Source organism: Lactuca saligna, chromosome 9, assembly GCF_052625555.1.
Source record: "Lactuca saligna cultivar CGN05327 chromosome 9, ASM5262555v1, whole genome shotgun sequence".
Lineage (NCBI taxonomy): Eukaryota > Viridiplantae > Streptophyta > Magnoliopsida > Asterales > Asteraceae > Lactuca > Lactuca saligna.
Window position 1 is genome coordinate 20,228,150 of NC_136425.1, and position 72,089 is coordinate 20,300,238.

A 72,089-nucleotide genomic window follows, 5' to 3' on the forward strand; every position below is an offset into this window, starting at 1 on the left:
GTCACCGACTCGTCGAGTGCCAAGAACAACTCGCCGAGTCCAACCTTGACCAATTCCATACAGTTGATTTAAATGAGGTCTAACACACCAAAACCATAGACTTGGCCTCATAATGTCCATTTTATACGTAAAGTTCCAAACTTGATGCACATGCATGAAGTTTTTTGCTCAAAAATCCATATAAAATGTCCTACAATGTGCATGGGGCTCTCAGGGCCCTAAAGTTGGCACCTTTATGCCATGAAACCCCTCTTAAGGCCAAGATCTGAAGTCAAAACTCACTCAACACTTCCAAATCCGAAAAATGACTTAGAAATCCATGGAGATCCCAAATTAAAGATGACTAAACACATAGATGAGTCAAGACAGTGGCATTATACCTTGAAAATGCTGAAAATGAAGTAAGATCTCCGGATCTACAAGCCCCGACTAGATTTCCAAGCTCCTTTCTTCCTTCCAAGCTTTACAATCCACACAAGAATACCAAAGATGGCCTTAACTCACACACAAACAGCTAGGGTTCGATATGAAGCTTTCAAGAGAGTGTTAGGGACAAGGGAGGCTGAGTTAAGTTGTTTATATAGGGTGCAAACCCTCAGATTTAAGGTTTCACTTATCCAACACCTACTCGCCGAGTCAGTCACTTAAAATGTTCGCAGCCACGTCCTTACTCGACGAGTTGATCCTCCAACTCGTCGAGTCGCAGAGAAAAATACATATACTGAAGCAAAACATACCAAGTGTTACATTTCATATCCTTTAAAATATCGGAATGTATCTATGATCTATGTATGAAAGAAGACTTTTAAAAGTATAAACCTATTTTTTGTAGAAAATAATTTTGTCATGCACCTACAAAAATTGGAACTTGTTTTTAGGCACATTTATTTCAACAATTTAAAAGACAAAAAAACATCCAAAAGAGCGAATATGATATACGGGGGATGAAGTCTATTTTGAAGACTTGGGGGAGAGTATTTGCAATTATTCCAAACTTCAAAGGTGCACTTTGTAAACGCACTTTTATTCCGTATGCAGTAGCGGGTTGTACCTTCACCTTCCACAAATGTCCTAAAAAAGATCCCGCTCGTAGCCCTAGTTCTCAGTTCTTCGTTACTCACTCGAGGAAAGTACACCACAGCTACATCGTCATTCGGCTCATCTATTTCAAAACCCTAGAAGATGTCAGGCGGGTTCTTCCGGGTTAGTTCTTTCACTTATAACACCAATTTCATCATGAATATCTCGTTCGATTAAGTTACTTATTGATATAGATGATTCGAGTAGATCTTCGTGGCTCAAGTTGTGAAATTACCGATTGATTTTGTTTTCTGGCAGGGTACTACGGCCGATCAAGACACTCGTTTCTCAAACAAGCATGCTAAGCTTCTTAAATCGCAGAAGTTTCCACCTGAATTGGAAAATCTGGTTCGTTTATCTATACATCATCGTGTTTTCATTACCTTGTTCCTGTTCGTAAGGGGGCCTTGTGCAACCGGGGAATCATTATTGTTAGTTATCTTGAGTGTACGTGAGAGTCAATTTATTGTATCTTGACCTCCGAGGTAAAACAAAAGGTTCAAATTTCCAAATTTTAGTGAGGATTTCGAGAAAGAAACGACGACTATGCTAAAAATTTTCCAATACAGGAATGCTAATGTTAGATCTATGCTAAAACCAGTATCAATTTTTTAGCTTGGAAAATAATAGGTTTATGTTTAGGGGTCAAAATGCTTGTGGGATTTATTATTTGTTATTATTATTATTTTTTCTGTGTGTGTGTTTTCTCTTTTCTGGAATGGTAGGAGCATCTTCAGTGAAGGATGATATGAGGATATGACATTAGATGTAAAGCTAAGACCTTTCTAAATGTAATATGTTAACTAGCTCATAGTGCAACATCTAAAAGGGTGATTGTATTCGGATCCCTATTACTAGATGCATCCACTGATTGGACCTATGTGAGTGGTTGACCCCCTACTTAAATCGTGAGAAAGGAATTATGTAGAACTGCTACAGAAGGAATTATGTGGACAGAAATCAAGAAACATCAGTTTATTTTGTAGGGATAATTCTGGAAAATGCGTAATCTGACTTTGGAATTTTCCTATGAGGATGTTGTAATTTTATGGGATGTATAAAAAACATAAGGGTTACAAACATGGGATAGTAGAATTCAAGCATGATAAGCATAAAATTTCAATGCATTATAACTTGTATTACACACTTGAATTGTTATCTTGCTTTCTAGTGGTGAAATTGTTTTTGATGATAGTTTGGTCTTGTCTTCAGGTGGACATGACAAAAGTTAAGATGGATGTGATGCGCCCATGGATAGCTCACAGGGTGACTGAACTTCTTGGGTTTGAAGATGAAGTTCTGATCAACTTTATTTATGGACTTTTAGAGGAGAAGGTAACAAACATGCTACCAGCCTACCATATAAGATTTACTTCAAACTTATGTTTTTCTAAATCCTTGTATTCAGAATTAGTGCTGCTATAAGAAGTCCGACAATCTGTTACATGTTTTGTTGTATGCAGGTAGTTAATGGGAAAGAGATTCAAATTTCACTTACTGGATTTATGGAGAAAAATACAGGGAAATTTATGAAGGAGCTTTGGACACATCTTCTGAGTGCCCAGAATAATGCCAGTGGTGTCCCTCAACAGTTCTTGGATGCCAAGGAGGAAGAAACTCGAAAGAAGCAGGTAGTTTTTTTTTTTTTTTTTGGTAAAGATATGGTTTCTTTTTGTATATCATCTGTCCTCTAACTATAGCATGATGTATATATAGGAGGATACAGAGCGTATAATGAGAGAATTGAAGAGAACAAAAGAGAAAGAAGGGCATGAGCGGGAGGCTGAACAAGAAAGAGTGAAGATGGTAGTAATTCTTTCCATGCAAGTTAGTTAGCGTAGAGTCAAGTTTTTGGTTTTGACGTATGGTTTTCTCATGACATTCAGCTTGCTTCTGCAATTATTTGGGTTCATGTCCTTTCCTCAAACTACTGTAGGACAGAGAGGTTGCTGCTGCTGCTACGTTGGAGCCCCACTCAAGGAGTCGCACTAAAGATTCTAGCAAATGGTCAACTGTAGATGACAAAGGGACTGATGATAGGAATAATGGCTCAAAAGCAACACCCAGGATCACCCGCTCTCCACATTCACCTCATCGTTCTCTCTCACCACCTCGGTATCTATTCTCTTTATTACCTAAACTTCTATATTTTGCATTGTTTGAGTTGATTTTTTAGTATCTAACTGTTTATCTTGTGTTTCTTGTGCAGAGGTACACGTTCAAGATCAGTTAGCAAGTCATTCTCCAATTCCAGAAGTCATTCAATGTGTGCATCTTTCCAAAATTATTTATAATCCATGATCTTTATATATATATATATATATATATATATATATATATATATATATATATATATTTCATTTAATACATACCATATCTCAGGTCCAGAAGCTTGTCAGCATCTCCTAAACCTCCAAGGCGTTCGGTTTCTTCTGAAAGGAGGCGTCGAGTTGACTCACGTCTGCATTCCCCATCCCCTCCACCACGTCCACGTGGACGCTCGCCTTCACCTGCAAGGCGAAGGCTGCGATCCCCTGTGAGACGCAGATCTCGGTCTCCCATGTGGCGTAGATCACGTTCACCTATAAGGCGTAGGTCCCGCACACCCATCCGGCGAAGGTCCCGCTCTCCCATCCGCCGGAGGTCACGGTCTCCCCTCCGGCGAAGATCACGTTCTCCCCTCCGGCGAAGGTCCCGCTCTCCGATCAGGCGCAGGTCACGTTCTCCGATCAGGCGGAGGTCACGTTCTCCGGTGAGGCGAAGGTCGCGTTCTCCGCTCCGGCGAAGGTCTCCGTCTCCGTTTCAACGCAGGCCGAGATCTCCTTTCCGTCACGGGTCACAATCCTCTGCTTCTCCTCCGCCGCGCCAGGTGTCAGTGTCTCCTTCACCGGTTCGGCGGAGGTCCCCGTCTCCTCCTGTAAGGCGGCGATACCAGAGAGCACCGTCAATTCCACGTCATCGGTCTCCTTCGCCAGTTAGGCGTAGGCCAGCTTTTTCCACCCGTCAAAGATCCCCACCAAGTCCTCGAAGTATGTCTTCTTCCCCATCAAGGCAAACTTCTCTTTCCCCTAGACGTGCTACTCCCATGAAAAGTTTCAGGGGATCACCAAGGCGCCAACAACAGAGATCACCTCTACAATCTCCTAGAGATGGACACAGGTTCTTGATACTTCTAGATTGTCTTTTTCGTTTCTTTGATTGTTACTCTTGCTTGTCATATTTTGTTTACATGGTTCTGAACCCATGGAGCAATTTTGCAGAGGTGCTCAGAGAAGTGTTGTTGATCGTCAAGCTCCACGAAAAGAGACTGCTCCACCTCCTGTTTCAGGAAGGTCTTTGGAAAGAGATCCAAAGGGCAGGAGAGCTTCTCATAATGGAGGGCCAGCTTTATCTTCTCCACAACATAGCTCTCCTATGGGTTCTGTATCTCCCCCTCCTGCTGCCAGAAGTCCTAGTGTCGAGAGGAGGTATATATATATATATATATATATATATATATATATATATATATGTGTTCCATTATAGTGTAACATTATATATCTAATGTGTTACTTTAACATGTGTCAAATTTTGCGGACATGTAAAACCATATAATAGATGATATTGTTTTCTGACAACAGTCCTATACTTCCAAGGAGACAGAGAGAAACTATGGATACCAAGGACCGTATGGATAATGTTGAGGTTGAAGAAAGGACCTTTTCCAGGTTGGCTCTCTATTCAATAGATATTATATTCTAAGGTTTAATTACTTAACATTTTCAAGAGAGAACTCTTTCCATTTATTTACTTCCACTTGTGGCCTTAGCATACGAAAAAAAACCAGGCTTAGTGGGTACATTTAGGTTGGCCGAATTTGCATGGGAAGACAAATTTGTAGGTTGAGTGGGTCCCACCAAATTATGTCTCTTCTTTAATGGCTATTTTCAGCCTCCATGAAACTTTTCACTAGGTTTAGATGTGTAGTATAAAAGCCTTCATCTCTTTATTTGCCAACTGTGTTATATTCAATTGGTTAGCATTATATTCTAATGTATTTAAATTGTGTATCTTTCTAATTTGTTATGCAGAGTGAAGGAAGAGAAAAATGCCAAGAACAAAATTTCTCCTGAAAAGTTAACTAGTCATCACCGAAAGAGGTTTTTCTTTAACTAGCTAGTATAAATATAAAAAAAAACCATTAAAAGGGATTGTAATCTTTTTGTGATTTTGTAATTTGTTAGCAAGAAGGATGATGTAAGGAGGATATACCCCGATGAAGTTACAGAGGATCCCCCGCGAAGCCGTAAGGACATTTTAGCAACTGAAAAAGGGTATAAAGCTGGTGATGATAATAAGGAAGCAGCAGCAAAGTTGCAAAAAAGTGGGTCATTGGATTCTGGTGGTTCGGATGAAAGTGATGGTGGAAAGAGAAAACGCAAAAGGTCAAAAAAGAAAGACGCGACATCAGATGATGATGATGATGATTATAGTCATCATAGTCATGATGACTCTCACACAGAAGACAAAAAGGAAGCTAAAAAACGACGCAAAGAGGAGAAACGATTGAAAAAAGAGGAAAGGCGCAAACGACGCGAGGAACGACGTCGCAGGAAGGCAGAAAAGCAGAAAGGAAGGAAAGCAAGCGGGAATGTTTCTCCTTCTTCGGATGAAAATGAGGAAGACGCTGATCAGAAGAAACTTGAAATTGAGTTGAGGGAAAAAGCTCTTGAATCTCTCAGAGCTAAAAAGGGCAGCATTGGTCATTAGTTTTGTTGTTGATTTTCAATGCTTCCTTTTCTTTTTAAAAAAACTTTAAAATATTATTATGTTTTCTTTCTCCCTATGACATGACATTTGCATTTTGGTTGTGTATTGTATTGTTGATAACTGTTTAATACACTTTGTCTGTCTTTGCTGATGGCAGCTGAACGAAATTCAAGGATATTCATCGTGCTGACTTCCCTTCTGCTAAGTTTGCCGGTAATAAATGTTTTCCTTTTTGCTGGGGACTTAGTTTGCTTGTGCTTGTTTGGTGGATATATAGATCCATCTGTGGAAATAGTTAAATACTTGATATGATGTTTGTTGATTATCCTAAAAATATGCATCTGGATGTGTAGACTTATGACATTTGTTTGATTTGGGCTCTTGGGGATCAAACCTCCACAAGTTGAAAATGGTAATCTACAATCACATTCTTAATGATATGTATTGAGCATGCAAAATAGTTTTGAAATTTACTTTTTATTAATAGAGATTGAACATGACCATATATAATAAATACAATGACACAATGCTAGAGTATTGACTATTCTAGAAAGGAACCATTATGCTTATCGCATAACTTTTTGGAATTCAATGGAGAACACTTTATTTAAGGGTGGTATGCTTGAAAATGAGAGAAATTTAGTTATTAGGTGTTGTGTGCCTCTTTGGGTTGGTTTTTTAGTACAATTAAAATTATATGGTAAGGAATTCATTTTGCTACCTTTATCAATGACTGAGCTATTGGATGATTGAGATTGTCTTTTTCCGTGAGTATACTTGTAGAGTTGTAGGAGGTGGAGTCAATTTGAGAGGAGGATGTTTGTGGTTGATTAGAGGTTGAGATAGGGGAATGGTGATTAGGTGGAGCCGATTTTGGATAGTTTTATGATATGGTCTAGGTGACTGATTAATTGATGACCGGACGCCTTGGCACTCTTCATCCATTGTCTCCATCCGACTGCGAGTCTACAAATAGAGGTAATTGGTTGTGTCAGGCTCAGTCAAAGTCAAAGCCAGCCAATAATTGGGCGTGACGCTCGTTAATGGTCAAAATTAGCAAAATAAACGATTAATTTCCTGACCTAGTCAACTAGCTACCACTTGGCGATATTTACAACCATGATCAATATAAAAAAAATGGTTTTTTATGGCTCTTGGTTCAAGTTTAATGGCTTGATACATTTGTTGATGTGAACATAGGAAACAATTCAAAAGTTTTTATCGGAAGGAACCATCGTTGAAGTGGGGGAAGATGTTTGAGTAGAACATCAATCGGGGGAGGACCTTGAAAAACCAATTGAAATTTTCAACTTTTTTCTCAAATAACAGGGCACCTGTTACTCCTATAGAATGACAAGTTTCACATTGAGAAATCTTGTTTTGATGAAAATGGGCTCTCTACCTTGCGAGGATAGGGGAAAAGTTTCCTATTTTGTTGTGGGATTCAAATACATGATAATATGTGAATGGGTACCCTTGTAGTGACATAAGTTAATTTAGGTATTCGCTCCCAATTTTGATCACATATGTTTAATGCACTCCTTAAATTGTGAGGATTCATTTGATGAAATTGGAGAAGAATCATACTCAATCTATATTTTTTTTTTTCATTACATAAAGCCAAGTTCTAAAATAATTGTTAATAAAAGACATTATCAATGCTTTAATGGTATCAAGAGACAAGAATTGTAGAAGCTCCCAAACACCAATGTGAACCAGTAAGATGTCTTGAAAATCTTAAAGTGCTTATTGGAAATGAGAGACGATATTGTGTTTGGTCATTTGACACCTTACATGATAACTCACCAAATTTATATTCTGAAACATCAATGCAAACACAATCTCGATTAATGCAGTCTTCATTAATGCAAAAGAAGTTGAACACGATCAATCATTATCCCATAGTGGAGAATAAGCATGGATGTCTGACAGACGAAATTGGAAAGCACAGAAACTATCTATAAATCTATAGGTAAAGAGGTATAAGCAAATGGTGGTCGTCATTCAAAAAGGAGAACAATCACAGGATGTAAAGTTGATAAGCGCCTATTCAGGTTTTAAGAATGTGTTTGTCTCACATACATTACCATAAATGTGTCACATTGCTGATTTAAGTTCATGACATAAAAAACTAACATCTGTTATTCTGTTCTATAAAAAGGTGTTTTTAATATGTTGGTAAATTTTGTATATCACTAAAGTCGCAATTTCAATAAAATAACAATTGTTAATATATATTTTAAATAATTAAAAAATCTACCACCACCAAAATATATAAACTTTGAGTTAGAAAATTTTTTATGACACAAATGCAACCGAAAGAATTTTAAAAACTAAACTTGATTATTACACCAATCTGTTTTTCTTGAGTGTTACTACTCTGACTAAAAATTTACACTGCAGTAGGAAATCAACCAACAAATTGCTGGAAAGTTCAATTGCAAATCTTTACCGTGTATATATCTTTGGTGGTACTAGGGCCCCTCTTACAGCTGATATGCACGTGCCAACAACAAATCAACATTCAACGTCCAGGATCCTCTTCCATCTGCAAAACAGAAAAACAAGACTGTTTATTATACACTTTGTTTAGTCTTGCCATTTAAAAAGTGTACTTATATTTATAGCATCAAACATCATATTTCCTATTTTTTCTTCAAATCATGGTTAGTAGTCTTTAGAGTTTAGATGCACGCCCTTTCCCACGAGGCAATTTCTTTGAACCCAAATCTTCAACATCCTTTAGTTCATAATAATGAGGTGCTATCTCCACAAGCCACTCAGGTTTTATCTCGCTGACCTGTCGTACATACTCCTTAGTTGTCAGCACCAGTTCATGATATACCACCCACCTTGGAAGCGCCTCACATAAACCAGAGCTTGGGTGGATGTAAACAGTCTGCGGATGTTTAACACTTCTATAACATCCATTCTTCTGCAACTTTGCTGAGTGTGAGAAGTATCCTGATGTTATGCACTTGTAAATTGCATCCAAGTCCCCTGAGTTTGACACCAATTCGATCTCAACCCTTTCCACAATCCCCTTCAGTTGATCTCTTATGTCACGTCCTTGTTTCATACTCCTCAACTGAATGTAGTTATCATAGCACCACTGAGCAGAAAAGTTAGTTTCCTTCCACAAATTATAAACATTAAGAAGAGCCACATGATCACCAACATTACCTGTATAAAAGTTCAAACGGGCATTATCAGCATGGACTTGTTTATTCTTTGGCCGATAGAACACCGAGTTTTCAATCGACAACATGGCAGCAATCGTAATTATCTCATCTGAACATTTGTATTTATCAGATGCCACAATCATCTTCGACAGCATCGGGTCAAGTGGGAATTCCGCCATTTTCCTCCCAACTTTTGTCAACTCCCCATATTTATTAAGTGCACCCAACGCAAACAGCAGCTCCAAAGCTTTAAGCACCGCCTCAGATGGTGGTGGATCCATAAAATCAAAAGTCAACAAATCATCGATTCCAAGACTTGTTAAGCTCAAAACCACATTTGCCAGATTCGTTCTTTGGATCTCGGGGACTGAATTGTCATCCAATTCGTTATAGTAAGTGTAAGCCGTGTACAACCTGAAGCACTTCCCGGGACCCGTTCTACCCGATCGACCCGCCCGTTGATTTGCTGATGCTTTTGAAATTGGGATGATCTTTAACGATTCCATTCCGGTTCGCGGGTCGTAAAAATTCATTTTCACGAATCCCGGGTCGATAACGTATTTGATTCCATCGATTGTTAATGATGTTTCTGCAATGTTGGTGGCAAGAACAACTTTTCGTGCCCCTTGAGGAGTTGCTTCGAATACTTTTGCTTGAAGCTCGGTTGGGAGATTTGCATAAATTGGGCATATTACTAATTCGGGTATTTTACTACCCAAACCATGTGTTCTCTGTTTGAGGATCTCTTGGGCTGTTTCGATTTCTTCTTGACCCGTGAGAAAGACCAAAATGTCGCCATCTCCAGCGGGTTCATTGACATGGATTTGAAGAGCTGTGACAATTGCTGCATCAAGGTAATCGGCCTCTGGTACTTTCGTGTAGTTAATCTCAACAGGAAATCGCCTTCCTGGAATTCTAAAAATTGGGGCACAATCAAAATAGTCGCTGAACTTTTCTGCATCGAGAGTGGCACTTGAGATCAGCAACTTGATATCAGGGCGGAAGCGTGCGATCTGCTTAAGTAAACCAAACAAGAGATCAGTTGATAATGTTCTTTCATGAGCCTCATCCACCATCACCACACTGTAACTTTTAAGATCAGGTTCACCTAGAAATTCACGAAGCAACATTCCATCAGTCAAATATTTGATCACTGTTTTCTCACAAGTACAGTCTTCAAAGCGTATTGCATACCCAACCTCATGACCAAGTTTGACATTCATTTCTTGAGAAACTCTTGCAGCAACACTCATGGCAGCAACTCTTCTTGGCTGTGTGCATCCGATCATCCCACGTTTTGTGTATCCAGCCTCATGAAGATATTGTGGTATTTGAGTCGTCTTCCCTGAACCAGTTTCACCAACAATTATAAGAACCTGATGATCTTCAACAGCTTTTAGCAAAGACTCTCGATACGGATACACAGGTAAAGTTTTTCTGTCTGCAAGAAGCTTCTCGTGTGCTGATTTTGCTATGGATCTTTCACGTTCTTCCTCTTCATCAACATCTACACCACCCATGACTTGTTCCTGTATGAACTCAATCTGGTCCTCAAACACAAAGTTATAATCGTCAGATTGCTTTTTGTTTTTTGATCCAAATTTTAGCGTTGCTTTGTTAATCTGATGATCCTCCCATGCTTCTTGTTCGGCAAACAGATTCATCTTATCACCATCTTTTGAATCTATGTATCGCTCCAAAGCTACAGCAAATCTTTTCTCTTGATTGACTCCGCCTTCTTCATCATATCCATCAGGCATATGATACTCATTGACATTATCATCCACTTGTGACCGCTTCTTGACTACCTCATATACTTGTTTCTTGTATCTTAGCTCACGTTGTTTGGCTTCAGTTAACTTGACACCCTCAAATAGATACTCCTCATCTTCTATATCATCTTTGATTTCCTCCAATTTCTTCTGCTCCCTTTTCTTGAGATACTCTTGCCTCGAAACATTTCTTAAAGCTCTAATCTCATCATCTTTCAAGGCATTGGCTCTCCTCATTGCTTCTTTTTCATCCCTCTTTGACAACTTCTGTTCAGTCAGCTTTCTTATCCTTGATGCATCTTTTTCTCTTAAACGACGTTCCAAATCTTCTCGTTCTATTTGGTCGCGGAACCTTTCTTCTTCAGATTCAGAATCATCTGGTTTGTCATGAGAATATTTTTGTTTGACCCTTCTTTCTTGTTTCAAACTTCCAGAACCCTCATCATCATCATCATCATCTGGGTTTTCGCTCCTCTTCCTAAATCGTTTCACATCTTTATCGACTACAGAAACAGAGCCACCAGGCACATCTTTGGCATCATCGTCATCTGCCTCCAATAGCGTGCAAGTGATCCTCTGCTTCCTGGTTAGCATTGGTGCAGCCTCTTCTTGATGTCGATAAAGATTTGATCCAGAACTCTTATGTTCAACTTTCTGGAAAATTTCTTCAGCAAATGCACGTGTTTCGTTTGAAGATGGCACATCCATATCTTTACGATTACTAGATATACCAGAAGATGATGAATCTTTATTAACTAAACTAATTAGGGAACAATATGGACTGAATCAGCGTTGGTTGTGAATATCCCAAAAGGGGGATCAGTCTTTTTAAACCCCAACTCCCCAAGTGTTCAAGTTAAACGTATTGGACAAGTTCCGTGTTGAACAAGTAACTGGCCAAACAAAGCCACCAGATGTGTTAAGTGTTTTTTCAGGTTTCTAAAACATGTTAAATTAGGGTTATTGGATTTTGAAATTTCGGGTTGGTCGCTCGTAAAGGTAACTTGGTTTTCTGATTTTTCTTTTTAATATAAAAAATATAATATAGAGAAATTAAATTGCCTTCTATTCCTATAAATATTCTTATTTTTAAAAGAGAAATTAAATTACCTCATACCTTTTATACTTACAATTATTCCCACCCATTACAATTATAACAAATAATCATTCAATTTAATTATATTTGATATATTCATAATATAGTTTTAATGAGTTAGTTAAATAAATATGAAATGATGACACTTGCCATATTTTTATTAAGTAGGAACATTTGTAGGTATAAAAAGTAGAAAAAAATTTAATTTCTCTAAAAGAGAAATTAAATTACCTTCTACCTTTTACCTCCTCTTAAAATTACAATACTTGTTATCATTCAACCATCCTATAAAAATATTCCTATCACAACACTTGTTATGGGCGTTGATAGATATGAAACATATGTAGTTCCCATTAGTGTTTTCTTCGGTAGCCTTCATTCAAATATAATAATAAAATGCTAAAGTATTAAATATGCAAAACCATCATCCATATCTTTTATTAATTTTATTTATATAATAATAAAATGCTAAAGCATTAAATATGCAAAACCATCATCCATATCTTTTATTAATTTTATCTATATAATAGTATAATGAGGGAATGTTTTTGGAATGGATACACACACAATGCCAATAACAACACTTATGTAACTGAACAAACTTAGGTGAGATGTGTTATTGAACATGTTGTTGGTCACCGTTAAAGTCATGATTTCTTCATATGGTTAAATCCATTTTAATGTTATATATAGGGACACTTTATCAAGTAACAGACATCTTTAAAGAAGCTTTGAGGTTAGTTTTAACTCAAGTCCTTCTACAAAAAAGAGTTTTAACTCTAAACCCTATTACATAGCTCCATGCAGTATTCTTTAGTTTTTTCATTACTATATATGAATGTGATGTTGATGGATATTGTTGTTCATGTTTCCCTTTTTTCTCATGTAGTTTTGCTTTCTTGTTTGTGCCATGGTATTTGTTGGAGAAGAGTAACATGGAAGTTTCACAAATTCAATTCAACTTCTGCATTTTCTTCTCAAATTCTCTTTGTGCTTTAGCATTAAACCTCTTAATTTTCTTAGTAATTGGAAGAACATGATAGCAACATTGGTAATGATGATAATACAAGGAGTTGAAGTAGATGAAGAGGCATTTCTAATGGCATCTTCAATGCTTTCTTATATTGCATGCTCACAACTTAATAGCCGATATGCATGATCATGATGATGTCATTTGTGATCAAAGTACCTTACTATATTGAGCCATTGTGGAATACAAGGTCATCAAATCTGGATCATAAGCACTTTTCTTATCCTCTTGTGTGTCGACATTGATATGTTATTATTGTTTTTGGCGCCCTTCCATTCATGCATTCTAACCATGACTTGGATAACCGTACATATGTTTTTGTATCCTCTCATGAAAGCAAACCATATCCAAATAAGATAGTTTGTCCATGGTGATTTACTCTAACAAAAGGCGCAAACGACATATTATATTTGTTTGTCAAATGTGTGCCATAATATCTACCAAAGGGCCTGTAGCCCAACGATAATAGGTGTGGCGAAAAGGTGCCCCTCCCCAAAAGGTTGAGGGCAAGTCTCGTTGTGGACAAATTAGTAGATTTAGGAGTATGATTAATGGTTGTGTGTGCGCTAGTCGTTCCAAAAAAAAAACATCTCCGAATGACTTGTAAGCAGCCCTAGATCTTGCATATGCTCAAAATACATTTTGCACATGACTTTCATCATCCATGTCAATCTCGTAGAAAAAAAAATTGAACTCTTATTTTTGCATATGGAGAAAATAATTACGAAGTGCCTCAGCATCCCCAAGCCCGAAAACTTAGTTGTCTTACTTTTGCGATGTAAGATCTACAATCTATTTTGCCAAACAACAAATTGCCATACCCTTCCACTTCAACAACTAACGGATGAAATTTTTTGTTTAATGAAATTCCAACATAATCTTTCAATTCAAGTCTTCTCTTAGCATATGAATCCATTTTCTTATGTGATTGTTGGAAACAAGATCTTTTGGGACTTAAAACATGGTTATGTTTAAGAAAACCCCGAGAGATGGTGCATCTTCCATCACCATATGCAATTACGCATATTTTTGCTTTACAATTTGTTTTAGAAGACTTTTGATATGTTGTTTTTGTCTTAGGTACACATACACCTCCTCTAGCACATCCAAGTAAGTAGTATGTTGTAGCAATACAACCTTTTGTTCTTATACTAGTTTTCCGTACACTAAATCAAATATGGTATGCATATGTTTTAAAGTAATTACAAAGGTCATTTTCTGTGTAACGCCCCGATTTTTCAGAATAAAATTTCCATTCTAAAATATAGATCCATATGAGTGATTACGGTTCATTAAGAATATGTTAGTTAGTTGAAGTAATTATGAGTAATGATGGAAGCTATTGAGAGGTTATGGAGCAATGTTGATACCTTAAGGTCTATATGAGCTTTCTTATAGTTATTGCGACTTAAAAAGGTCATAATCATTAAATGAATAAGATGTATATGAGTTCAAAACAAGTTGCTTACACTTATTACACCCATTTGAGTCATTTGATAAACTTGTAGGACAATTAGTTGCATTTGGATCAAAGTATGATGTCTAAGAATGGAAAATTAGTTGTTTTTGGCTTACTGGGCATGACACGGGCCGTGACGTGCTCTGAGAGTCTTAAGTCAACCAAACTTTTTTTGATCATAACTTTTTTATATAGACTCGAAATCATGCACCGTTTTCATCTACATTCATTGATGTTGCCATAATTAGCTATACATTTTTGACAATTATCTATATAAATTAATATTAAATGTTATTAAAGATCAATGATATTTAATATGCTTTGAATTGGATGAAGAAGCACTTTGGAGCAAAGATTTGAAGAATTGAAGCTATGACCATTAGGACAACAAATCTTTTTGCTTTATGATTGTGTTTAACAATTCCTTTTTGATGTTTTGATATTTTTATTTACTGATTATGGGGTAATACCTTTTTGCTTTCAATAGAGCAGATGAAACCTTAAAGATTTGTTGTGATTCCTTTAATCAAATTATTAGTTTTATTTAGTTTATTATGTTTGTTTGGTTAAATTATGTATATGTTTTAGTTGATATCTTTGTTGCTTATAACTGAGTTAATAGAGTCTAGAGGACCAATTTGACTTTGTTGGCTTGAATCATAATTGTTAATATCCAATGATAATTATGACCATTGACGAACCAAATCATAGGGTTAGGTTAATAAAGTTGGTAAATTTAAAGTTTATGAGTGCAGATAACCAATCATGTACATAACTGATTACCATGTCCATTGCAATTATTTCACCAATCGAATATCTATTAATACGAACTTAATAATAATTTTTTATATAGTTAATTGCATAATCATTATGTTGATTGTCTTAATAATTATAATGTTAGTTTATCAAACAAAGATAACTGACTAGGATAGAAATTGGTGAATAATTACTAATATCCATTGCACTCAATTGGAATCCACCATAACTGAAATGTGTAATTGAATCTATATGAAAGGATCATTATTTCTCTTGTCTCTAAATCTAATCTTTAGTATTGTCTTCATTTAATTAGTTTTAGTTGAGTTTAAGTGAATTTAAACAAAACCCCCTTTTTTACTTTACTATTTATTGTTTAATTAATATTTGAATTATCTAATATAAATCATTCTAGTTCCCCTTATGCTTGACATAGTTTCTTACCTTAACAATACTGCTACACGATTATGTACAATGCTTAGTGTGTACATTAGTTTACTAGTGATAAATTATGATTTATAAATTTAAAACTAGTGCACATAAAAACACATCATTCAAGGTTTGATGTAAGAAATATTGTGAGACCATAAAATTTCATATTTTTTTTTATAATTAAAAGATTAATAAGGTTTTGACATTTTTATTTATATTCATAGGTGACACTTGAATTTTCAACCTATTTGTGAAAAATAAAGGAAGTATTATATATCTAGCTTTGGACTAAGGTGAGTACATACCCAAAGTACATGCCCCTTTTACTTATTTGAGATGTTTTGAGTATGTTATAAACTATATATATATATATATATATATATATATATATATATATATATATATATATATATATATACTTGATTGTATGTGGCCTTATGACATTTGTATGTATGACACGAAGAAGGATTTTGAATATGTTTGAAATGAATTAAGTAAATTGGTTTGGAAAATATTTTAAGCTTGGTCTGGAAAATGGTTTAAGACATGCTTATGAAAAAGATTCAATATTTTGAAATAGTTTTTAAATTTTTTTGGATTTTAGACTTAGGAAGTGGGTTATTTCCATTACCCAATTCCAATTCAACAGTTAGGTTTCAAATATTACTTAACAAGCTCCCCAAACCTAACATATTATTTTGACATGTACTCGCAAATGAATTCAAAAAACTTGTTTTATGATTCCATAATATGTATGGTTTATCTAAACTCGTGTGAAGATATTATGATTGAACTCTCTCGTACCTAAATTGAATTTAAAACTATATTTGACCAAATTTTGCAATGATGTTTTCAAGGAAGTAAATGCTTTTAAAAAGTTGACTAAATTTTTTCTAACCCTTACGAGAGGTGTTACAGATAGTTGACCGATCACTTGTAAATTTACTCCTCGATTTGTATATGATAATTAAGAGATATTATCTAAGGTAAGCTATTTCAATAACTATTAATAATATATGCAATAGAGTTTTGTACGACAAGCTTCATAACCTGTACCTCTTAACTTTTCAAGAAGTGATCAACATCCTTTACATAATAGTATAAATATAGATAAGCTATATTGATTTATAAGATATACAACCCATAAGGCCATACAATGTGGTACTCCCAAACGAGTTTTCAGTGATGAGCTCAATGATGGGGTGGTCCGGCTACACCGTGTCGCGAGTAGCTTGGTTACCGAAATTAAAGAACAAGCTTCTCAACTCGAAGAACAAGCTTCTCATCTCAATTCAGTTTTCTCACAATGTTTTTTCCTTGAATATTTTTGCCATCTAACAAAGTCTTGATACAACCGGTAATGGCAATGGCCTCATGGGTCGATCAAAGTCTTCCCATACTATACACACAGTCACGAGTCAATCAAAGTCAAACATTCAAACCCAACCATGCTACATGTACATCACTTGTGATAATGAGCGTTAAGCGAACATATAACGTGGCATGTTTCTCTACTATGATGCGGTCATGAACCTTAAATGAGCAACTAAACATAAGGATATGTCAAGTTGTCAATCGCAATAGCCTCCTCTCATTATAAATCATCGATCTCTTTATCAAATTCTCTCGCATGTTAAATTAGAATACCATAGATTCTAAGTATGCAAAATTTTCCTTAAACTTAGGGTTATGGTTGAGTATTGTTGGGAATGATTGGTCATAATATTATTTAATGTTAAACATGTAGGTTATCTAGCTTGTTTCTTAATGGGAAGTAATCTGTATACAAACGTTTTGTCATATATAACTATTTATATTTTATAAAATAGTACAATTTGTATACTACTTTCTAACACATAAATTGTTGTCTATAAAAAACATTGTTGCGTACGAATGCAATACCATTTATTGTCCTAGAGGCAATGGTGAGTCTTGAATTTGCTAGACATGTAAGTTACTTGTTCCGATGAATTATGTCTTCTTTTTGAATATGTTGTTAGTCCACTAATTAACTAAAACCTTGAGGTAGCAAATTGAATAATCTCTTTATATATATATATATATATATATATATATATATATATATATATATATATATATATATATATATATATATATATATATATATATATATATATCACATTTGATAAAAAAGAGCAAACATACAAATCAATTGGTCCTAACATGACAATGTTAACTTGATTTATATGAAACTTGGTCAATGTTCGCATCCCATGGTAGGAAGAAAGAAGTTAATTCCTATGTAAACTTTAGAATTATTGACAAAAAAGTAAATATTTGTAAACTCCCATGAAAAAGTTTTAGTTTGAATTTGTTAGAAGAATTTTCTAGTAGTAATCTTGCTCCCCGACGATTCAGATTGTCCTAACCTGAGCTCAAGGTCTACTTCATTCCCCGGTGATATTGGATCTCTCATTACATTTTCTTGATGGTTATTTCTTGAATCATGCGAGCCATCCCCAAAAAATTGACGTGATTTGTTTTTCCCTTTAGCATAAATTGAAAAGGGATTGATTGCGACGTTGGTGGCAGCAACGTTTGGTGGTGGTGAGAAGGTCGGCATAGCTTTATGCATGCGGTGGATTTGCATATGGCCTCCAAGTGCTTGTGGATTGGTGAAGCGGCTTGTGCAAAAAGTGCAATTGTATCGCAAACTTTGTTGATGTTGTTCTTCGACAGTTGTGGTGGATGTTATTGCGTCGTTGTAGTTTTCTTGATTTGGTTCCATCGAAGGCTAATAGAGCAACAAACACACAAAAGGAGAGAGAAGTTTAGAATATACTAATATTTACTGTATATTGTAAGTTGGCATGGAACTTATATATATATAGATGTCAAATTCTTTCCGAAGTGTTCAAAAAATCTATTTATTTATCAAATTTGATTCTGTATGTTAAATACAAGGGATTTTTTTGATGTAAAGTAAATACTATAATATATATGATTCACGGTGTATAATAAAAGTGATAGATTGATAGTTCACTATATATCACAACCTTAAATATGATCGTTACTGTAGATACTTGAGAACAGGTCGTCACAATAGTCGATATATTTATCAAATAACCTGCAACTTTTATATATATATATATATATATATATATATATATATATATATATATATATATATTAACGTTGCGTTTTGCGTGCCATAGCTTGCTAAAAAACTAATTTATTTTTCAATTTATTTATTTTTTTGTTTTTTTATGTTTGGTAAGCCGAAAAGCTAGCTTTTAAAAACTACTTGGAATAGATTTTCAGGAGTTATTATTTTTTTTTTTACAAACTTTCCAAATATACACTTAATTAATTATATAAAACTTATTTTGGAAAATGTCCGTTTATGTAATTTTATATCTTTCAGTTATATTATCAGCTAGTTTTACGAAACACTTTTTTATCAGCTAGTTAACAGCTACCTTTTTAACTATCAGCTAGTTTTCAGTTATCAGCTAGTATACTAAACGCAACCTAAATATGTAAATCACTACAATATAATAATTACAATGTTTCTAAATCTTACAATTAACAATGATATATACCAAAAGTTTTAGACCTAACAGTACCAAATCATGGTCGCCTCTAAGGTTGTACAACCAAACATACATGTTTCGTGTAAGGGGTCCATTTTTATGTACTAAAGACATAGGAATTATTGACATAATTAAATTCCGTTGGAAATTCGTCGCTAAGGGCTAACAACAACAGATCAAACGACAAAATTATGTAAGGACTTTAGCGACAAAATTAGCTTATTTGGAAACTGGCTTTCTCTAATTACCATCACTAATATTTCATTGATTATTTGTATATGATACCTTCTTCTATTTTTAATCATAGTCAATATGATAATTCTTGATGATCTACTAGGTATCAAATCATATCACATAATTTGTAACATCCCGGAATCGCAAGTGTAGAGTTGAAGGGCTAAAAGTGTAAGTTTCGGAGGGTGACTCGGCGAGTCCATGGATAGACTCGGCGAGTCAGATCGCGGCTATGGTCGCGTGTTAAGTGGCCTACTCGGCGAGTCCAAAGATGGACTCGGCGAGTAGGTGCTGTATGGAGAAAACCCTAATTTTCGGGGTTGAGCCCTATATAAAGAGCATTATACCCCTCCACAGCCTCCCTTATTCCCCCCTTGAGTTCCAGAAACCCTAAATTCGTGGAGAGTCCATTTGTGGAGCAAATTAGAGCTTGGAGAGGTGTTGGTTGAAGAAATCTTGAAGGAGAAGTGGCTTGGATCAAAGGGCTTTGCTTGGATTCGAGTTTGGTTGCTATTGAGGCATCTTTTGGAGGTAATACTTTCGTTCTTGGGCTGTGTTTTCCTAGTTTCTCATTTTGGGGTTGTGTGGGGTGCTTGGTTGTGTGACATCTTGATGTTGGAGGATGGATCTGAGGTTGCTACCTCAGATCTGGAGTGGAGAAGATCTTAAGAGCATTAAAGCCCCTGTTCTTGTGTTGTTGATGGAGCTACCATGTCCCAAACCTTGGTTCTAAGGTGAATAAGGCCTAGATCTCTTTAGATTCACGTAAAGTTTGCCACTTTACGTGATGGATGGATTGTAGGAGGTTGGATCTATGTTTTGGATCAATTGCATGGCCTGAGATGCTTCTGTATGGATTCAGACCGGTGGTACTCGTCGAGTCACATGGGGCGACTCGACGAGTTGCTTGAAGATGGCTTGGAACTCGACGAGTTGGAAGAACAACTCGGCGATTAGGTTGAAGATAGCCTTGGACTCGACGAGTCCATTTGGACTCGGCGAGTCTTGTCGAGGAAGTCCCAATATTTCTGGTTGAGTCGATGAATCGGTGAGTCAAGGGATGACTCGGTGAGTTGGGTGCGAGTAGACTCAGAGTTGTTGGACTCGACGAGTCTTGGGGTGACTCGGCGAGTTGGGTCGTTGATTGAAGGAAGTTCTGAGCATATGGACTCGGCGAGTCATCGGGTTGACTCGGCGAGTAGGGTCAGTCAGGGGATGACTTTGACTTGTCCAAGGTTGACCAGTTGTCTTCCAGGGGTATTTTGGTAATTAAGGGTATTTATTGAGTTGTATGTTTTGATGTTCAGTGGAGGAGTTCGTGTCAGAGTTCGGAGCAGCGGGATCTTATCCTTTCAGCCGACAGTTTCGAGGTGAGTTATCCTCACTATATCAACAGGGTCTAAGGCACCAAGGTCGGCCCTTTATTGGATTGAGATTCGGATATGGTTATTATGTTATTGTTTGATGTGTCTGCATCCTGGTAGCTAGGATGGTACATGCTAGGAGACCTTGTTAAGGTTAGTTTCCCGATATACAGAGTGATGCTATGCTAGTGACCGGTTAGGTCGGTAACCCGGTTAGGGTAATGATATGCTATGTGATCTGATTACCCGGTTTGTTGACTATGACTGTTATATGATTGTATGTTTTGTGCACATGGTTGTTTGGACTGGAGATGGGTTGAGGCGGGTCCTGCTTTGTGCTGTAAGCCAAGATACCCAGGGCGGACCGGTTGTTCCGAAGGCCCAGCGAGCGGTCCGGATAGGCTGTAGGCTCCACGAGGGTGGACCAGACGTGTCGAGGCTTGGAGAGTGGACCAGGCCAATTGAAGGCCCGATGCGGGCGGACCAGTCACACTGTAGACTCAGAGAGTGGACCAGGTGGGTTGAAGGCCCGATGCGGGCGGACCAACCCCACTGTAGACTCGAAAGACATGACTAGACCTGGAGGATGGATCCGATGGACTGAAGGCCCGATACGGCAGACCAGTCACACGGTAGACCCGATATGCATGGCTGTTCTATGTTCTGTTATGTTATGTATGTTTTATATGTTTTGGACCGGAAGGTCGCAGCCTGGAAGGGCGTATACGTGGTTGGTATTTTGGGGGTATCTTACTAAGCTTTCGGGCTTACAGTTGTGGTTTAATGTTTTTCAGGTTCTTCAGGAGACCGTGGCAAGGCGAAGGCGCGATCGTACCGCTCCTCATGATTTTGTAGCAATGTGATTCTAGGAATACTCTAATGATTTGTATTGAAAACCTTTTTGTAAACATTTTAATGAAAATCGGGTTGTTTTGAAAAATTTAAATTGGTTGTATTTTTCGGATGTTACATAATTAACGAGTTTTGCTTATATATAAAAAATTAAATTAATAATTCATTTTTACTTTTTGCACAAAATCGTTACCGCCTTGAGGTGTAGGGGTAAAAATGTCAACTTTGTCCACCCTTACAATTGTGCCTTCGTGATGCTTCAACATGTAGACCAAGGAACGCTAAAACAGAATTTAAACATAGCTTCATCCCTTGTTATAGCCAAAACTGAACGGAAACAACTTGGTGGAAGAAATCAAGAACTACATCATGCATAATTAAATACTTCATTGCGCCATTGCAACCTCGTATTAGACACACTTAACAGCTACTCTTGTATATGTTTGTGTATAGTCTTTAATTCTTTGAGGTTGTAATGTGTAAATTGTATTTCTATAAATGATAAGCCTCTCCGCCTAATTAGGAGTAATGTGTACCATTATCATGGTATCACGAGCCATATAATCCCACCCTTTTTCTACCCCCTTCCCATGTCGTTCACTCTTTCTTTCCCATTCTTTTTAGTTTTCTGCATCTCTAATCTTCCCATGGCTTCTTCTTCTTCTCATGGTAATACTCTATCCATGAATAAAGTTCTTCATTTGACAACCAACAAATTTTCATATACCAATTATCTCTTATGGAAAAATCAAATGATTCCTCTCCTCAGCTATCAAAATATGTTGGGCCATGTTGATGGGTCTCTTCCCGCACCTGATTCGGTGGTTCTCACTGATGGCAAGTCCTTCCCAAACCCGGATTTTGCTGTGTGGATCTCTGCTGATCATCGAGCAATTATTTTCCTCCACACATCTTTAACTGAAGAAGCTTTTTTCGAGATTTTTGGCCTGTCAACGGCTCGATAGATTTGGGTTGCGCTGGAGGTGGCTTATAGCCACTCCTCTGTCGAAAGAATTCAGAACCTTCGCGATAAATTGCGCCAATTCTCCAAGGGAACCTCCACTATTGTTGAGTTTGGAAGGAAATTCAAAAGCATTTGTGATCAACTTTCTGCTGTTGGTCATCCTATAGATGAATCGCACAGTACCCACTAGTTTTTGTGTGGCCTTGGTCCGACTTTCAAGACCTTTTCCACTGCAATTTGGGCCTCTCGGTCCGTCACTACTCTCCGAGATCTTCTTGCCCAAGAAAAGGCACATGAGTTATTTTTGCGCTCTCTACATGGGACTGCTTCGCCATCAGTGGCCTTGTCTGCTACCTTTCATCCACCCACATCTTGCGGTGGTTGTTCTTTTTGAGGAGGTCGTGGCCGTGGGCGTCGTCCTCCCATTATCAATTATGTCAAACCAATGGCCCCTATGCTAGTGCGTGCCCACACCTCTTCTCATATACTACTCATAAACCCATATCAGATGCTGATTTAGCCAAAGCCTTTCATGCTCAATGTCATGTAACATCCAATACCCAGGAGTGGTTTGTTTACTCTAGTGCCACCGATGATATGGATTCTTCCACGATATCCGTATCTCAACCTATGACTTATGTTGGGAACTCTAAGGTTGCTTTTGGGGATGGTAATGTTCTCCCCATATCTCATATTGGTCAATCAATGATTCACAATAATATTAAATTGCAAATTATTCTGGTTGTCCCAATGATCACCAAAAATTTATTATCAATTAGTAAATTGAGTACTAATAATAACATGGATGTTTTGTTTTCCCAACCTCATTTTTATATCCAGGATCGGGAAACAAAGCAGGTTCTAGCAAATGGTTGATGTGAGCAATGATTGTATGTTTTATCAAATAAACCGACAACATTTACGGCCGTTGCATGTTCGAAGCTAGGAGCATCCTATGAGCTTTGGCATTCTCGCTTTAGCCATGTTTCTTTTGATACTCTTTCTCTTATGAATAGATTAGGTCACGTTTTGGTGACATCGTTATTACCATCACTCATTGTTTGTACGCCTTGCCAACTTGCTAAGGCATATCGCTTACCTTTTGAACCTAATGAAAAACGTGTTTTACATGTATTGGACTTGATTCATTGTGATTTGTGGGGGCCATCCTCGGTTACTTCGGTCGATGGTTATCATTATTATGCTATTTTTATGGATGATTTTTCTCATTTTATGTGGTTTTATCCACTCAAAACCAAGTCTGGTTTCCATGTGGCTTTTGGGTCTTCATTAAGTTTGTTCAAACACAATTTTCATCTAAAACTTATAACACTCTATTTGAAATTAAATAAAATGAGTAATTAAATAATAAACTCTAACACCCTGAGATGTATAATATATTTTATTGTAGCTCTAAATCCATAATATCTTAGTGGGGTGTTGGTCTTCGGGAGTTAAAAGCCATAATAGAGAGTTTGAGGGTTAAAATGTAATTTCCGGATTAGTTTGTAAAGAATTTTCAAGGTTGATGGCCGTTTAGTAAATTATGGATTTAATTTGAAAAGGATTTTAAAAGTTAGGTTGTCTTTGGTAAATTACAGACTTATATTGTAAAGAATTATTCAAGATGGGGGTTATTTGGTAAATAATGGATTGAATTTGAAAAAGAATTTGAAGGCGAGGGGATAAAGTAATAATAATGGATTTATGTTTGAGGACACATGATTTAACCCCATCTGGCCGTTTCCTTGCATGGAGTTGAAACCCTAAACCTAATGCATAAGGTCAACCGCCACTTAGGGTACTCCAGCCGTCACCACCCTTTTCACCTGTTTTACCGATCAACAAAGACCATCGGCCACCGCCGACTCCTTACCTGCTGAAGCAGGAGCACCCTTCGCCACCACCGCTGTTGGAGTTGGAGAACCACCACTCAAAAGGTCGTCGTCGCTGTTAAGCTACCAGAGAAGAAATTAGACACAATCCTGACGTAGGGAAGCCAAGATGGTCGGGGATTCATTGTTCGCAAATACTGCTACATTCACTATGGTTGTGTTCGTTCCCCTCCCCCGTTCTCCTGCTGCTACGTTCAAGTTATGACCGCCACCACCGTATGGCGCGTTCCTGTTGCCCCGATCAACATCCACCACCCCGAGGGTGGTTTCAGTGGGCATTCTAACTTCTGGGTTACATGTAGGTGTATCTTATGATGTTGTTGATTCATTGTGTGGGTGTATTTCGGCCAGGAAATCGAGAAAAGCCACCACCACCACCGTGAGGTGGTGGCTATCACTCCAACCACCACCTGCCACCATAAGGGTGGCTTTGTGTGTGTTATTTTATGTGTGTGTTTATTTGGATAGTGTGATGTAAAATGTATTGTATGGACGGATTATTCAAGGAAAACAACTTGTCACCACCGTGAGGTGGTGGTTGCCACCTCACACCGCCATTCTGCCGCCACCAGCCACTACCTTGGGTGCCTGTGTGTTTTGTGTGTGTGATTGTTATTTTGAGATGCTTGGACATTTTTAGCCAAAAAACATAACCACCACCACCACGAGGTGGTGGTCGTCGCCGTGAGCCGCCGTTGACCACCATTACCCGAGGGGGTAGTGGGTGATGCCCGACTTATTTAACCCTAATTGACCTAATGAAGCCCTAATTGACCTAAAAACCTAACCATTTGACTAATTGACTCGTGCTTGGGTTAGAAACCCTAATTAGGGATTGGAAAACCCTAATTTTCGAAATGTGAGTTTTAGATTTGTCGGGACCCATGTTTGGACCGTCGGATATGGAATTTTAAATTATGCTAGATTTCTTTGTATGTTTGGTCTATTGGATTAATGGAATTAATGGATTAAGTCCTTAATGGGTTAGGTAAGAACACTTAACCCTAATCCTCATGTTATGTGAAAAACCCTAATTAGGTTTGGGTTCTTGGACTGGGTTGTTGTGGGCCTTCGTGGCCAAATGGGAACATGTTTATGGACTAAGGAAATTATTGAGCTTTAGGATAAGGCCCATTGGGAAGGCTTGGGCCCAATTTGGAAAATTAGGCCATAGGTGGGCCAAAATTGGACCTTGATGATTATAAGATATTGGGCCATCGGAATACCAAGTGTTTGGACTGGACTAAATGGTTGGTCCATAAGAAAAGATCGTGTAGAGGTTTGGGCCCAAATTTGGAAAATTGGTCCATATGTTGGGCCTTGGTTGATTATTGGGCTTTTAGGCCTTCAGAGTGTGAGGTTAGGTCCTGGTTTTGAATCAAGCTAGGTTGCAGGTAAAGTATCCTTTTACCCCAAACATGGACTCATTGTTATGTATTGGAACCCAATTATGAATTGTGTGTTGTTTTGATGTTGATAGCTCGAGAATCTGTCAACCAACAGCTAGAGTTTTATCCGCGGGACTTCAGCAGTGTGAGGTGAGTCTCCTCACCATACCAATGGGTCAAAGGCACCAAAGTCGGCCCATTTTTTTGGTTATGATGATTATTGTGACTGTGCTATCGATACATTATGTATTTATGTGAAGACCATACGGGGGTTCCCATGGAAATTAGTTAAATACGGTATGCTAGTTAATTGCGTGGTATTTGGTATGCTAGTTGTCTTTTTGATAGTTGCATCGAAGACTCCGGGGGTTCCCGAGGCAGTTAGATATAAGGCTATGTGGGGGTTCCCATGGCATTCTAGGCTAAGACCATGTGGACGTTCCCATGGAAGTGAGGTAAGACCATGTGGGGTGTAACCCCCGACTCTCAGGTATTAATTTTACAGCTTTATTTTTCATATTGAAAGGTCTCCTGGACGAGTTGGATGCCCTGAATCGTCGAGTTGGAACGTTTTTGGCCACGTGTTTAAGTGACTAACTCGACGAGTCGGAGGACATGACTCGACGAGTTGGACCTGAAGGATGAAACCCTAATTTCTGGTGTTGTGCATCCGATTTAAAGGATCCTTTGACTCTTAGCCTCCCCTTACAGCCCCTTGTGAGTCCAGAAACCCTAATTCGTGTGTGCACTCCATTCTTGTGTGATTTTCAAGCTTGGAAGGTGATTTGAAAGAAGGAGACTTGAAGTATAAGAGGAGTAGTGCAAGAGGAGCTAGTGGATCCGACTCTTCTGTTTATTGGCATTAGTTTGAAGGTAACAAGTCGTTACCTTGATCTTCCCTCTTTCTATATCTCTTTATGTTGAAGATTATGGCTATAAAGTCTCCAACTTTAGCAAGTATGAACCTTCCCTTTTGAGTTAGACCCAATTATAAGCTTGGATTTGACATTCAAAGCCTTTAGAGCCTTGCATGCATGTAAAGTTTGCAACTTTACATGATAAACATGCCTTGGGAAGCTTGATCTGCAATCTGGGGCTTTGGAGTGGCTTAAAACCCATTTGAATGGGGAAAGGACTGAAGGGACTCGACGAGTTGCATGGCCAACTCGGCGAGTCCGATGAAAATTGTCGTGTAAGGATTTCTGCATGGACTCGACGAGTCAGCTAGGGTTTTCCTGACATTTGACATGCATGGACTCGGCGAGTTGCAGGGAAATTCGACGAGTCAACCGGGGATTTCATGACTTCTCGAGTTCAGGAAGGACTCGACGAGTCGGTGAACTGCACTCGACGAGTCAGGTCAACATGGACTGTTGACCTTGACCATTGACTTGGACTTTGGTAAAGGGTTTACTAGTTGACTCCTGGGGTATTTTGGTAACTTGGAAACTTATGGAAATGATCTTATGGTAAATATAGGTGGTGGAGTTTGTGGCCGTGGTTCGAGAGTTTGAGTTTATCACTTTGATTCGACAGTTGAGAGGTGAGTTATCCTCACTATACTAAGGGGTCGAAGGCACCAATGCCGGACCATTGGATATGATATCCTAGTAGTTGGTACTATGTCCAGTATGAGTTAGTCATGCATGCTAGTTGTTATGCCAGTTTGGTAGATCTTTAGGACTACCTGTGTTATTACATGATTATTTGTATGTGCATTAGTTATGTTATATGTCGACATATTATGTGCGTTCGGTTGAGGTTATATTGCTATGTTCGGTAGCCAACAAGCCCTAGAGTATTCCAGATATGAGCCGAGGGCTGGGCGGGGCATGGCATACTCATACTGAGGACTCGGGAGAATTCCAGATACGAGCTGAGGGTTGGGTGGGGCATGCCAGACTCGTACTATGGGCTTGGGAGCATTCCAAATACTAGGTGAGGGCCGGGTAGGGCATACCAGACTCGTACTGTGGGCTCGAAGGCAATCCAGATGTGAGCTGTGGGCCAAAAAGGCAATCCAAACTCACATTGTGGGCCAGGGGTAATTCAGTCTGTAAAGCTGTGGACACAATACATGCTGTTATTTGTATATGTGCTATTTGCAGTGTATCGATATTTTGGGGGAACTCACTAAGCTTTGGGCTTACAGTTTTAGTATTTGTTTCAGGTACATCAGATGATCACGGGAAGGCAAATACATGATCGTACAACTCCTCATGTTTATGATTTGTTTATGGGATACTATGATATTATACTATTTTAAAAACAAGTTTTGTAATGATTAATGGTTTTGAAATGTTTTGAAAAAGTTTAAATTTGGCATGGTGTTTATGGATGTTTCAAGGTTCCCATGGCACTCGGTGTGGGAATATATGGCTTATAGGGTCTATATGTGTGTACTGTTAATTGATTATGTGTTATGTTGGTATGACATTATTATGGAAGACCTCGAGGGGTTCTCGTGACAGTAGACTGAGACCATGTGGGGGTTCCCATGGCAGTGGTTTAAGACCACGTGGGGGTTCTAGTGGCACCCAGTGTAAGACCTTGGACGGTTTCCACGTCATCCCTATATGTTTATGGGTATGAATTATGTGATTGATATGGTTTATGCGGTTATGTGGATTATGTGGGGTATGCTCTGGGGAACTCACTAAGCTTCGTGCTTATAGTTTTGTTTATGGTTTAGGTATCATTGGTTTTTAAAGGAAAGACCAGGCTTGATCATAGTGCAGACACCTATGTTACTCAATATTTGATTTTGGAACAAACTCTGATAAATCTTTTTAATTAATCATGTTTTTGGAGTGTTTGGATTTAGAAGATATCTGTGTTTTGACTACAATAAAAATAAATTTTTTTCGCTTGATTTTTGGGTCATTACAAAATTAAATTCTTTCAAAGTGACGGGGCACAGAGTTTTTGAATCATCATGTACGACGTTTTCTTGAAGATAATAGTACTTTTCACCGTATTTCATGCCCGTACACTCCACAAGAAAATGGTCGGGTGGAGCGTAAACACCACCGTATTATAGAAACCGCTCTTGCCATATTATTTAATGGTCATGTTTCCTCTTCTTATTGGGTTTATGCTTTTCTCTCAGTTGTTCATATTATCAACCAGCTTCCCACTCGGGTATTGAATAATAAATCCCTATTCGAGGTATTATTTCTTCGGGCTCCCTCTTATGATCATTTTCGCCCATTTGGATGTCAAGTTTACCCTTACTTAAAGGACTATGCGGAGCACAAATTATCTCCACGTAGTCTTCCTTGCATATTTCTTGGATATTATGCCCAATACAAAGGATATGAATGTCTTGAGCCCGACTCCTCTAGCGTGTTTATTACCCAACATGCCAAGTTTGATGAGCTATTTTTTCTATTTGATAGCACTTCAACTCGGGCCTCTATTCATGATCTTCATTTGATTTCTTTTTTAGACGATACATCATTTTCTAGTCCACCATTGGTTCCGACTTCAAGCCCGCCTCAATAGCCGACTGCTCCTTTTACTAGTTGTAGGCTTTGCAATGATCCCGCTCCTGTCACCCATTCACCAGAACAGGCCCAGTCACCAAAATAGACCCAATCCTCGGAGCAAGCCCAGTTTCCTGATTAGACCCAATCACCCACCGATGCTGCACCATCGTTCTCACCAGCTAACCCGCCTCCTGCTGTTTTGTTCGGTGAATCGAATTCACCTCATGCTAATCCTTCACGGGTTCCACCTATTAGCCATCCCATGGTTACATGGGTCAAATATGGGATTTTCAAACCAAAGCACCGTGTGGATCTTGCTCATACTACTAAACATGGTTTATATAGTGCCTTATTTGCTTAGCCTGATCCAACAACTTTTTCTTCTGCTGCTTTTCAATCCCACTGGATGAGTGCAATGAACGCTGAAATGAATGCTCTATGGAAAAATCATACTTGGCCGTTGGTTCCTAGACCCATCGATCGCAATGTAGTTGGTTGTAAGTGGGTGTTTCAAACTAAGTATTCTTCTGATGGAACTATTGATCGTTATAAAGCTCGTCTAGTTGCCCAAGGCTTTAGTCAACTTACGGGTGTTGATTACTCGCATACTTTTAGTCTAGTGGTGAAAGCATCCACGGTGCACGTTGTTTTATATTTGGCCATCATTAATGGTAGGTCTCTTCATCAACTCGACGTCAATAATGCTTTTCTTCATGGTACTCTAACTGATCCCGTTTACATGGAACAACTACCGGGTTTTCATGATTCTCATTTTCCCGGTCATGTGTGTCGTCTATATAAAGCTCTTTACGGTCTCAAACAGGCCCCACATGATTGGTTTAATCATCTAAGCACCTTTTTGGTTAGCATTGGGTTTGTATGCAGTCGAGTTGACCCTTCTCTGTTTTTTGTTTAAACGTGACTAATGTGTGCTATATTTATTGGTTTATGGTGACGATTTAATTTTGACCAGAAATGATGACATGGTTATTTTCTCCATCATCAATCGATTGCACCATGAATTCGCGATCAAAGAACTCAGTTGTTTAAATTATTTTCTTGGGATTGAAGCCACTTACACCACCAATGGTCTATTTCTCAGTCAAACAAAGTACGCTCATAACATTCTTGATCGTTCAGGTCTTTTTGATGCTAAGCCAGTTTCAACTCCTATTGCCTCTAACACGGTCGTTGTTATCGATAGTGACACTTACTTGGATCTTTCAAATTGTCGATCCTTGTTCTGCATTATCAAGCAGTTAAACGGCTTCTGCGATATGTTAAGGGTACGATTTCTTTTGGACTCTCGTTTTCTAAACTGTAATATACCATGCTTGTAGGCTACTATGATGTTGATTGGACTTGTTTCCTTGAGACCCGTCGTTCCACTTATGGTTACTCGATATTCCTTGGGGGCAATCTTGTATCCTGGAGTGCCAAGAAACAACCGTCTCTCGCTCCAGTTGTGAATCTGAATATCGAGCAAATGGCCAACATTGTCGCGACAATCATTGGGATCACTCATTTTTTGCGAGAACTTCATGCGCTACCATCGGACCGTCCGACATTGCTATGCGATAATCAAAGTGCCATGTTTCTCACTCAAAATCCCGTTTCTCACAAATTTGCCTAGCACATTGATATTGACTATCACTTTATTCGTGAACTTGTGTCATCCGGTAAACTTTACACCAAGTTCGTTCCGACCAAGCTTCAAGTGGCCGACATTTCACAAAGAGTTTACTATGTCATCAGTTTAAGTTCTTTCGAGAAAAGTTGTGTATCAGTCCGCCACCGTTTCGCTTGAGTGATGATATTAGACACACTTAACAGCTACTCTTGTATCTTTTTATGTACAGTCTTTAATTCTTTAAGGTTGTACTGTGTAAATTGTATTTCTATAAATGATAAGCTTCTCCACTTAATTAGGTGTGATGTGTACCGTTATCACCTCGCGACTCTATATCATTTGCTGGAAACCATCGGCGGACATCATTCCAATTATACTATGTTGGTGATTTTAGTGTCACCATGTCATTTTAAGTAACTGGAACTAACATGTGAGCTAAGGGGCTTCATAATTTGTACTTTAGTATATATACAGGGTTGTGTGGAGTGCAGGCATGTATAAGATCGAATTAGAAGACGGTTTGACGACTAGTCGGGGGCATCACCCTTGGGTCTGGGGTTTCCAAAGGGGCAACGCCCCTTTGGCAAGGTCTTGGGCCAGCGCCCCTAACGGGGTCCAAGGGGCAGATCCTAATGAAACCCTAATCCTCATTAAATATGGATATCATGACTTGCTTCTAAAGAAACTAATGACGTCCCAACCCTAATGAAAACCTAATCTTGTTTACTATATAAACAGTTCTTCCTCTTCAGAAGAGGGTTACGATCTTAAGCTCTCACTTTTCATCATACTTTCACAGAATCCTCTAGCATATTGGCTTACGATTTATGTGCCTAGAACCGTAAGTGTCCACTTGGATTATCCTAGGCTGAATTTCTTGTAACCCAGGCATAGGGTAGAAATATCAGTTCGGAAAGGGATATCACGATCCAAGTTGGTATGCAGATCTCCACCACAAACCCTAAATTTCCCTACACTTGAACTGATATCTTCTGTTTCTGGAGATGGGTGACTCAATCCGTGAGATGAACACTAAGTTTGCCAAGCTAGAGAAGTTTTAAGGCGTCGACTTTAGGCGTTGGAAGAAAAGATGAACTCCATGCTGACCACTTTGAAACAGCATACATGTTGACTACTCCAAGACCAACAGAGCATGCGGAAGGTGTTGCTGATACGGTTGAAGAGACAAGAAGGAGACAAAAGTGGGACAATGTAACTACATCTACAAAGGTCGCATTCTGAACGGTATGTTTGATGCTTTATTTGATATCCATAGTGAATCCTTGTGTTCCAAGGAGTTGTGGGACACCCTTGAACTGAAATACATTATTGAGGATGCTTCTAGCAAGAAGTTTCTGGTCAGTGACTTTAATAATTATAAGATAGAAGATTCAAGGTCTATCACTGAACAATTCAATGAACTCCTTGGCATATATGGTCACTTTAAACTGCACTGTATGAATATGGATGAATCCATTGTTATGTCCACCATCATTGACAAGCTACCTCCGTCCTGGAAAGACTTCAAACACAACTTGAAAAATCTAAAGGAGGAACTGTCATTGGTTCAACTTGCTAGTCACATTTGTATTGAAGAATCTCTTCGTGCGAAGAAAAGTGACAAATTTGAAAAACCCAAAGGAAAAGTTGAAAATGGACATCCTTCGGTTCATATGGTTGAAAACAAACCAAGGAACCAGAACCACAAAGGACATGGCAAACGTAAGCAGGAACATGTCCCAAGCAACTCCAACAGAAAGAGAAAGGATCTGGTTTGTTAGAGGTGCAATCAAGTTGGGCATTGCAAGTGTCATTGTCGTGTGAATTTGGGCAACAATGGTGCTGGAAATAGTGGATCTGATGGGAAAGTGGACGGGTCTTCGGCCCAAGTTAAAGGAGGTCAGTTTTTTACTAAGTTTGATAATTCTAATCAGAATTATGTTTACTATGTTGCATTTATCCCTGAATCATTCTATGTGCATGATGATGATGTTGCTTGGTGGATCCAATCTAGAGCAATGAACCATGTATGCAAGGATAAATGAATGTTTGAAACATTAACTCCACTTGAAGATGGGACGGTGCTGAAAAAGGGAGACAATTCTTTTATTCCTATTTGTTGTTTAGGTGTCATGTGTCTTGAATTTACTTCTAGAAAGATAATTAGGTTATTTGATGTTTTGTTTATTCTCAAGATTCACAAGAATCTTGTTAGCTCTAGTTATTTGAATTATGATGGTTTTAAAAAAGTTATTGAGTCGGATAAGTTTGTTTTGTCTAAGGGTGTAATGTTTGTTGGCTTTGGATATTTAAATAATAGAATGTTTCATTTGAATATTGTTGACAAATTATTACTTGTTTAGAATTCTGCATTTGTATCTTTTGCTTCTAATGTTGATAAATCTATGCTTTGACATGCAAGATTAAGTCATGTCAACTTTAGAAGGATGCATGAGATGTCAAAAGATGGATTAATTCCAGCCTTTGATATGATATCTGATAAATGTAAAACATGCATGCTTACAAAGGTAAACAAAACAACCATTTCCTAATGTTACTAGAAATTCAGCTGTTTTGGAACTTGTACGTAGTGACCTGTGTAATTTTCATTCCACTCTTTCTTTAGGAAATAAAAAGTATATAGTCACCTTTATTGATGACTGCACTCAGTTTTGCTATGTGTATTTGCTATATTCTAAGGGTGAAGCCTTAGATAAATTCAAAATATACAAAACGGAGGTGGAATTGCAATTGGGGATTCCGGTTAAACGTCTCAAGACTGATAGGGGAGGTGAATATATGGATCCCATATATTTTCAATCAGTGGGTATCATTCATGAGACCACCGCACCTTACACACCCCAACAAAATGGTATTGCTAAATGCAAAAATCGAGAATTAAAGAAAATGGTAAACTCGATGTTATCATACTCGGGATTGAGTGAAGGATTCTGGGGAGAGGCCATGTTAGCAGGCTATTATTTATAAAATAGGGTTCCAAATAAAAGGAACAAAACAGTCACATATGAACTTTGGTTCAAGAAAAAGCCGAATTTAAGTTATTTTCGGGTTTGGGGATGTCGTCCAGTTGTAAAACTTACCGAGCCCAAAAAGAAAATTTTGGGAGAACGTGGAATTGATTGCATATTCATAGGATATGCTGAACATTCCAAGGCATATAGGTTTTATGTAATATAACCTAATGATTCAGTTTCAATTAACATTGTGCGAGATGCAATTTTTGATGAGATGTGGTTTTCATCGATTCAAAGGCCTAAGGATATGACTTTTGGTGCTAATAAAGAGCAAAATCCAGAAATTCAAGATGGTGATATCGTGCAAGAGCCTTCATCTTCGTAGAAGCAAAAGATGCCAAATTGCAAAAAATTTCAGATCCGACTTCCAACTATATTTGGTAGAAGGTTCAAGAGATGAAATTAATCTTGAATACTATTATTGTTATAGTATTGAAGATGATCCTAAGACATAGACATATTAAGAGGCCATAGAGTCTCATGATAGTGCCTTTTGGAAGGAAACAATTGATGATGAAATGTCATCAGTTCTTAAGAACAACACATGGGTGTTCTCTGATTTTCCTCAGAGTTCTAAACCTCTTGGTTGCAAATGGATTTTCAAAAAGAAAATGAATGTTAATGGGACTATTGACAAATTCAAAGCCTGGTTAGTCATTCAAGGTTTTAGACAAAAACCCGGTATTGACTATTTTGATACGTATGCTCAAGTTGCACATATTTCTACTATTAGATTGTTGTTTGCCTTGGCAAGTATCCACAATTTGGTTATTCACCAAATGTATGCGAAAACGGCCTTTTTAAATGGTGATCTTGACGAGGAAGTTTACATGAAACAAACAAAATGTTGCATTATGCCCGGTAAAGAGCATATGGTTTGTAAACTTGTCAAATCTTTGTATAGGATGAAACAAGCGCCTAAACAATGGCATCAAAAATTTGGTGAGGTGATTTTGTCTTTTGGTTTCAAGACAAACCAACATGACAAATGTGTTTATAGTAGATTTGATGATGTTACTAGAGCTGGAGTGATCATTTGCTTATATGTAGATGACAAGTTGATTTTTGGTACCGACCAAAATCAAGTGGATGAAACAAAGAAATTGTTATGCTCCAATTTTCCCGTGAAAGATTTAGGAGAGGCGGATGTAATTCTTGGAATAAGAATTAAGAGGATGAACGAAGGATTAGTGATGACTCAAAGTCATTATATTGAGAAAATTCTCAAACGGTTTAATTTTACCGATTGTTCTCTTGTGAGTACTCCTATTGATCCAAGTGTGAAATTAATGTCAAATAATGGTGTTCCCATTTCAGAATTGGAATAATCTAAGGCTATTGGTAGCTTGATGTATGCCATGAAGTACCAGACCTAATATTGCTTTTTGTTGTGGGTAAGTTGACCAGGTATACTAGTAATCCTAGTGCTCAACATTGGTAAGCAATGAATAGAGTGTTCAAGTATCTCAAGGGAACCATGGATTATGGCTTGATCTATTTGGGAAGTCCTTCGGTTTTAGAAGGTCATTTGAATGTAAGTTGGATAACCAACATGAGGGACCATTCCTTAACTTCTGGTTGGGTGTTCTTTCTTGGGGGAGGTACCATTTCTTGGGCTTCCAAGAAGCAAACTTGTACTACAAACTTGATAATAGAATCTGAATTTCTTGTGTTAGCAGCTGCTGGTAAAGAAGTAGAGTGGCTAAGGAATTTAGTCTATGAGATTCCTTTGTGGTCTAAACCGATAGCACCTATTTCTATCCTTTGTGATAGTGCTGCCGCTTTGGCTAAGGCATATAGCCAGGTTTATAATGGCAAGTTTAGACACCTAGGTGTTAGATATAGTATGATTAAAGAACTAATAATGAATGGTGTGATTTTGGTTGAGTTTGTGAAATCGCAACAAAATTTGGCAGATCACTTGACTAAAGGTCTGACAAGAGACTTAGTGCACAAGTCTGTAATCGGGATGGGATTAAAGTCCATTTAATTCTATAGTGATGAGACACCTAATTCCCTCCTAATATAATGTTAGGAGTTGAACTCAATGTGGAAAACTCATACTTATAGATAGGAACACATGAAGTATTCATCCCTGGTATGTGTTCGGTTCTTCAAGTTAGCCAGGTTGAAGTTTAACTTCTTAATAATTCATTTGATAAATGTATGTGCAAATACATGGAAATGAGTTACCTACGTGATTGTGAAGTGTAGCCGCATTTCAAGAGGTTGTGGACTTGACCTTGATACGATCATGAGAGGATTGAGACACACGAGTTTATAATAGTGTCAAGTTGTATTTTGCTATAAATTCAGTAAACTAGTATGTATTTTTATTTCTGGTATTCAAATGGGTTGATGGGGTTCAATTCTTAAAACACCATGATTCTCGAGTATTTACAAATGTATGATACTAAGTGGAAATTCAATCGTTTTGATATTTTCATTATGTACTAGTTTGGTTTGTTTGATAAGGTTATGTTTGTTCAAGGGTTACACTAAAATGGGGGAGGATTGTTGGTGATTTTAGTGTCACAATGTCATTTTAAGTAACTGGAACTAACATGTGAGTTAAGGGGCTTCATAATTTGTACTCTAATATATGTACGGGGTTGTGCCAAGTGCACGCATGTATAAGATCGAATTAGAAGCCAGTTCGACGACTAGTTGGGGGTTCGGGGTTCCAAAGGGGCAGCGCCCCCTTGGCGGGGTCTTGGGGCAACGCCCCTAGCGGGGTCCAAGGGGCAGAACAACTAATGACAACCCAACCCTAATGAAACCCTTATTTCGTTTAATATATAAACAGTTCTTCCTATTCAGAAGAGGGTTATGATCTTAAGCTCTTGTTTTTCATCATATTTTCATAGAATCCTCTAGCATATTGACTTACGATTCCTGTGCCTAGAATTGTAAGTGTCCACTTGGATTATCCTAAGCTGAATTTCTTGTCACCTAGGTATAGGATAGAAATAACAGTTCAGAAAGTGATATCACGATCCAAGTTGGTATCCAGATCTCCACCACAAATCCTAAATTTCCCTACATACTATTGATGGGGCATCTTCAATTGGTGTATCCAATAATGTCGTGCAAGACTTGATCATGTTAGGGGCTATCTGTGCTATTCTCTCTAATCATATCTCCTTATCTAGCTTGTTTCATATCGATTTTAACTAACCTAGCTTGTTTCAATGTCGTTACATTGAAGAAGGCTAACTAGGACCTGCCGGAAAATGAAGTCACCCATCCTTCCTCTCCCTTCAGGTTCGCTATGGATTTAAACTTCTAAATCAGAAGCTCCAATGCTCTTGCTCGAACAACTTGAAATCTCCTTGCATGAGACTATGTACCTTTGATCTAGTCATGCATGTAACTGTTTGTGTTTTAGCAAAACGGTTTACTGAGAATTTAAAAAGAAGACCAACACATTAACATCTATGTGATCTGCTTGAAACTCGCACCATGCATCAACTTGAATCGCCAGTTTATTATCGGATAACTAGTTTAAAACCGATTAAATTCATCATCTCTCATCTCTCTTGATAACTCTCGCAAATTAAATTAAATACGTGAGCACGTTATCTCAGCGGACCTAACTGAGAGCATTTGTCAGAAATACATCTATCACCTGGATTTGTTCTCGTTATACATGCTCAACCCTCAACTTTCGGTGTACTCTCATATTGCCTTAGTTAAGATCTCGGCATCCTTATCCTTATCCTAGATAAACTTGAACCAATTCTCCCAAAGATATACCTAATGAAGTTAACATCAAACTCTTCGTAAATATATTGTCAACAAAATGAATTGAAATATATATTATGAATAACAAGGTCGTCCAATATGAACAAAAAATGTATAAAAAAAAGGATTTAAAAGATTAATAAAATATTGTTTTCTTAAATAGAAATCAACAAAGCAGGAAGAAAGAAAGTTAATTGCATATATTCCATGTAAAATTTACAATTATTGCATGAGAAAGAAAGTAAATTAGTAAACTCCCCAAAAAATTTAGTTTGAATTTGTTAGAAGAATTTTCTAGTTGTCGCAATCTTGTTCCCCGGCGATTCAACTTGTCCTAACCTGAGCTCAAGGTCTACTTCATGCGCCGGTGATGTTGGATCTTTCATCACATTATCTTGATTGTTATTTCTTGAATCATGCGAGCCATCCCCAAAAAGTCGAAGTGGTTTGTTTTTCCCTTGACCGGAATTTGAAAAGGAGTTGATTGTTGTGGTGGTGGTGGCGGCGTTTGGTGGCGGTGAGAAGGCCAGTGTAGCTTTATGCTTGCGGTGGATGTTCATATGGCCTCCAAGTGCTTGTGCATTGGTGAAGCCTCTTTTGCAAAAAGTGCACTCGTATGATCGACTTTGTTGATGCTGTTCTTCAACGGTGGTGGTGGTGGAGGTTATTGCGTCGTCGGAGTTTTCTGGGGTTGAGTGATTTGGTTCCATCGACGGCTAAAAGAGCAGCGGAGAGAGAGAAACCAGGGCGGATGGAGATGGTAGTGGTCAAGTGATGAATGAGTTATGAAAATATTTAGGATTTACTGTATATGGTAAGTTGGCCTGCAGCTTATATATAGATAGATACCATATTCTTGCCGAAGTGTTAAAAAAGAATCTATTTATTTATCAATTAAAATTTATTTTTGTATGTTCAATAAAAGGAATCTTTTCGATGTAAAATAAATATAATACATGATTTCATAATGGTATTATTTAATCAATAAAAATAATAGATCCATAGTTCATTATCATCACCACAACCTTAAATATGATGTTTAAATAATGTAGATACTTGAGAACAATTTGTCACGATATATTTATCAGATAACAAATAACGTGCAACTTATATACTTTTAAGTATTTAAATCACTACAATATAATAATAACAGATTTACATATGTAAAATCCAAAAATTCACTTCATAGACAATTGAGTAGGGGTGACAAATCGTGCTATCGTTTCGTGTTTTTGTCTGATACGACACGACAAGATAAATTTTTTTGTAGCACGAACACGACACGACACGATGTCGTGTATTTTTTTAACTAATACGAAAACAAACGAATTAAAAAATGACAAACACGACACTACACGACAAATATAACATATACAAAAACTAGTATATTTAATGAATATGTTATCAAATATAACATGACAAACACGAAAAATACAATAAAGAATTGATAAATCGTGTCAATTTTGTATCGAATTTTGAACACGAATACGACACGACACGACATCGTGTTTTTTACAGCTAACACGAACACGACACGAACACGAATTCAAATTTTAGTTTCGTCACAATTTCGTTTCGTGTCGTGTAATAAATTGCCACCCCTACAATTGAGTCACCTAGGCTAAATGGAGTACTACAACCGTACTGTGTGGTGATGGCGAAGAACCGCTCGGGGAAGGGTCCTTGCTATGTCTCTCCTCTAATTCTTCTATCCAATGATTATATGACTTATTTACTTTTTCTTTTTTTAAACTATTGGTCTTAAAGAAAATTAATATTATGTCTAACTGTGTACCACTTTATAAATACAAATTAGTTTTAACCTTCAATCACACACTATTTTTTTCTATTTTTCTATTTTTTCGTTCACTTTTACATCAAAATGGATTCCAAGCATCCCAAAATCAGATTGAAAAATTCTTGTGTTTCTAGTTTAAGAACACAACTAGAAATATGTTCTTTTTTATTTGTCGGTTTTGGTTTATCGTCCCCAATTTGATACCTTTATTCATTTCACCAACCATTTCAATATCAAAATGTTCAAAAATGCTATTACATGACTATACCAAATATTATCCTAAAAATGAGGTGAAATTGAATGTAATAATTTTATGGATTTTGAAAAACAATAGAAAAATGAAATGACCGTGAAATGGTATAGAAATATGAAAAATGAAAAGTATCAACGAGCATTTGTACAAATATATGACTTCTTGAAATATATAAAATAAGAAATATTTGTATAGTTTAAAGACTCTTTAACCCTCTTAATTAAAACCATCAGTTTGTATACAAATTAAAATTAATGACAAATAATACGAAAGATATGTTTTTTTTTTTTTTTTTTTTTTTTTTTTTTTTTTTTTTTGACATTGTATTATTTTGTTTTAAATTGGAATTTTATTTTTCTATTTTTTTAATGTTGACATTTGTATTTAAATTCGATAGCACAAAAGAAATTATGTTTTTATTTTTTTCAGACTTTTAATTCTGCACTTTGTAATTTTTATTCAAAAGACATTATATTTTCATTATTATTTTTCACTTTAGCGCTTTTGACATTGTATTTTCTAACGCATAATGGCAAACGAGATAAGAATCCCAGTAAAATTATCAAAATGGAATAAAATTAGCAAATACAGTGTTCCATTTAAAACAAAAGATAATACATTTGCTATAAAATTTATGTAATATAACATAGTAATTCAATTGACACAATTCAAAGACGGCAACAAAGTGGATATAGGATAATAAGCAATTTATTGTTTGTCTGTATATGTTTTGTATATGAATCAAGTACAAAAAAATTCTCCCGTATCTACGTATCTCCCATTAATATCCACACAATAAAAGACAAGATAAACAAAGATTTCATAAAAACTCTTTCATCTCCTCATTGTATCTCATTATATATTTTCAACATATATCGATAACAACAAATAAAATATTGGAGTCCATCCAGCCTCTTTGGTATACTCGTCAACAACATCATGATTCAGCTAACTGTATTGTTTTTAATTCTATCCTTTTAAGTTTTATTTAGTGATCGATAACAGATACTCATCCAACCAAATCATCGGCTTCGTATATGCGGAAACATCAATAATGTCACAATCATGTCCTTTCATATGTACCAACAAATCTATGTGAACTGTCTCATATTGTGTTAACTTTCGACCACATCACAACTAAATTCAGATAAAGTTAGATGGCCAGGTGTTTGATAGGACTTTTAAAACATGATTATTTCTGTTTCAAATAAATAACTATTGCATTTAAAGTTATAATAATCAAATTTATTACAGCTGTGATTATGAGCGTGTTTGGTAAAAGTAGCTGTTAGCTGGAAGCGGGTAGCGATTAGCTGGTAGCGGGTAGCTGGTAGCTGGTAGCGGGAAGCTGTAGCTTTTATTTGTTATATTAATGTTTGGCAAAAGTAGCTGGAAGCTTTTAAAATATATAAAATTACATAAAAGGACAATTTATTAAAAATAATATATATATATATATATATATATATATATATATATATATATATATATATATATATATATATATATATATATAAATATATTTTTAAGGGTAATTATGGAAATTGATTTCAAAAGCTCCGGAGCGTTTTGTTAAAAGCTACATGAAGTAGCTTTTAGAATCGGAATGTTTTGTTAAAAGTAAAAGCTAAACGCTCGTACTGCCAAACGAAACTTTTGTTTAAACTAGAGCGTTTTGTCAAAAGTTAAAAGCTAGAAGCTCCCAAACACTTCCAAAAGCTCCGTGTCAAACACGCCCTATATGTGTTTTAAATAACCAATTTTTTTTTTTATCATTAGTTCCATATAACTACAACAAAGCCGATAAGTTAAAAGTTAAGTAAAATTACTTCCCTTTAATTTATCCAATACTTTTGGTCATAGTTAATGACATTGTAGGAAAATAGGTAATTGTTGAAATCATATATGATAAACTTTTTGCAAAAAATAAACTTCATAAAAAAAATAACTTATAAAAAGCATTGTATAGTTTGTAAAAAGTTTCATATCTTAAATTCCGGATATAATGTAACGATACATTTTGGACATTCAACTTACTAAAGTTTCAAAATACTGAAATAGTGAATTATATAATTACGTTCTGTTTATTAGTTTTTAACTTACTAGAGTTTCAAAATAATGAAATAGTGAATTATATAATTGTTACAACTTCAGTCGATATGAACATCTCAAAATTACTATCTTGTGTATCATGTTTTAATACAACACAATATTTAATGTGTATTTAATTTTACAAAAATAATTAGAAAAACTTGGGTCAAACAGTCCCTAGGCATAAGCAACATTGTTGGGCCGGCCGTTGGCAGCCCACTAAACGTTAGAATGCCTTCCAAAACACAAAATGTGTGTCGTTGATGATTATTTGATTGTGAAGTATATTCCGGATCATTTAAAATAAAAATCATATACTTTTAGTAATTATATTCGACATTTTCTTCTACAAAGCGTTTCATTAGAAATTTATGCACCTCACATGAATTATCTTAATCTAATAGAAATGATATTTGATGAATAATTCATTCTAATAAATGAAGTTTTTTTTTTACCGTTTGTAATATTCTTATTTGTCAAATATTATTTTGTGGTTATTTTAAATTAATTTTTGTTCCACATGTTTTTTTATGATTTTTTTTTTTCTATTATATTAAGATCCACATAGTACTTAAATACAATAATAAATGCATATTAATTTCTTTAATGAACTTTTCTTTTAATTTCAAAATTACTAAATTAAAACTTTAATAAATTCTTTTATTTATTTATCTAAATTATTTGTTAAAATTTAGAGAAAAAAAAACTCTAATTTTTATAATTCAATATTTTATTATTTTTCTTATAAATTCAAACTTCTCAAATGCTTAGAATTTTATATTTAGTTTTTTTCTTTTAAATAAACACATATAATACCTATATCTCATACCTAGCGTAGAATAAAGAAAAATATAAGAAACATATGTCCAAACTCTATCATGTGAGGTTTCGACTCCCAATTTTCTCAAGTTTCTAAAAAATTGTAGCAGTGTTCTATTTAGTTTTGATGTAAATTATAGACAAAATTGCAAAAATGGTCCATGTGGTTGGCAATAGGGATGAGAAAAAGGACCGAACCGGCCGGAACCGGTCCGAACCGGACCGGAACTGGGAACCGGCTTCGGCCAAAATCAAGAACCGAACCGGCCCGGTGGTTCTACCGGTTCCCAGTTCCTACCGGTTCTTGTCGTGTCTTCAAATGTTGGAACTGATCCTTGAAAAATAGCATCATACGGTTCCGGTTCTTGCCGGTTCTACCGGTTTTTGCCGGTTCTACCGGTTCCGGTTATATCGGTTCCGGTTCCCGGTTCCAAAAATCCACAAAAATAATGTCCCGGTCCCGGCCCGACCGGTTCCATCGGGTTCCGGTTCCGGTGCCGGTTCCAGTTCCGGTACCGGTTCCGGCCGGTTCCTCGGTCCATATGCTCATCCTTAGTTGGCAAATTTATGTGTTTTTGGTCCAAAATGAAATATTTGTGCACCACTAGTCCAAAATTGGATCTTTTTATTGGTTTTGGTCCCTAGCCACTTAAAAAGATGATTATGCCCCTTTTTATTATTATATTTTTTTTTATTAATGTTAATGATTTTCAGTAATTAAAAATTATAGAATATCCCATTATCCCTCTATCACTCTCTCTCACTCACACATACATACTCACTCTTTTTTTTTCTCTCTCTCTATCTATCTATCTCTTTCTCTAGCTCTTTCTCTCTCACATCACTGGTGGTACCTCTCATCTCTTCTACCCCTCTTACATCTCTTTCACTCTCTCAAGAACACCCCGACTGACACCACCATTCACTTACACCGTCCACCGCTAGATGTCGCCCGATAACCTTCAGATGCCACCGATCTGTTTGTACACCGGGGAAGTAGCGACCAACTGGATCAACAAAGACGATGAGGGAATTTAAACCCAAACTGGGTCAAGACCTACATTTAAAATCCGATGACGAATTTAGATCTGGATGTAGTCTCTTCTGTTGATCTACACCTGCATCTTCTTCTCAACCCTAATCTCGGTTAAATGTATCGATGAGTGGTCGTGAATGGTTTCTGGTCGACCGACGAGTTTAAGTCATGTTTGAACCCATCAATGATTTGCAGTGGGAGTCACAGATGAGTATACAACTCCTCTTTAACACATACACACACATACACAAACGAACAATCAATTTTCAGGGTTATCTCTTCTAAAATAATCGAATTTCTGGATTTGTTTCTAGAACTGGAAATCGATTTTGGAATCTAAAAATGCTTATGGGTAATGGGTTTTCAAGAACAATCAATTTCTAAAAATTTAATTTTTTTTTATGTGTATTTCATATAATTTCTATGTTTAGGGATTGATTTAGAAGAATGGTTGAGAAATGAAAAGCTTTGGTTGATCGGAGTTTATGGCGTTCATTTGGCTGTTATTCTTCAAGGACTTTTGAAAATGGTTGTCGGAATTTAAATTGTGTTCACATTGACGTCAAAATCTAATGAAGATGAAGAGTTTTCATATTCGTACACTGTGAAATGGATGCGTGTTCTTCAGTTTTTGGGTTATGACACAACTGTACCCATCTGTAAAGGGGTTGATGGGAAGAAGATGGAGAACACCAATAATTGTGTTTGTGTGGTATGGTGGTAGAGAGAGAGAGAGAGAGAGAGTGTGTGGTGGGTTTATTGTTTTCATTTTTCATTTTCTTATAAGAATAAGAAAATAAATAATAGAAATTTAAGTAAAATTATTAAGAAGCATATTAGTCATTTTAGATGTGATGTGGACCAAAAATATAAGAAAATACAATCATAGCCTCATAGGGACCAAAACCACATAATGTATTTAAAACTGGACCAGTGGTGCACCAACGTTTTGTTTTGGATCAAAAACACATAAATTTACCAACTACATGGACCATTTTTGCAATTTAGCCTAAATTATATAGTATTAATGATATCAGTTTGTGCATTGTTTTGAATTTCAATCGTTTAGTGTTTTATTTCAAACCGTATTACTTAGACAAAACTGCACAAATGGTCCCTGTGGTTTGCTGAAAATTGCCACTTTGGTCCAAAAATGTTTGGACTAGCACCAGAGGTCCAAACTTTTCATTTTGTTGCGAGTTTGGTCCAATTTGGTTTGAACTTTTTTATAAAGACGATTTTGCCCCTGATTATTTAATATTTTAATTTTTGTTTTATTACAATAATTAAAAAGAATTAAAAGAAAAGAAAAAAGAACATACTCTGTCTCTCTCTCTCTCTCCAAAGCAGACGAGCACCAGAGGTTATACAACCTTGTGATCGATCGACACTCCCCGGAAATCCCCTTCTAGCCTCGCCTCTCATACCTCTCTCTCGAACCAACCGTCACACCCGCTTCTTCTTCTTCTTCTTCTTCTTTTTCTTCTTCTTCTTCTTCTTCTTCTTCTTCTTCTCCTGTCGAGCAAAACCCACCGAGGACCTTGTCTTCTTTATTGTTGTTGCTCGTGGCACCTCATCGGGACCCCCAAATGAACCTTGTTTTCGATTCCTCTTCCTGTTTCAAACCAACACCGGAGGCGTGTGGTCTACTATCGTTCTCTTCTAACAATCGCTCGGGGATGAGAAGGCCAAATCCAAGACCAAATTTGCAGAGATTGGCACTCTACCTGTGTGTGTCTAGGGTTTTTTATTGGGGGTGATAGAAGGTTAGAGAAGGAAGATTCTGATGCTAAAACGACTTCATCTTTGTTCGAAGCAATCCCGACGATCTCGATTCTCAAATCGCCTCTCTCTACAACTTCTTTACGAACCCTTCTCAGATCTTACACCGATGAAGGTTTAGCGCTAAACTCGACTGATGTCCTTCTAGTTTTTTGAAACCCTAGCTATTCAGATATGTTGTGGTGTTTGTGTGTGTATGTGTGTTTAATCTCTCGTTTGTCTTGTTCGAGTTTGTGTGTGTGTTTAATTTGTATGTGTGTGTGTGTGTTTGTGTTGTATCTGTTGAAAAATCGATGGATGTTTGTGTTGATCTGTGTTTGCTCATCAGATTTCATTTTTATGTGTGTGTGTTCATTTGATCTGATTTTGTGTGTGTGTTCATCTGATTTCATTTAGGTGGAGATGGATATGACAAATTGTGGTTGTGGCAGGCGGTCGTCAAACAATGGTGGTGGAGGACGACGGTCGAATTGTGGAAGTGGCGAAAGATATTCTTCAGCATTCTTGAGGAAGAAGAAGAAGATGGGTGAGAGAGAGAAAGAGAGAGAGAGAGAGAGAGAGAGAGAGAGAGAGAGAAAGAGAGGGAGAGATAATATTTTCTTTTAATTTTAATTCTTTTTAAGTGTTGTAATAAAAGAAAATTAAAAATATTAAATAATCAGGGGCAAAATCATCTTTATAAAAAATTTCAAACAAAATCGGATCAAATTCGCAACAAAATGAAAAGTTTGGACCTCTGGTGCTAGTCCAAACATTTTTGGATTAAAGTGACAATTTTCAGCAAACCACAGGGACCATTTGTGCAGTTTGAAAGAAATATATAAGGATACCAAATTAACGACATAAAAAGCATTAGCTACAGCCAAGTAAATGGCGTACATACGATGTATAGGAGGTTGGAGACAAACCGTAGATTCTTGCTTTCGTTTTAATACATGTAACTCATTGCATAAAGATAAACTAATTGAAATTTGAAACGCACAAAAGCTTCCTCCTTCCCTCCATAATCCCAATCTGCGTAGTCATGAGCGATGCATTCGTCTCACCACCATCTCTGCTAATCTTCAGAAAGCTTCAAATTTCAAGCTCCCCATATGGCTCAACTAGTTCAATCAAACCCGCAATTAGACCCAAGTACCGAAGCGTTCATGCCTCCCTCAATCAAAATAATTCAAACAGATGGTCTCTTCAAGGGATGACAGCACTTGTTACTGGTGGTACCAGGGGAATTGGGTACACAGACAAATTCCTCCTCTTACATATGATACGATTTTGATATTTGTATTGGATAAATAAATTGCGATTTATGCTTGGAACCCTAAGTACGATTTGGGTATTTTCAATATTGCATATACGCATGCCATGCTTTAAAATTCGAAGTCTATATGGAATTTTTTGACTATTCGAACGTGCTCGAAGAAATGTCTGATAACAAAATAGACAAACTATACTGATGGAGTCCTGATTAGGTGTAGGATTTTGTTTTCTCTGAACACAGGCATGCGATTGTGGAGGAATTGGCTGAGCATGGGGCAACTGTACACACCTGTGCTCGAAATGAATCTGAACTAAATACCTGTTTGAAGGGTTGGGTGGATAAGGGTTTTGAGATCACTGGTTCAGTCTGTGATGTATCTTTACAACATGATCGTGAAAAGTTAATGAACGATGTTTCCTGCTTGTTTGATGGAAAGCTTTATATACTTGTAAATTTCCCAAATTTCTATGTTAAGTCGTTCTTTTTAGATTAAATCAAAAGGAAACAATAACTATGACTTCCTTGGGTTGATTAGTAGGTAAACAACGTGGGGACAAACATTAGGAAGCCGATGGTGGAATTAACCTCCAAAGAATTTACGACACTAATGTCAACAAATTTTGAATCGGTTTTTCACATCTGCCAACTTGCGCACCCATTGCTCAAAGCATCAAAAACAGGGAGCGTTGTGTTCACTTCATCCGTATCAGCTTTTGTCTCACTCAAGTCCATGACTCTACAAGGAGCCACAAAAGGTAAACTTGTGACAATTTTGTGTTTTTGTCTTGTTGATGAAAATTTATGCAATGTTGTGTTGTTATTTCACTTTTAGGAGCGATTAATCAGCTTACAAGAAACTTGGCTTGTGAGTGGGCGAAAGATGGTATCAGAAGCAATGCTGTAGCCCCTTGGTATATCAAAACATCCATGGTAGAACAAGTAAGTTCCTGTTTGCTTCAATTGTTTTATATATGATTTAGGTTAGAAAAGACATGAGATAACTTATAATCTTAATCGAATCCAGGTACTAAGTAAGAAAGAATATGTTGAAGAGGTCCTTGATTGCACACCACTTGGGAGATTAGGGGATCCAAATGAGGTCTCATCACTCGTTGCGTTTCTTTGCATGCCAGCTTCATCATATATCACTGGCCAAATTATATGTGTTGATGGTGGGATGTCTGTAAACGGTTTCTACCCAAAGCATGCCTAGCTTTTTTTTTTTTTGTTAATCGTGTTTTACTGTGTGCTATCAATTTGCTAATGTTTTTTTTTGGGTTACATTTCACACATATTATTGTTTTGAGATTAGTTTTTTTAATGTTGTGGTTTTAAATTAGTGACACTTATGAGATGGGATCACAATAGGATAGTTTTTCAAGTTGCTTGTTTATGAGACTTGTCTAATTCTAATTGGTAGAAAACCTATGATAATAATAATTATTTAAAAAAAAAAAAAAAAAAAAAAAAAAAAACCCCTTCTCCAATAGCTTTCGTGAACTTTTTGGGTTGATAAAACTCTTCAAAAAAACTCCTAAAGAGCTCATATTATAAATGAAGGGGCAACACGTTGGTTGATTGTCTCTTGATATTTTACTTGTGAAAGAAAACAATACTCAAAGTATAAAGTATAATTAAAAATTGTATAATCTTTTGGGAATATATTACAAGAAGTAAAGTGGAAGTGTTACTTTATGATTAGGTAAAGTTTGAGTCAATTAGTGCTTTTTGATTGATTTGGAAGGAGGATAGAGTTGGTTATCTACTTAATCAAGTTTGGTTATGGGTCTAAAATTAACACCTCATGTCTAGTGTACCCATTTATCAACCAATTATTAAATATCTAGATAACTGTTTAAAACAATATTTTTATAAATTATTGGTAGTCTTGATTTTGATTTTTAACAGATCTTAAATTCTTTTAATCATTGAACTCCAGAAATCAGAAACAAACTGTTCTAGAATGGTTGCGTTTTTTCAAACAAAATAAATGTTGAAACATGTCTATTTCAATCGGCTATAGTGATATTTATATTAAGTATTGATGGTATGTAAAAAGATTATTTACACTTGATTGGAAAATGATAGAAAAAGAACACCTGGAATGATGATTAGAGAGCCCCGTTTACTATTTTCTTTATTAAAGAACGTTATCTTCCTTTACAAAAAGAAATCCTACAATTTAATTTCAGTTAATTTATGCCTTAAAATATCTAGAGTAAATTACACGAATGGTCCCTATGGTTTAGGGTAATTTGCGCATTTGGTCCCTAACTTATTTTTTTAACTCGGAAGGTCCCTACTGTTTGATTTTGTTACGCGGTTGGTCCCTATCTTACCTAAAAAGACTATTATACCCTTGATTTTTTTAATTTATCTAAATAAACACACCCCTAATCCTACCCCCTCACCTTACCTCACCTACCCCATCATTTTTTTCTCTTTAAATAATAGTCTTTTTAGATAAGACAGGGACCAAACGCGTAACAAAAATAAACATTAGGGACCAAACGTGTAACAAAAACAAACCATAGGGACCATTCGTGTAATTTACTCAAATATCTACTTTAAAATCGAATGTTTGAATGATATTTGTTAGACAAAATTATTTGATTTCTTCCGATGGTTTGTCAAAACAGGTTAGTTGATTACAACTAATAAAATGTTTATGTTTTTTTCATAACTGATTTGAAATTATTATTTTACCCTTGATTAGCGTTTCCCACCAAGGATGAAGCTTGAAATCTAAAATCACCACTCACCATGAATGAAGCTTGAATACAGAAATCGATTATGTGAGTTCATCATACCACGAAGATGATTTAAAAACCTAAAAAAAAAAGAGTAATTATTTTGTCGTCAAACACATACACACGATTAATTTCAGAATTGGTGTCCCTCATGAACATCTTTTTGTGTCCTAAGAACGCAACACATATATATGTACACTGTTTCGAAACTTTCAGAGACTAGGTATCGTTGGAGCAAGTTAGGGTTTTAGTTCCAGAAATAAAATCTACACATGATTTCAGATTCCATATATAGGAAGACTTCTTGATCGTGTTTGTCCCTAGGAATTTGGGTTTTTTTCGAGTTTCAAAATCAATTTTGATTTTGATTTGAAAAGATGGAGAATGGCAAACAGATTTGATACGATAACCATACATAAAATCACACATAAATCGATTTTAGACTCACACATACAAATCCAAACACAAATTGAATTCATAAATGAAATCTCACACACAAAAATCAATTTAAAGGGATGGACACACTGTAACATCCCAAAATTCATGACAAAAAAGTTTCATTTTTAGTTACTAAATTATAAAAGCTAATAGTCTAAAAACATCAATAGCAACATCACATGTCATAATCAAAATCAATATCCAAAACATGTCATAAGAACATCATCAGAGTACAACTCACAAAGATCTCAATTGCAGAAAATAATAGTGTGATGCATGGCCACATTAAGACCTTCAATAAGGCCCAATAGCTAAGAAGTCTAAGGGTGACCCAAACCGAGGCCCAAATGACGTAAAGCCCAAATCCAGTGAGTACGCAGGGCGTACTCCTCTATACGCTAAGCATACAGGCTGAATGGCTTGTACGCCCAACGTACTACCCTGTTAAGCCATATTCTCCAAAAAGGGCTTAACACCTTAATACCTAAAGCTCCAAACACATATCTGAGTCCAATAAAGTGTCTTAATCCATAAAGTCGATTACTTGGTGGTTTGCAAACCCCCAAATGGACCCAAACTTGAAATATGACAACCTACTTCCATACAAATGACTAATACTCATGCATGGCCACATCAAGACCTTCAAGATGGTAACTTTTTTTTTGTCTTTGGGACTCAAATAGCACTAAGGGTGGCAACTCTAAGCCTAGAAATGGATTTCGAACCATAAGATCCATTAATGGGGAAAAATATCCAAAAAACTAAACATAGTATATCTAAGCACCCATGGATCAAGTTCAAGACTTTATACCTTGAAAGGCCTGAAACGAAGCAACAATCCCAGATCTACAACTTCTCCTTTGCACCACCACCTTGCTTTGCGTTTACTTCCTTGTATAATGGATCAAAACACCAAAAATACTCTCAAGAGGCCTTCTAGGAACAAGAACACACCAAATATGAATTAGGGTTTCGTGGGAGATGCTTAAGGGTGAGAGGGAGGATGGACTTAAGGCCACAATGTTCTTTATATAGGGAGCAAACCCTAAATTTAGGGTTTTGGAGGCAGCACACGTACGTCGCACGTACTCTATGGTACATTGTGCGTACATGAAAGGCATGTGCGAACAACTTTCACCAGTACGTTGCGCGTACACAGGGTGGTACGCCCATCGTAGGGCACCCTGAAGCCTATTTAGCAACGATCCAATGGATCCAAGACCAATCAATATAAAATAACCAATCAGATACATAAATAATACATTGGAGAATTACCGAGCGTTACACACATACACATTGTACTTGATCTTAAATCTAACAACAAAGGAGGCTGGTGGTGACGATGGTGTTTCTGGAGAGAGAAAATCAACGTTAAGTTAGAGAATATGGATATGATGGTGAAACATCCCAAAACTACAGTCCAAAATAAAATCACATGCCATGTATCTCAAACATCATAACCAGAAAAATGTATCAACTCATGTATCAGATATCAGAGTCTAACATATCTCAGGATGAAGACTGTGGTGTGTGCCATGCGATCATCCCAAGCCCTTCCCTTTGCTAGCTCAAGTACCTGAAACCAAACGAAAACTGTAAGCATGGAGCTTAGTGAGCTCCCCCAAACTACCACATACCATATAAATAACATACAAATAGGAGATACAAGCCCCGCCCACTCTCATAGAGATTTGGGCCCCGCCTACACTCTGTTGTCTAGAAGATTCTGTCCCCCCCCCACACAGACACACACTCCGTTGTCTAGGAGATTCGGGCCCCACCCACATTTCGCTACTAACATGCATACAAGTATCACACAGACAACAAGTATATCTATCAAACAATCACATAACTATACTTAAATAATACTATGAGATTCGGGCCCCACCTACACTCGAAAGCTAGGAGATTCAGGTCCCGCTCACACTCAGCTACTAACATATCACATATACGGGCCGACCTTGGTGCCTTCGACCCGTTCCTATTGAAAGGAAACACACCTGGCAAGACTGAATGCTTAAAACTCGAATAAAGAATCCCTGTCTACTACTCCGGCGACTTTCCGGCTATTAATTCCATAATAACACTTAATCAAAATCTGATAATCCTCTTTAGGGTAAAACAACCATTTTACCCCTAGTCAAAGTCAACGTCCTGGTCAAAGTCAAATTCAAGGTCAACTCCCAGTCAACTCAACTCATCGAGTTATCTCCCCACTCGGCGAGTCCCTGTAATGCTTAAACTCGTGGTCAACTGAGTCAACTCGTCGAGTTCTTCCTGTCATAATAATTGGTACAGCCCGCTTCAACTCGTCGAGTCCTTCCCTAGACTCGTCGAGTTCCCCTGTCTGAATGAGCCATCCTAAAGGATTAAGCTTCTACCTTTCAGATCTATGCTCTAAAATTCTTCTACATACTGGTAATACACTCTTAAGGGTAAAGTTTCCAACTTTATCCGTCCTGAGTAATTCTTAATGGGTTTAACCCAAACCCTAGCTTCTTTAAGACATAAATCTTGATCCATAAGCTATAACTTCCTAAACCAAGGCACAATATACTAGATCTAGGTTGATATCATCTGCTAGTCATGTAAAGTCCCGAGCTTTCCTTCCATGCATGGTCTTTTAGGGCTAAAAAGACCATGTTCTTGCATACAAGCTTGCATGGGGCTTCCATGGTCATATGGGTCTATTTATAGTGCAAATAGGATATATTGGATAACCCTAATTTGAATAAAATATTATTAATCCAATTTGGTAAGTATCCACCTCCATAATTATCCACATGGGATAATCTAGAAACCCTAATTATCCTTAGGAATTTCGTTCACCATCTTCTTAGGAAGGTTCTGGAACCTCTTGTTCAATTATTGAACAATTGTACTTTAGTCCTGACACTTTTAATTAATTCTTTTAATCTCAAAATTAATTCCATTTACGTTTTGATTATTTATTAATTAAATAATATGATTTGTAATTAATATATTATTTTCATAATAAATTAATAAACCATTTATTTCAATTTATTTATCAAAAAATAAATTTAACCTCTCTTTCCAAAAGTCATCATGTCTAGTTGCTAGTTATGAGGGCAACCCAAAAGGATTGTGCTACTATCAATTCAAATATATACCAATTATGGTTATGGGCTTAGACACCTAATCCAACATGATGGAAATAAAGATGTAGGGTTTTAGGGAGGTGTGTGGGGGTAGGGGTTGGGTTTTAGTGTTTTTTTATCCATAATGCATTGAAGTGAACGGCTTAGAATACAATAGATTCTCATATCATCATTCCTATTCAAGAAACTCTATCAATCTTTTTTCCAAAAAATTAAAATCATCAATTTGAATGTAAAATATTTTAAACATTCACCAAATAAGTAAATAACTTTCAATTTTTTCATTGAAGAGTTCAATGACTATTGGATTCCAAAATCATTGAGTGTTAAAATGGCATCTCATAATGGAAGCTGTTATCTATTAAATAACAATTATGTTTGCCAGTTGCCACCTCATTAGAATATCCATTAAGAGCATTTATGTAACATCCCTAAAACCATGATAATTGTTTTTCATTTTTATAAAAACATTTCCCAAATAAACCATTAATAAACTAACATTTTTTTTCAAATCATATCCCAGAAAATCAAAGTGTCAAATCAATCTCTCAAGGCATAAACAATAGGAGGAAGTGTACAATCACGCCTTCACCTTCCCCTGAACATCAGAAGTACCTAAAACCATGAAATCAACAGTTTAAGCCAAAGCTTAGCAAGTTTCCCCAAAATACTTTACATAACAATACACATATAATACATGAATATCGAGCCTACAACAAAAGACTAGACCCCCTCCCCCAGACCTACAACACATGATTGGATCGCCCTGACCCTGCAATATATAGTTGGACCGCTCCCGAGCATGCAACATAAATTTGGACCGCTCCTAGGTTTGTTGGCCTCCCACACATAGCAACGTCCTATAAACAAGGATACATAACACAATCAACTGTCAGCAGTCAACCCAGTTGACCTACAAACCGCATAGAGCTCAAGGCAGTAAAAGGAAATCAAGCCTATGCGCCACGTAAGGCAGATTATGCTCCCGTAGCTCCCTGATGACTTATCTTAATCATTATGTCCTTAAAACAATATATCAACTCCTTATAGTTTCATATCTACACCAAATGGATGTCTTAATGGATAATGTCTCTGACCTTATCCATTTACATGGTCACAAAGAGCACAAAATCAAAACCTAGGTCCATAAAGTTATCTATTATTCAAGAATTCATGTGTAGATGAATGAGAATGACCAAACTCTCATTTTTATGACTTAACAACCCTAAAAAAGTTTGGAAATGGTACTCCAATGGTTTGGAGTAGCTTATTCTCATCTAAACCATGGTTATGGGGATAAAAGCATGAAATTCTTAAGCATAACTATATCTAACATGAGGTAACATCAAGGTAGAAACTTTATACTTTCTGGAAGTGGATGAGTGAATGTAAATCCCGGATCTACACTGATTTGAGCTCCTAAGTGGTTCCATGATGCTCTTCTTCCTTCAAAAGTGAACACAAAACTCTCCAAAAGCTCGAAACTCATAAATAGTGATTAGGGTTTTCAAGGAGCACGTTTGGGAAGGTGGGGGTTGAGAATGGAAGGGCGTCAAGGGGTTAGAGCCTTTAAATATGGCTCACAGCCCGAAGGATTATAGTTTTGGTTCTAGGCTCCTACGCTCAACGTAGGGGACTACCCCACTCCCAACGTAGGTTAAGGATTCTTGAAAGTAAGCTTAAAAATAAAATAAAATAAATACCTTCAAAATCGGGTGTTATAATTCCCCCCCACTTGAACTAGATTTCGTCCTAAAAAATCCTTAGCTGCAAATAGATCCGGACGTATCTTTACCTCAGGCTCTCAGGTACACTTGGAACCCTTCATATGTTTCCACTGAACCTTGACTAAAGGTACCACCTTGTTGTGCAAGGCCTTCGTCTTCCTATCCAAAATAGCCATCAGCCTCTCCACGTAATTCAAACGCTCATCGAATTGAATGTCATCTAACGGAACCATCACTGAATCATTGACCACAGACTTTCGAAGCTGAGAAACTGGAAGGTGATGTGAATTTGACTAAGCTCCTTAGACAGATCCAATCGGTAACTTGCCCTTCTTCCTGAAGCGTATCACATCCTCCCAGGGTGACTGTAACATCCCCCTCTGGCACGTTTCACAATATTGTCCACTTTGGGCTCCCAACACGAAAACTTACTAGGGGTCACCCATCTCTGACTTGCTCTCTCCCGGACACGCTTAACTGCAGAGTTCTTATGGGATTTGCTGGCTTCACAACTTTAAAACTGTTGTGATAGGGAATGTATCCACACCTCTTATAAGGAAACGTTTCTTCCTCCTTCCCAGTCGATGTGGGATCAGGTGCAACTAATATGCCCGCCTTCACCCCCCATTATAGATTTCGATATTCCCGTCGAACACATCGACACGTACCTTGGCTCTGATACCATTGTAACATCCCCCTCTGACACGTATCACAATATTGTCCGCTTTGGTCTCTCGGCACAAAAACTTTCCTGGGGGTCACCCATTACTAGATTGCTCTCTTCCGAGCACACTTAACTGCAAAGTTCTTATGTGATCTGTTATCATCATGGCTTTAAAACACGTTGTAACGTGAAACTTTGTCTAGTTTAATGCACTATAAGAAAAAAAATTGATATAATTGTATAGAATATACAATAATAATATCTCAATCTGTTGAATTTTATAAAACAATATATTATAAATTATAAATATATACAAGAAAAAACACATAAAAACTCATGCCAAAACACAAACTCAATTACAAGTTATTTATAAAAATCAAGTATATAGGTCCTAAAACAATGGATGTTCTTGTAACATAACCTCTCAATCAATTACAAATGTATTTGAAGTAATTATTTGAAACTTTTCTTTTTTGTTTATATGTAAGACTTGTCATTAAATTTCAATATATATTAATAGATTGATATTGTTAGTTATTTTATTTTATTTTATTTCTCTAGAAGTAATTATTTGAAACTTTTCTTTTGTTTAGCCAAAGAATGAGGGCCAGGTTTGTGCCAGCACATAACCTGGATCGTGACGCAGCATCCTTAATGGGTCCCACTCGTATCTCACTTTGTCCCACATGACTCCCTTACACCTTTGAAAATACAGCATCTTCATTCTCCACCCTTCTTTTTAAAATTTTCTATTTTTGGAAACAATTGTCCTTTTCATTTCACTTTATGATCCAGTAATTTTCATCTTCAATTTTCTATCAGGTAACGGTCACAGTGAGAGCATAAAACATCGTTTAGTTGAATCAAACACCCTTTACTATAGCATATTAGCATTGCCCTCACATCCACATTATGTGATTGATGGACAAGATATATCACATGATGATAAGTTCCTCATGTTCTAAAGCATTGTCAAAATAGCACAAATGTAGGCTTGTGTTTCTACATGTGTGTTACATGATTTAAGAACTTAATATTCGATTGCATAATTATTTCCCTCCGTTTTTGTTCATAGCAATGTAACCACACAATTTATTCACTTGTGTTCCTAGCCTAGCTCATCACATGATTTGAGCAGTCCAGTTGCGCTCATGTTTGTGAATAACATCCTCCGTTATAAGGTTTTAGTGTGGGTTCACATTCCAACTTCATTCTATCCCACAATTGGAGTGCTTTAGCTCGTGTCTCCAGCATTTTCATCGATATTTTCATAGTTGTCCACTACATAATTCGAACTTCTCAGTTCCATCAAATAATTCAAACACTCACCCTTCGAGCATTATCCAACCACTCAACAACTTGCGTTCTTAGTACCATATTCCACAAGCCCATAACACTCGTGCTATTGCATTCACCTTATGGCTTATTAGTACATTTGAGATGATGTTTCAACAATCATATCACGTTGGATTTCATTATCAAAAGTTTTTTTTTTTTTTTCAAATGCCATTTTAACATCCGTACCCAAATAGTAAACAACGAAACTGATTACACTCTTTTAATAAACTTTTCAAATAATTTAGATCAAAATAATGTGACGATATTCTTCTTGAAGGTTGAAACAACGTTAAGGCAGAAAACATTAAGAAAAAACACAACGAAATGAGAATTAAGAAAGCACAACCAATTATGTTGATTAAAAATAATTACAATCGTCTAAACTTAATTTTTCATAAAAGATGGAGATGAACATTCATTCCATTCCCCATAGTTTCTTTTTTCAGTTTTTGCCCCCAAAAGTCGAAACACATCCAAGGCGAAATGTCATTATCATTCTTCATTTCTTCCTCAGATCGACAACCACAACACTCACATTATCCGTGCTCCGCCGTGCCAACGCCAACTTTGTCAGTAGCATCGATGCATCAGAGCAAGCTCTGTCACAGTTCTCCGACTCCGACTCTTCGCTCTCCGCCGGATTCTTCATGTTCGCCGCGGGTCTCTTCCCTTTCAGACACATTCTCGCCACTCCACACGCGGTGTCGTTTGACACCACGTCCCACAGTCCGTCACTCGCAATTATTAAACACTCATCTTCCGGCGCCCGATCTGTAATCGTCACTTCCGGCTCGCAACTCACGTAAGGTTTTAGATAATTGTCGCCTGATAAAATCAAAATTCAGTATGAGAACTGAGAATTGGAGACGACGAAAAAAAATTTCAAATACTTTTGAATGATATGGAAAGTAATTTAGTTATTTACACTCACCGATGGCTCTAGACATGGCCAGAACTCCGAGAACTCTAGCACCTTCCCAGTATATAACTCGCCCTCCGGCAGCTTGAATCCGGTTGAGTTCATCTGGACGATCCGGCTGCAAGCAAATTTGCACGTAAAATTAGTAAAAATTCATCATAAAAACCACAAATCATTAGATGTAATTCTCAACTAACCTTGTGATCGTTTGATAGAGGCACTGCTTTTCCGTTTCGACAAAGTACAGCTCTAGAATCGCCACAATTTGCGACTATGATCTTATCAGGAGTCATGATCGCAACAACCGCCGTCGATCCAACAGCGTCGGACTCCGGCGCCTGAAGTTCGCACCGGCAGTTGCCGCCGACGGTACCTTGGTTCCACTCTATTACTTCCTTGTCCATTCGGTTGAAACATTGCTCCATTGTTTTCGTCCATTCCGATTCCACCTTTTTGTTCAACTCTTCTTTCACAAGCAAGTGTAGCCGATCCTTACATCTGGTTGCGACCTAAAATAATCAAAAGAAAAATTTAATAATCGTGACACTTGTAACATGTTCAATTTCAGATTATGAAGTTTATACGTACATGAGAACAACCATGGCCATCGTAGACGCCAAAATAGTGCATAGTAGACGTTTGATTATCATCACCGGTTAAAAACGAAGGATGAATAGCGACAGCGTCTTCCATGTCCCTCCGCCGTCCGCAGACCGACGCAACACCGAATTTCGGAAGCGCTTCCGCGTCAATAAAAACAGCAGACCCCGAAGGTCTCAAAATTGTAGCCACTAAAGGCGTAGGCTTAACAACATCACCCCCATCATCCTCCGTTTTGGGTTTAATTTCCGAAGTGTTACAGTTCTGGAAAGCGTCGTTGCACTCACGTGAGAACGACGCCGGGGAGATCGACAATCTCGCTTGCTTAACCCCGTTCTCCGTTTCAAGCGTCGCTACTCCGGCCACAAACTTAACACGGCGGAGCTCCATCCTTTTACGCCTCGCTGATTGAGAATTCGAGTCGCAATTCGGCGAGGCCTCGTTCTCACTCACAACCCCACAGCAAATCTCCGCCATAATCCACCACCACCGCCACCCCTAAAACAGCCGTCTTTAAGTCTCCGATCATAAACAACCGATGTTCAAGAATATTTCATCACTGTACACAAAATCCCGGTGAAGATTCGTAATATAAGTCGAATTGAAGGCAGAAGAGAGAGATAGCTAGAGAGAGGTGTTTAAAGGGGACACTAAAGACTAAAGAGAAACAAGAGGGACCTCAAGGGAAGCTTTTTGGTGTCGCCACGGGGTAACTGCCCGTAAACATTTCGGGCAGAGGGGCAACTGATCGAGTGACGTGTGGGAGTATGTTATGAGAGTGGTTCCCCGCCTAAAAACCTATCTCCCTGATCTCGGCCGTCCATCTCTGATATCATCAAACGCGTGTACTGTAAACTTTTCCGTGCGACGGACGTGGGCCAATCAGAATGAAACACGGCTGGTGGAGAGTAATTTCACGGTCTGACACGCATGTGGTCAGTCTTTTGAATTATTTTTTTTTTTAATTTGATTTTTAATTTTTTAATAGTAATTTGGGAGGCGGGGGTGTACGTGGCGAAGATCGTCAAGTACGAGATTGTGTAGTGTTCTCAGTTCTGTGTGTGTGGGGAATTGAATTAATCTTTTATTCTTTATTTGTTATTTGTTATTCCCTTCCCATTAAGTTTTTCAAAACGGATTGAATTTTAACAAAATATATTTTCAAATTCACGTTTTATATATTTCTTAAATTATATATATTATTAACATCGGTTATAAATTATAGCCTGTAAGATTTTATGTATTTTATACTTTTCCTGTTTTAAGGTTTTAGATATTTAACAATTATTTAAATATAATTATTAACAACGTGTTGGTAATATGTAACTATATGATAATAATACGTATATATACTTTTGTTGTACTTAATTATATTGTTATATGGTAATACGTATATATAATTTTTTTGTACATCTTGGAAAGGAGAAGAAGATTTTTAGAAGTAAAAGATCGTGGAAGTAGTAAAAACACCGAAAAACTAAAATTACAACCAAAAAGCAACAAAGTCTGAAAAACTATAACGACCTAAGGATTATTTCTGTTGAACTTAAACTTGGATCTCATAATGAGTTGTGTGAAACACTTTTGTACTTGTTTGGACTAGTCGTATATACACGTATGTTGCGAAATTTAGGGATAATATATAAAATACATTATATTTTATGATAAGTGATAACGCCGGTTGAAAGTTAAACAATTTTTTCTCGAAATAACTAATATATTTATATTTTTAAGATTTGACACTTTTAAAAAAAAACACCGATAACTTTTTGGTATTACATAATTTTTTCATAACAATCGTTAAATTTTTTTAGGATAAGAATGGAGCGGGACCTAAACCGAGCCGGTACCAACCCAAGATCCATGAATATCGAATTGGGTGGAAAGTCGATACCGAGCAGCAGAAGGAACTAACAGTACTGCTACAGGCACCGGTTTTCAATAATAACGCTGATACTGAATCCCGAATCTCATGATTTTAGAGTGCCGATTACAGTCTATATTAACATAAACAGTATCAGTTCAGATTGGAAATTTATGTATTCCGGCTCACCACTACTTTTTTTTTCTTGGAAAAAACGCTCTAACTTTTTTTTAATAAAAATCTTTATGCATCTGAAAAACTTTTTCGTTTTAATACGTAATTTTCATACTTTTCTTGTTGTTGATACTTATGATTTTTGATGGGTTTTAATATTAAAATTTGAAGGAAACATCTTATTTTTTAACAAAATAAAAAGAAATGATGTCATATCTAACTAGTGTTGACAAAATATATTTGATTGATGCTTAAAGATTGTAGCATATAAAAACAACAATCTAATATTCTTTGACATCTTATAATATTTTTGAACTAAATATCACAATTTTCAAACAATAATCTATAAAAATAAAACACCTCCCCCCCCCCCCCCCAAAAAAAAAAAAAAAAAAAAAAAAACAACAATTTGCCATAAATTAAGTTTTATGAAAATCAACATTTAAGGAACCACGTACTTCCCATAACACTTCTGTTTTTGCTAACGAGTTGAAACCGAAACCACATATAGAAGAAAATATTTGGGTTGTCATTTTTAATGTGAAAGTTATTAAGACTTCATTTTCAGTTTTTTTCGCTTTTTCTGGTATTCCACAATTGTACTATATCACTCCCAACTTCTCACACCATCAACATCTGCCTCTTAGCTCCTACTCATTCCACTTAAACTTGTTATCAACTTTGCATATTTTGTTTATTTATTTATTTTTGACTTGCTTTATCCCCAACTTGTCTTTCAGTATATTTAGTGTTTTAACCCAACATGACACAACACGTTTAAAAAGTCCAAACCTTAAAGTCACTAACTTGATACAAACTAAACGTGTAATGTTTGCAAGTCTACCCGTATGAATGTATTTAACATGTTTAATGTTTCAACGTGATACGTTTGTCAGGTCTACCTGTATAAATATACTTTGGTCCATTTGATAATGGTACAAGCTATGGAAATGACTCTTAAATTCTAGTACCATCGGATTTCATTAGAATCCGCAAACCATGAACTCATTTAGAAATAAGTTAGTGTAGTATTTTTACTAGAATGACTAATATTTCTTGGTTCAGTATGCTAGAAGTGCAATAGAAAAGATACAGTGTCTAATTGATTATACCCTTAAAGAAGAGCACCAGCAAAGTTATTATTAGATAACTTTACAATCACATTCGATTCTTTATGAAGACCATACCATACTGATCTTTCTTAGACCGATCTTTTTGCTCATCTTGATTTTTTTGTTGATTTTTTTGTTGGTTATGAGACAAGAAAATCTATGTTGGATAGTCATTGCCACTCGTCAAGAATAGAGTGGAACATGTGTAATTCTAACACTTGGTTCTTACCCAAAAATCATGGACCCCAAAATGAATGATTAAATTCCAATATTGAATGGCAATAATGCTTTCAAAAAGAAGGTTGGTGTGTCCATTTTGTCTTTGAAACCTCTCTACTAATCTTCATATATATCTCAAACAAAGATTTGGTTCCTCCAAAAAAACAATACTAAAATCTTTACAAAAAATAAATCTATTGCATATTATATAGAAAATGTTACTTTTTTAGGTTGGAGAAACAAAGATGTTTAAAATGAAATTTCGTCACAATATATTTTTATTGAATATTATGTATCGACAAACCAAAAACAATAAAATAATTTAAACCGAAAATTTTAAAAAACAATGCAATGTAAGTAGTATTACTAGAATCCGAATGAATTTTGAATGAAAAAGAGAACCAGCTATCGTTGGAGTGTGTCGTTTTCTTTGCTCGATTTTTTAGTTAAAGTGTTATCAAGGTAGTGATTAAATTCCCAAAATTTTCTTAACTTTACTTTATATCAAAATTTCTAAAAGATGTGTCTACTTTTGGAAATAATTTGCAATGAAATATAGTCATTCGGGTTGCTTAACGATGAACATACAACTATTGATTTTGTTAAAAAATCTATAATGTATTTATTAATGTATTGTTCGTGTTAATAAGACCATATAAATATGTAAAATTTTATTTTAATTGTCTTCAAAGTTAAAATTATTTTATGAAATTCTTAAAAGACTTACAAATTATCTAAAAACAACAATATTTTGTCATACATAACAATTTAGGTTTTAAAAAACTATACAATTCATATATCGTACAAAGTGTTAAATCATAAATTGTTATGTATGGTTTATGAAGAATGTTTCTATAACTATCATTTTTATTTATATAGAAATAATATAAATTTATTTATATATTGATGTATAATTTAGAGGTGTGATAAGACGGTTTGGTTCGGTTATTGGTCAAAACTGAACCATAATTATTACAATTGGTTAATGCATTCCAATAACATTAAGTAACGGTTAATATTGTTTTGATTAGTGATTTTTGACGGTTAATAGTTATGGTTAATGGTTAATATCAATTAACCAAAATGGTCCAAAATGACAAAAATAAAAATATTTCTTTATAAAAATTGAAAAACACAAGGTTTATAGTTATAAAAAGTGAATGATTGTGTATATATAATTGTAATGATAGAATATTACTTATCTTATCTAACTCTAAATAATTATCCTTTAAATTTTCAACTTTCAATACAATTACATATCATATATTTACTATTATATTATATTAAAAACAATATTAGTATTATTGGTTAGGTATGGTTTATAATTGTTCGCTTTTTGATGAAAACCATAACCGAATCATATGTATTCGGTTAATCAAAATTAGAAATCGAACCGTATATTTTAGTAATAGTTTGGTTAAAATGATTCGGTTATATCGGTTAATTTGGTTATGGTTTGGTTTTTCGGTTAATATACTCAAGAAAATGTATAGTATTAATAACTATTTGAGATATTTTTTTTAATGAACGCATCCAATAATTATAATATTTGGTTTAACCTGAATTTTGTTGAATTTTTTTTACTTAAATACAATACATAAAAGTCCTTTTATTGCAATAAATTAAAAAAAAAATTAGACATCACACTAAAATCTAACATATTTTATAATAATCGTTAATGTGCAAATAAATGAGTGTAAATTACAATCACATTTATAATAAAAACCTTATTATAGCTTAAAGAGAGGATAAATATCCTACCAACTTAAAATAAAAGGATTTTCTAATATGTGTCATAAGGCATTAAATATCATAAATATTACCATAATTAAATATGTGAAATTCATTATAAGAAATATTGTTATAATTAAAAATGAAATATATTAATAATCTCCATAATAAACGGATTTGACATTTAATTATGGTAATATTTGTGACATTTAAGATACATATTAGAAAACCCCTAAAACAAAATCTCAACGAAATATGTTGATTTCAGGTAAAATAATCATATACTTGAAGATTTTTATTATTTTGGAGAATTAAAGTATGATTTTAAAATTAATATAAAAATTGATTAATTAAAATCAAAATTAATGTATAGACGTTATTATTTATTAAAACTCATAAAACGTTATTTCTATTAATAGGATTATTTACATCATTAATTATGCTTTTATTCCTTATTATTTATTTAAACTCATAAAACGTTATTCCTATTACTCGGAATATTTGCATCATTACATGTGCTTTTGTTCATCTGGAAGGACAATATCTTTGGATTCCTATTATAGGAAAGAAAGAAAAACTTTTTCTTTGGTTCTTTTAATTATTGCTAAAACTAGCATACAAGCTTTCATCATCAACAAATATTATATGCATCGACCACATAAAATAAAATAAAATAGAGATATTAACTAAAATCCATCTATAGAGATATTAACTAAAATAATCATATTCTAAGTTAACATTATAGAAAATAAGTATTTTTTAAATGACCGATATATTTGAAATGATCATTCCACAACAAACATAAGTTTTTAAACTATTTTACTATATCTGATGAAGTGTCGTGCGGGCAAATATCAAGCCAAAAGCTTGATTATAGAAACTCATCGTAGCATTATTTAGGTTGTTGGGTTAATCCAGAAATATGGGACAATTTAAGTCTAGGGGCAATTTTGGAAATTTTCTTTTTAAGAATTATTTGTGTTAGTTTAGGATACTAGCTGTTTTAGTATAAATAAGGGTATAAATTTAGGTTTATTTGCTTAAGTTTTCCAGGAATAAAAATTCTTGTTCAGCAAGTAATTAGAAAGCTCTCTCGTTTTTTTCTTATTCCCCTATTATCGCCTCTATTTCACCATCTTTACAGTGCAGTTTTTCCTTCCTGTTTTGTTCTGTTTTTCTTAGGCAATAAGGTTGCATTAGGTATCATCAGGGTAGATACCTACATTTGGTATCAGAGCGAATATGGTATAAGCAATCTTAAGGTGCTGCAATATCGAACAAAGAAGATGTTTCAATATCCTATGTTGTCACAATCAAACTATGCGGCATGGGCTGTTAAGATGAAAATATACATGCAAGCTCAAGAGGTGTGGGAAGCCATTGAGCCCAAGAACGCATAGAATCCTATTAGAGTTAAGAAGGATAAGATGGCAATGGTTGCCAACAATCATGTTATCCCCGAAAATGTCTTGTTGTTAATTGCGGAGAAGCAAACGACAAAGTATGGGCAACATTGAAGGTGATGTAAATGGATGCAGAAAAGGTAAGGGTTGTGAAGGTCCAAACCTTAAAGGCGGGGTTTAAAATTCTGAATGTGAAGGAATCCGAGACAATCGATGATTTTTCTGTAAAAATCGACAACATCGTGAGCAATATCCGGGCCTTGGGAGATACAATGGAGGAATCATATGTTGTGAAAAAGTTGCTTCGTGTTGTATTGAGTAAGTTCGTGCAAATTACTACAACAATCGAGCAATTCGTGAATCTTGAGACGATGAATGTCAAGGAGGTCGTCGGGAGACTCAAAGCTCATGAAGAGAGAATTTGTTGGCATGTTCAACACGAAGAACAAGATGAAAAGAAGTTGTTGCTTACTCACCAAGAATGGACCGAAAGGCAAGAGAAGCAGAAGGAAGAACATGCTCATTCCTCACAAGATAACAATCTCAACAACACACGAAACCAAGGTGGTCGAGGAAGAGGTTGCGTTGGAAATTACACAAATCGTGGAGGTCGTGGAAGAGGCAACAACCATCAATCTCATGAAGACACTCATGGTATGTTTGATAATCGAGATAACACTCACATTCAATGTTACAATTACCAAGAATATGAACACTATGCAGCAGAATGCAAGAGCTCAAGACGAGAAAGACAAAAAACACAAAGCAAACTTAGCCTAAGGCCACATCGATGAAGAACTGACTTTACTAATGGCAATACTCCACATGTAACACTCCAAATCAGGTACTACTTTGAAACCCTTGAAGAAATTTAATTTGAGCATAATAGTCCCCTGAAGTATGATGGGCGTACTTATGAGTACGCTTAGCGTACTATGCAAAGTTGACCACGGAGGGGTAGCACGTACGCTGGGCGTACGTGTCGGATGTCCAAAACCCTAAATTTCGGACTTGAGGTCTATTTAAACGTCCATAAGCCCCTTGGACTTAACCCTAGAGAGCCTACATAGCCTTAGTTTGTGCTTCTACTCCAGAAAGAGCTTGTGAGACCATTTTAAGCTTAGAAAGGGTGTTGGTGGCCATTTTTAGTGTCATTCAATAAGGAGAAGTTGTCAAGGAAGCTTGGAGTGACATTAGGCTTCAAGAATCTACATCTAGATCACCTTGAGGAGCTTCTAGAGGTATAAAGCTTGGATCTTTTCACTTTAATCATTAGATCTAACTACGGTTTTCTAGTTTTGTCCCCTTTGTTGGTTTTGGATCTCCTCTTGTGAGTTGGGCAACTCCAGAGGATAGAAATGTTAGATCTAAGGCCCCTTGGTTCGTTTATAGCATAAAAATGAAGTCTCGGTGGGTGTTTTGACCTCATGCATGGGTTAAGACCCTAGAAAAGGTCTTAATGGAAATGTTGGGAACATATGGGGCATGCAAAGGCATAAAGTTTCCAACTTTATGCCCCAGGTCGTCCTAATAAGCTTAGATCTGACTTTTAGATGTGAGAGAATCGAGCATTTAAGCACTTAATGGAAAAAGTGCTTAATTTGTTAGTACGATGGGCGTAACCTAGTGTACGCAGTGCGTAAGGCCTAGAGACTTACTACGCTACGCGTACTAGGGTGGTACGCTAAGCGTACGCACGACAAATGGGATTCGATCTGTTTTGGGCCTTTGAATTGTTGGGCCTCAATTGGTCATTAGGCCTGGTTGTATTTTGGGAATGGTGGGTCGGTTTATCTGTTTTGGGGCATTGATGCTATGATTGGGCCTTATTGGGCCATGAGGCCCATTAATGATTTATAGACATGAACTTTGGGCCAATTATCAAAGGAAGAATATATGGGCCTAATGGAGGGACTTGAAGTTTGGGTTTTCTATTGATTGCATGAAGTTCTCATATTAGGTAGTGTTACTATTTAGGGCAGGTGGTTACAAACTGTCAGGAGAGCAGCCTTCGGATTCTTCAGGCAAAAGATGAGTCTTCTCATGATACCAGTGGGTCTAAGGCACCAAGGCCGACCCATTTTATGATAGTTGGTATACTTTTTGTGTACAGGCGTGTGGCATGATTATGTGGTCATATGCGGTAGAGATAGCCTTTATGGCTGATGGTAGAGATAACCTATAGGGCTATGGTAGAGATAGATTTTATAGCTAATGGTAGAGATATCCTTCATGGCTAAGGGTAGAGGTAGCTTTTATAGCTAACGGTAGAGATAGCCTTTATGGCTAACGGTGGAGATAACATTATAGCTAAGATGATATGTGATATGTGGTAGAGGAAGCTTTTATAGCTGACCTGATATGTGTTATGTGGCTTGTGTGTGTGGGGTATGCTCTAGGGAACTCACTATGCGTTAGCTTACAGTTTGTGGATTTATTTCAGGTACATCGGAGCCCAAGGGCAAGGGCAAAGCTTGATGGCGCAGCGTGTACTCTCTCATGCATTTTTACGAGATACTCTGATGTTTGGAATTAAAGTTGTATTTGACTTGTGTTTTGGAAACAATTAGAATTGGATTTCTTAAATTATGGCAATGTGTTTGATTATTCAAAATGAAAATTTTCTTTGAAAAATTAGGTCGTTACAAGTTGGTATAAGAGCCTTGGTTTGAGGGATTCGGACACACTCTCGGGTGTGTCAGGACTCAAACTAAGGAAATGGTAAACTGCTTTCAAATATAAAATACAAGCTTTCACAGAAAGAAAAAGATGAGAGTGCAACACGCGTGATCAGCCGAGTCAAGTAAGTAGTTCCCCAAGGTGTTAGCCATGTTATACTGATATTTGAGATTCGATGATCGTATGGAACTTGCTATGTGTATGCTTTTAAAATTGTATACGGTTAGGAGCTTATAGCCTTAGAATGATTGATTTGGCCTTATTTCCTGTTCCTTGTCTTGTTGTGGTCCTAGGGTAGAATCTTTTACTCGAAAGTCTATTTGATCATTTTCTGTGTATAATTTGCATCCATAAAGGCAAATCTTAGGACGACCTGGGACTTGATCTATGTGGTAGCCTGTGGGATATGATTTAGTTTAGGGTGAATTGGAGTTATCCAGAAGAGCATTAGGGAAATATACAGGTGGGTGTGGAAGGTAGTATTGGGCCCGTACTACTGAAAGCACATGACCTGTACCCGAACCAATGTTAGACCTAGGAGCTTTAAGGAGGACCAGTGTAGGAAGATCCCTATTATGGATATCCTGATCATTATGTTTTAGGGTATTGTAGTATAATATGGTGGTGACACAACATGGGACCGGGGATCAAGATTGGGATCTATCGAGATCAAGCGACACTACCAATGTCATTGATGAGAGGCTACATGAGCTTATTGCAGCCAAGGCTACTAGGGGCATCCTTGACGCCACCCCAGTCATCTTTGGGACGGTCAAGGAGGGTATGATGGAGATTATGGAGGAGAGACTTAGGGCATTCAGGGATGAGATTGTTGCGGGTCAGGTTAGGGCCCGAACTCCCTCATTCCGGGAGTTCAAGGTGTGTGAGGTGCCGAAGTTTTTCGGGGTCCGGGACCCCATTGTTAGCCGAAGTAGGGTGGCGGATATCAAGAATGCCCATCGCACGAGTTCTTGCCCAGATGCGGAAAATGTGGTATTTTATTCTTGTATGTTGAGGGACAGGGACGAGATTAGTGGGGCGAGGTTACCAGCCAACTGGGAGCAGTCGATGTGGCTGAGATGACATGGGTCGATTTCATTCGACGATTTAACTTGGAGTTTTCACCAGCCATTGAGGTGCAGAGGATGGTGACGAAGTTCTAGGAACTCCAGTAGACCACCGAGACTGTGACGGAGATCACCGCCAAGTTTTGGGAGCGAGCATTGTTGATACCACAGTATGCTACCGATGAGGAGATGAGGAGGATGAGATATTATTCCATGCTGAGGGATGATATCCAAGAGTTTGTGAGCTTTATATGGTGCAAAACCCTAAATGAGATGGTAGAGAAGGCCTAGGAATGGGAAATGGAGTTGGACTTCTATACCAAGCGGAAGCCGGAGTAGGCACATGCAGCGCTGGGTTAGGCCAACAAACCTAAGACCTCAGACACTTCCAGCAGGGGTCAGTAAGGTCAGTACTGGTGTGCCAAGTGCAGTAGGGTGCACAGTGGAGCTTGTCGTATCACAGGCTCGGGATGCTATGCATATGGCCAGCAGGGCAGGGACTGCCCCACGAAGGGTTTGATTTGTTTTCACTGCAACCAGACCGGTCATAAGTGGGTCAACTGTCTATTAAGCGTGTCAAACCCAAAAATTATAGGGGTACAAATGACTCCTTAAACACTACTACTTTGTACTAAAAATGTAATACAAGGTAAGTAGGATCGATCCATACAGACACGTGATAAATGCTTATACCCTGTTGAACAAGGTACAAATGAAATCACAAAAGAGGGGGGTTTAGATGCAATGATTTAAGCAAAGGACAGAAGTAATAAGTAAGCAGTTGATTAAGTAAAATAAACTCAAGATTTGTAAGTACTCCAATTCTATGCAAGACAAATTAGCAATGTGATTCCATGGATGAAATGATATTTGTTCAATTCTATCTAAGTTGGTATTAGAAATGCTAATAGGTTTTAGCACTTCACATTCACCATTTTTAATTAATTAAAATAAGCTCTTTAATTAATTCTAATCTGACTAACCTAATCTAAACAAGTTGTTAGAATAGGTGAAAGATTGCATTATACTTCATTGTGAATTTTACCAACAACATTCAATACTCATCATAAGCTTGGGAGTGTTACGATGTGTGAATTTGATTTGTACTAAAATCATTGCAAGTAGTATGATTTAATACTTGTTACTTGTTCTTTTTTACAAAACAATTACAGATTTTGTTTAATAGATAACATGAGTGATTTAACCCTAACTCAGTTGGCCAAAAAGAACTAGAATAGAAATCAAAAATTCAATTAATACAAAATCAAATTCACTAGATGGTATTTAAAACAAACACCAAGTCAAATAATTGAATTCACAGAAGTTGGAGAGTAAAGTTTCTAGCCACTCGTGACTAGAACAAGCACAAACCTAGAAATTGAATTTAAAATCTTACAAATTAAAATCCAAGTGAAATCCAAATGTTTTCAAGCATCAATTGTCTTCAAAATGCTCCCAAAATCGCCTCCTAGAATTCACAAAGTCGATCCCCCTTTGGCTAGAACCGGTTTCCTTCATTTAGAAAGGACAAAACTGATTTAAACTGACGACCACGTTTACACGGCCCGTGTAAACTATAACCAACCATTTACATGGTTGTGTAAATACAAAGAGTAGAATGCTCAAATCGGCCAAGTCTTCAAAGTACATTGCTAAAGAGTATGCGTTTACACGGCCAAGTCTTCAAGGTTTACATTTACATGACCGTGTAAACCTCTATAAAGCTAAAATCTTAATTTTCTTCATAACTTCCTCCTCGATGCTCCAATAGTCCTGATACTTCGTCCATATCTCGTATTCATTACCTCAAATAAGATCCTACCTTCAAAAGTCCCTGAAATATCACAAAAGTGTCTGAATGGAATTGCATCATGAAAAATCGCGAAAAATATACAAAATGAATGAGTTTAAACCTAAATGCAATGCACTTTTATGGATTAAAACTACAAAATGACTGCATGAAATGCACCTAACACTGTCCGAGGTTGCAGGGAGGGGGAGGAGCGGTGGCGGCGCCTGCACCTACCATAATGAAGATTAACGATGGCCGCCCTGCCAAGGCCGATGCTCCAGCGGTGAAGAGTCGCACATTCCAATTGACCATCAAGGATACTCGGACAGCGCCAGATGTTGTGACTGGTACGTATCTATTATTCTCTGTTCCTTATGATTGGTATGACTTATGTGTACATTATGCTTGTATAGGGACCGTTTTGGTCAATGGTATGTCGATGCATTTTTTGTTTGATTCGGGTGCTACCCGATCGTTTGTGTCTCTTGCGCTTAGCAAGAAGTTCCAGGACGCTCCTGGAACTCTGGATTCCCCACTCAAGGTAGAGATTGTAGATGACCGCATTTTTAGTGCTGCGAGGGTGTATCAGGACTGTTTCCTGAATGTGCTTGATGAGATGTTTCGTGTTGATCTAGTCCAAATAACGTTGCAAGGGTTGAAGGTGGTTATTAGGATGGACTGGTTGGGGGCCAATGGGTCCATGATTGATTGCAAGCATCAGTTGGTGAGGGGTTCGAACCCTAAGTGGGGGAGAACTGGTTATACATGGTGAGAAGGCCTCGCAGGGCCAACTCTCTGTCCGGGTGTGAGGGCTATGAGAGTTCTACAATAAGGATGTATGATATTTTTGGCTTATATCTCAAATACGAGGGTTGAGACCGCGACGAATGTGGGCAGTGTGCCAGTTGTACAAGAATTTTAGGATGTCTTTCCCGAAGAGCTGCCAGGGGTGCCTCCGGAGAGGCAGGTGGAGTTTCGTATAGATTTGGTGTCGGGTGTCGCTTCGATAACAAAGGAACCATATCGGTGGGTACCGCCCGAGATGCAGGAGTTATCTATGCAACTTCAGGAGCTGCTAGACCGAGGGTTCATCCATCCGAACAGTTCCTCGTGGGGAACACCGATCCTGTTTGTGAAGAAGAAAAAGAAGGATGGATCACACAAGATGTGCATTGAATACCGAGAGCTGAAAAAACTATCGGTGAAGAACCGTTATCTGTTGCCGAGGATCGATGATTTGTTCGATCAGCTGCAGGGTGCGTCTTGGTTTTCCAAGATTGATCTTTGGATGGGGTACCCTCAGATGATGATTCCGGATGAAGATATACTGAAGACAACTTTCAGGACTCGGTATGGGCATTATGAGCTTGTGGTGATGCCGTTTGGGGTCACCAATGCCCCTGAAGCATTCATGGATCTCATGAACAGGGTATGTAGACCAATGCTGGATCGGTCAGTGATCGTTTTTATTGATGATATCCTAGTCTATTCTAAAACCAAGGAGCAGTATGAGCAGCATTTGAGGGGGGGGGGGGTACTGGAGACCCTGAGGGCTAAGAAGCTTTATGCAAAGTTCTCCAAGTGTGATTTCTGGCTGCGAGAAGTACAATTTTTGGGGCATATCATCAATCAGAAGGGTATTTCGGTTGATCCAGCCAAGGTTGAAGCAGTGATGCGGTGGGAGGTACCGAAGAATGCATCAGAGATCCATAGCTTCTTGGGTTTAGCGGGCTATTATCGTAGATTTATCTA

At 36.9% G+C, this 72,089-nt stretch overlaps 5 protein-coding genes across 8 annotated transcripts; 2 read left to right on the forward strand and 3 right to left on the reverse strand.

The window, feature by feature from the left end:
* The first annotated feature begins 1,065 nt into the window (after window positions 1-1,065).
* Window positions 1,066-6,028, forward strand: LOC145014553 (splicing factor PWI domain-containing protein). The gene is made up of 12 exons (XM_078972943.1): window positions 1,066-1,203; window positions 1,339-1,428; window positions 2,293-2,415; window positions 2,544-2,711; window positions 2,797-2,886; window positions 3,017-3,195; window positions 3,290-3,346; window positions 3,463-4,239; window positions 4,341-4,547; window positions 4,701-4,787; window positions 5,151-5,219; window positions 5,304-6,028. Exons 1-12 carry the CDS (start codon window positions 1,183-1,185, stop codon window positions 5,827-5,829), a joined length of 2,394 nt encoding a protein of 797 aa, XP_078829069.1. The 5' UTR covers window positions 1,066-1,182; the 3' UTR covers window positions 5,830-6,028.
* Window positions 6,029-7,453: 1,425 nt separating this feature from the next.
* Window positions 7,454-11,668, reverse strand: LOC145014552 (pre-mRNA-splicing factor ATP-dependent RNA helicase DEAH1-like). 4 transcript variants are annotated; one of them, XM_078972940.1, is made up of 3 exons: window positions 9,013-11,668; window positions 8,282-8,377; window positions 7,454-7,647 (listed from the first exon to the last, which is right to left on the reverse strand). In XM_078972940.1, exons 1-2 carry the CDS (start codon window positions 11,489-11,491, stop codon window positions 8,316-8,318), a joined length of 2,541 nt encoding a protein of 846 aa, XP_078829066.1. In that variant the 5' UTR covers window positions 11,492-11,668; the 3' UTR covers window positions 7,454-7,647; window positions 8,282-8,315. The 4 variants fall into 4 exon arrangements, with proteins under 4 accessions (XP_078829066.1, XP_078829065.1, XP_078829067.1 ...); XM_078972939.1 differs by lacking the exon at window positions 7,454-7,647 and having other exon boundaries at window positions 8,103-8,377; XM_078972941.1 differs by lacking the exons at window positions 7,454-7,647; window positions 8,282-8,377 and adding an exon at window positions 8,762-8,917 and having other exon boundaries at window positions 9,013-11,620.
* Window positions 11,669-17,891: 6,223 nt separating this feature from the next.
* LOC145016060 (uncharacterized) lies at window positions 17,892-18,305 on the reverse strand. The gene has a single exon (XM_078974491.1). The coding sequence runs from the start codon at window positions 18,303-18,305 to the stop codon at window positions 17,892-17,894; it is 414 nt and encodes a 137-aa protein (XP_078830617.1).
* A 28,097-nt stretch (window positions 18,306-46,402) lies between these two features.
* On the forward strand, window positions 46,403-48,090 carry LOC145018269 (tropinone reductase homolog At5g06060-like). The gene is made up of 5 exons (XM_078976171.1): window positions 46,403-46,716; window positions 46,982-47,189; window positions 47,280-47,496; window positions 47,574-47,680; window positions 47,766-48,090. The coding sequence occupies exons 1-5, from the start codon at window positions 46,508-46,510 to the stop codon at window positions 47,952-47,954; spliced, it is 930 nt and encodes a 309-aa protein (XP_078832297.1). The 5' UTR covers window positions 46,403-46,507; the 3' UTR covers window positions 47,955-48,090.
* Window positions 48,091-57,102: 9,012 nt separating this feature from the next.
* On the reverse strand, window positions 57,103-59,031 carry LOC145015158 (putative protein phosphatase 2C 24). Its single transcript, XM_078973605.1, has 4 exons — window positions 58,285-59,031; window positions 57,894-58,205; window positions 57,709-57,814; window positions 57,103-57,602 (listed from the first exon to the last, which is right to left on the reverse strand). Exons 1-4 carry the CDS (start codon window positions 58,771-58,773, stop codon window positions 57,277-57,279), a joined length of 1,233 nt encoding a protein of 410 aa, XP_078829731.1. The 5' UTR covers window positions 58,774-59,031; the 3' UTR covers window positions 57,103-57,276.
* Between the last annotated feature and the right edge of the window lie 13,058 nt (window positions 59,032-72,089).

Coding starts and splice junctions, on each gene's coding strand:
- LOC145014553 (XM_078972943.1), top strand. CDS start 1,183: ATGTCAGGCGGGTTCTTCCGG. Junction 3,196..3,289: donor CGTTCTCTCTCACCACCTCG/GTATCTATTCTC, acceptor TTTCTTGTGCAG/AGGTACACGTTCAAGATCAG. Junction 3,347..3,462: donor AATTCCAGAAGTCATTCAAT/GTGTGCATCTTT, acceptor ACCATATCTCAG/GTCCAGAAGCTTGTCAGCAT.
- LOC145015158 (XM_078973605.1), bottom strand. CDS start 58,773: ATGGCGGAGATTTGCTGTGGGGTTGTGAGTGAGAACGAGGCCTCGCCG. Junction 57,815..57,893: donor CTCTATCAAACGATCACAAG/GTTAGTTGAGAA, acceptor ATTTGCTTGCAG/CCGGATCGTCCAGATGAACT. Junction 57,603..57,708: donor GGCCATGTCTAGAGCCATCG/GTGAGTGTAAAT, acceptor TGATTTTATCAG/GCGACAATTATCTAAAACCT.
- LOC145018269 (XM_078976171.1), top strand. CDS start 46,508: ATGAGCGATGCATTCGTCTCACCACCATCTCTGCTAATCTTCAGAAAG. Junction 46,717..46,981: donor GGTGGTACCAGGGGAATTGG/GTACACAGACAA, acceptor CTCTGAACACAG/GCATGCGATTGTGGAGGAAT. Junction 47,190..47,279: donor ATGGAAAGCTTTATATACTT/GTAAATTTCCCA, acceptor GTTGATTAGTAG/GTAAACAACGTGGGGACAAA.
- LOC145016060 (XM_078974491.1), bottom strand. CDS start 18,305: ATGGAACCAAATCAAGAAAACTACAACGACGCAATAACATCCACCACA.
- LOC145014552 (XM_078972940.1), bottom strand. CDS start 11,491: ATGGATGTGCCATCTTCAAACGAAACACGTGCATTTGCTGAAGAAATT. Junction 8,378..9,012: donor CCGTTTGAACTTTTATACAG/GTAATGTTGGTG, acceptor TCTGTTTTGCAG/ATGGAAGAGGATCCTGGACG.